Below are 72,089 nucleotides of genomic sequence, written 5' to 3' on the forward strand. Positions count from 1 at the left end.
TGTTCACCAGGCTGTACCCAAGGCCACTGCTTCAAAGGATGTGGCACTGATGTTTAATGGAAACGTATCAGCCATAAAACCATGTGTGTTAGTTTAAATATTCTTGTAGCCACATTAGAAAAGTGAAATTAAGTTTGAGAATTTCATATTTAACCCTGCATGTCTGTTATGTTTTAGAAATGGTGTCCCCTGAAAGCTCATGTGGGGACAGTGCAAGAAGGTTTAGAGGAGAAATGATTGGGTTGTGAGAGTCTTAATCCAATCAGCGAATTAATTCCCTGATGGGATTAACTGAGTGGGAACTAAAGGTATTTAGGGTGTGCCTGGAGGAGGTGGGTCACTGGGGGTGTGTCTTAGGAGTATATATTTTGTATCTGGTGAGTGGAGTCTCTCTCTTTCTCTCTCTGCCTTCTGATCATCATGTGAGCTGCTTCCCATCACCACACTCTTCCACCATGATGTTCAGCCTCACCTCTAACCCCAAGGAATGGAGCCAACTGTCTATGGACGGAGACCTCAGAAACCATGAGCCCCCAAATAAATGTCACCTTCTAAAACTGTTCTTCTCAGATCTTTTAACCACAGCAGTGAAAAAGCTGACTAAAACAATATCCAAATAGTGTCATTTCAACACATAATCAATATAAAAATAACTGAGATACTTTTACATCATTTCCACCGCCCCCATACTAAACCTTTGAATTCTAATGTGTGTTTTGAACTTATAACACAACTTATCATAGACCAGTTACAGTAGCCACACAGGACTGCTCATGATGGTATTAGCAGCATAAGATTGTGCCTCTGACATTCCAGATACTGTAGATTTATATGAACAACAGTGTTCTGAAAGTTCACAATAAAAAGTCTGGTTTTAACACACAATTAGTAAATCATAACAATTTTGAAGTAGAAGCGAAGGGTCTGGAGGAGGCAGTAACTTTTCTCAAATCTGCACAGAGATGCAGTCTGGGGCAGTCCAGCCTTGCAGGCCCTTTGCACATACTGTTCCCTGTTTCTGAAACTCTACCATCACCACCCCCACCCCAACTATTCAACCTCTGCTCATGTTGCTATTACAGTGCCACATCTTCTGTGAGGCCTGAGTTCTATCCTCTCACAGAATCCTTTCTTTGCCTCTTAGCACTTACTTGGATTCATAATATATAACCATGGATGAGGTGGTTTGATTAAACTGTGTCCAACATAAAATAGCCAAACTTTAGAGGAGTAAATTCACACAGTTTTGCTCAGCAGAGTCCCCAACTTGGAGCATAGCACTTGGTACATAAAAGGGGCGGCTCAGAAAAGATTCACTGAGCCACTGCTGGGCTGGTTGTGAGTCAGTGTCAACCAGCCTGAGCAGTTTGAGACACTCATGCTCATGTGACCCTGGATACAGACATCTGAGGCTCTGCAGCCAGAATCAGACAGAGACTAGAAAGCTACTCAGGTTCTCTCCAGGGGAGAAAGCTGTCACCTCTGTCACTGCTCAGACATGTTTCCTGGTCACAGTTGTGTCCATACATCTGGCCAGTATCTTCTTTAGTTATCCCCAGGTGCTGTTGCCCTATTTCCTTTACAGAGCTGAGTGGCCCTGAGTTTTATCTTTGCCTCATTGAGGAGACTTAATCTTTAATGACCACTTTAAAATAAGCACGTTTTAAAAGTAGGTCAGTTGATATAGAAAGCAAGTGACTCAGACGATCACACGTGCTGTGTTTTTTGAAACATTCAGGATTGTGAAAGTTCTTATCTGAAGTCTAGGAACTGGCAAGCTGGAAAATTTACTCTGTTGCTTCATACACTGTCCTCTCTCTTCCATCCTCCTAGTAGTTCCATGAATAAGTAAAATCCATACATGGGACAGTTCAAATGAAAGCTATAAAATGAATTATTAACATGAGGGAAAATTATTCCTAATCAAGGAGCATCATATATAGTGTTCAGGGTAGTAGTTAAGATTCAGAACTCTAATGTCATCAGACTACCTCGGTTCAATTCCTGACCCTGTCATTCATTAGTTATGTGACCTTGATCAGGTTACTTAACCTCCCTGGGGCTCTATAAAAGGAAGAATTAAAAGAAGAATCTACCTGATAAGTTTGTTCTGAGGCTTAAGAGAGATAGTGACTGTATAGCACTTGTATTGTATGTGGTATGCAGCACAACTCATCCCAGAACTTGTATTTATTTTGAAGGATTTTGCATCTATGTGACATAGAAGAGCTGGTTAAGAATGGAGACTTCAGGTAATTTATGCAGACACAGCTTCAATTAGAGGGGCATGTCCAGAACTTATTAACATTTTGATTGTTCCTTGAGTCCTCTTTAATAAGACCTTACTAAAAAAAGTTTTATCAAAGAAAGACCTTCCATGAATAAAATAAAAATAGAACTGATGGTTTTAGGGGATTGGGCTAGCTGTCACTGAGGCCTCTTCTTGTCTCTGGAATTTAGAAATCTGCATCCCTTGTGGCTGATGAGAGAAAGAGCTAAGAGATGTAAAAGGCAGTAGAAGGATTTCATCAAATGAGAAATGCTCAGTGCTGAGATTAGCCAGTTTATTCTAACTGGACTCTTGTGAGTGTGATGGGTAGCTTGGCTGAGTGGAGAGGGAGAACAACACAATTAAATGCTTCCTGCTCTATTTCCTATCAGACGTGGCAAGATGCATGTAAGGTGGTTTCTTACACAGTGAGATTAAGAGGCTGATACCTAGACATGTCTGGCTCAAGATGACATCTGGTACAAATCTCTCCAAAGTACCTGCCAATCACACGATTGATATATATTCCTTTGCACTGAGATATTTTAAAAAGCTCTTCATTCATTCAACTTAATTGATACACTGTTTTTGAAAATGTATTTCACATGCTTTACTCGTTTGACCATGAAGTAGATTCTGTGAAAAAATAAACAGAACAAGAACAGATGGAAACATTAACGAAGAAAGCAAAAAACTCCTTCCTTTCCTGGAGGTTTCATCTTACAGAGAAGGAGAAAACTAGACATAAACAAATAGTAAGATAACTTCACACACTATAAACATGTAAAGGCCATAGAAGATAGAATTAAGGGACATGATAGGAGGGGGATTGTTTGGAAGCAGGGGCAGGAATGTGGGAAGCCGGTGTCCAATTGTAAGGCAGAATTAACATTTCAGAGAACTTCACCATACAGATGTACAATAAAAATGTTAACTTATTTATCATTTGTGGGTATTTGCAGTCTGGAACAGCTTTAATACATCAGAATATGTTCATAAGAATTTAGTTGCGTTTAGTTTTGGGAGAGTATGAAAAATTTTATATATTCTCTTATTTTTTTTAACATCTCCCTATTGATGACCCCAATCTTCACCTCTTCCTTGTTCCCCCATGATCTGAATATTTTTAAAGCAGACACCAACCCTCTTCATATTCCTTATTTATGTGAACCGTCTCAACACATCCACCACTTTGCATCACTGTATTGTAGTTGGAGGAGCTGTGTTAATTTCCAGAATTATCCTGAGATCTTCACACAGCAAAAGGACCACTCTCACCCTCCCAAAGTCAGAATTTTCAGTTGGCTTTTCACATCTAACCTCCAATACCAGGACATTTAAAACCATTTGTAAATGGTCCCAACACAAAGAACGGTCTAACATCTTTTCTTTTAATCCAACTGGATGAAGCAGGGCAGGATGGGATTCCTTCCAGCCATCTTCGAAATCAACTCAGAGACTCTTCTTTGGAGGGCTTAGTCTTAAGACATTTTATCCCTGTGACTTGGTTACATAAGAACATAGTAAATCTCCTCTTTCAGACTGTACCAGCTTTCCCCGGTGCACACATCTGTTTCAATACCTTGAAATAACAGTGTGTAATGTGTGATTGCTTGTCTTATCTATAAGTCCAATTTGCTCCAGATTCATTTATCAAAAGGCTGCCAGCAGCTGTGCCTAAATATTCCATAGGCTGAGAAACTGATCATCACAAATGAAATTCTTATTTCCCCTCAGATTGGTTCTACTTCCCATGTTTCCTCTTCTTTCTTAGTAGTTTCCCCACTTCTATCACTGCGGCCAGAATCTCCATTTTACTGTTGGTGGCCCAGTACTGTCACTTCTGCTTCTTCAGCAACTCCAGATTCTGCCCTTCCCTCACTGTGCTGTAATTGTTCAGCCCTCCTTGGTTGTCCTGAGCTCATTTTAAATTCATGTTTCATACAGCTAATGGAGAGATCTTAAGATACAATTCTGATTATTTAGCACTTTGTTAATGAAAACTCTTCCAGGGTTTCTAGTCCACTACTGCAGGTTAAGATGCCTCGGTATGGGGCACAAGCCCTTCCCTTGCTGGGGTCTGTGTAGACTCATCTCGTGCTGTTCCTCTCTGTGGTGGTACCAGCGACCATTCTTATCATCCTTTGGCTCTGCAAGTTGGGCCAAAGACCTGCTGAATATGATTTCACTTACTTTTCACATAGTTTATGCAATATTCACAACACTCCTGTCAGGTAGGTACTATTATTACCACCATTTTACAGCAGGTTTAATGTGGAACACAAGAATTGGGATTATGCATTTTCAAGCCTGGGTTTATAACAACTTGGCCTTAAATGATGACTCCTTCACTTAACTGAGTCACACTTCTTCAGCTCCAGAGCATTTGCACAGGTCACCACCCTTGGTCATCTGTGTCTTCCTCTACCTTCTCACATTCACCTTCCAGGACATTCTATTTAGACACACATCTACAAGGCAACCTGACCCAGTGGGACGCAATGTGGCCTTTTTCAACTGCCATCGTGCCCCACCTCTCCTCTCTTGTAATTCCTAAAGCTCTTGTGGTGCCTGTGTTCCACACATTCATCTGTCCCTCTGGACTATGTGTTTCTTAAGAGCAGGAAGAGTATTTTACCACTTGTGGTACTCAGTAGCTGAAACAAAGCAGGTACCCAACAAATATTTGTTGAGTAAATGAGTGAGTGTATGGATGAACAAATAAAGTTTGGAAACAGAATCAGGATTGAATGGCCACCATCTTCACTAAAGGGAATTGATATGTCTTTACCTTTCTTTGATCTGCTATATATATGAAATTGAACATTATTCTGTCATTCGTTCATTTTTCAAACATGCACCAAATGCTATTAGGTTCCAACTAAATTCTGTGATGCAAAGAGAAATAACAGAAATTTCTGTCCGCAAAGACCTCACAATGCAGGGGAATGAAGAGAACTAACTAGTCAATATGTCTATATGTCTATATGTTATATAATATAGACATAATATATTATTATAATATAATATAATGTCTATATGTTATAGTTTAGATATGAGGTGTCCTCCAGAAGCTTAAATGTGAGACAATGCAAGAAGGATCAGAAGTGAGATGATTAGATTATTAAAGCTATAAACTAGTCAGTGTATTAATCCACTGATATAGATTAATTGGGTTGTAACTTTAGTTAGGTAGAATACGGCTGGAGGACAGGTCACTGGGGGCATGACTTTGGGTTTAATATTTTGTCTCTGGTGAGTGGAGCCCTCTCTCTCTCTCTTTCTCTGCTTCCTAGTTACCATATCCTGACCTGTCTTCTTTTACCATGTACTTCTGCCATGATGTTTTGCCTCACCTCAGGCCTAGAGCAATGGAGTTGGCCCACCAGGGATTGAACCTCTGAAACTGTGAGCCAAAATAAATTTTTCTACTGCTAAGTTGTTCTTGTCAGGTTTTTCAGTCATAGCGATGCAAAGCTGACTAAAACACTAATACAAAGAAATACATGTTTAAAAGAATTATATAACGTATTAAGTTTGCCTAATGAGGGGCGGTTCTATTCCATTTAAAAGATACCGGGGAGGGATTTACCAGAGGCTAATAATTGATGAGTATAAAAAAAAGTCACCGTTGTCAAAATCAAAATGGGGTGGCTTGTGTCATCTCTAACCCAGAAAAGAAAGCAAACACAGCTAGGCAGTTATGAAGGAACGTTTCTCATGCATGGTTGTCTGACAGTAACTATCACAAAAGACTCTGCCAGAACCACAAGCATGCACAGAGGCCACTGCAACCTTCTGTAAAGAACACTCCTACAAGGACATGCACCCGGCAACTGCCTGGTCAACTTCAGACGATGCTACCCTTAATACTAATCACTGTGGCCAAGGATTATTGTTTCAAAATGTCTGATGTAATCCTTCTCATCTCTGTCTTTAAAAATGTCCCTTGCCTCAGACCCTTTGACATGCTGATAATTTACTAGGGCATATATATTATCATTGCAGTGTTCTGCTATTTCCATTTCAGTGCTCTGTTATTCCCAAATTAATTTTTCTTCAGAGAATTTCTGTCTGGTTGTTTTTATTATATTAGACTCACACGAGTCTTGAAGGATGGGTAGAGGTCAAGCAGAAAATGTAGGAGGGGAAACGGCCTGAGAGTTGGAGACAAACTGAAAATCAAGGGCGTTCAAAGGAGCAAGAGGCTGAAGCTATGGGTTTATGAAATGTGGGAGGTGGTCTCCCAGAGTGGGAGGAGGACATGACAGGCAACCAGGGTCCAGGTCTACACAGCTTTCGGTGTTGTGTCCAGCAGTGTAGACTTGGTTTTATAACCTCTGGAGGCCTTTGAGTTGGTGAGTGGAGAGATCCCACACATCCATTTCTCTGGTCTCTTTGGCTGTCTTGGGTTTTAGAATGATCACCCAGAGGTCCAGGTGGAGAACTGATAAGGTCCTAAGTTAGGACTGCTTCTGTGGAGATGGAGACAAGGGGAGGGATTTAAGAAATGCTCAAGAGCCAAAATAAACAGAACTTCATAACTGAATAAATGTGAGGCAAGCCCTGAAGAGATGTAGGGAAGAAGAGAAGTGATGGCCTGGGCCATTAACTGAGCCTGGGGCACATGGCTCTGTCTCTTCAGGAGAAATAATGATCTGGCTGACACCAAAAGGCTGAAGAATGTTTTGAAAAATATAGTCATTTAATTCACTGAAAACATTCCCTTAACATTTTTATTTTTCATGTTGCTTTTCAAATATGTAAATGCTTTTGTGTCTGGGATATCTTCCAATAATATTTAAAAGTTTAATCAAAGTTATTGGTTCTCCTACCTGGGTTCTTTAGAGTCTTAGGACTCTTGAGAACCAGAAGGGTCTGAGCAGCCTGAGATCCAGGCCATCATCTTTGGGCTTGGTCACCTGCAGCACCTCCACCCTTATTTATTCTTATACTGATCTTCCACTGGAATTTCAGAAATGACTCTGGAGATTCATAAGATTTGAAATCACCAGTCTAAATATCATTTATTCATGCAATATGTTTTATTACATGTAAGTGCTTGGTTTCAGTTCTGTGTCATGGGTGTTTCTTTGTTTTTGTTTATTGTTTGTTTCTATCTTGGAAAATGGAGACCATGTCAGGGGACCTATGCTTATAAATCTAGTATATTGTGCTTGATTGTTTTTAATTGCAGATAAGATTACTTTACTTGCCATAATAAACATCTCAAGCCACAACAGTGCGTGTTTCTCTTAACAATGGCATTAGAATAAAACATCTGCCACCAGAGTAGGCCATAGGGACCCTTAGCTTTTCCGTCATCAGCTCCAATGGCCAAAGAAGTGAAGAGTGAAAGCAAGCCATGGATCAGCTGAAAATTAACACATGGTGTTGTTTTTGAGTTTTCTAAATATTTTCCAACTCCCATTGTGTGTTTTTGTGTTTTGTACTCCAAACCCCTGCCAAAACCTCCTCCAGTGGCATTCCTTCCGGGCTCCCTAGTCCTCTGGATAGCAAACAAAGCTTCTCATAGGTCATTAATCTCAAGGACATATTTATATGAGTTAAAGATGAGGAGTTGACTAAAATGCATATTTTTACTACTTTGGGTCCACAAATTTATTTTTTAAAAATAAGACCTATGCTAGCTGAATTTATATAATCTACTTCTGATTTGCATTTTTAGGATGGTTTTCAACTGAGCAAATAATCAAAATGCATCTAAAATGAAAGTCACACCCCACGTGTAGTTGTTAGGTGTAAAAGTCAAGGAAAGGATAGAACAAGAGAGGACAGAAAGCTGGATAACCTTAACTAAAAGTACCAACCTAGGCATGTTGCTCTTTTCCTAATATATAGATTACACAGCCCCTGGGCAAACTTCTTGGAAAAGTATTCTACTTACACACCAGTTTGGATGCTTTGGATTTTCAGTGTGCTTTTCCCTTTGTAACTATCATTAAATTCTCCAGATAACAGAAATAACTTTTCCTTTTTCTACTTATATGTATGGGAACTGTTTTAATTGATTAAAATCAATCATGTTTGTTAAGTACAAATTTTACTTTTTAAAAATTTTGTTCCCAAGGCCAACATAGTTATGTTGACCTGGATGTCTTTGTGTCCTAGGTGACCAAAAACAGAGATTGTCTATCTTTTCCAAGAAGATTGACATATTGGTCCATGTCATCATGGGACACCTAGGAAAAGTGAATTCTCTTGTGCCTAATGCTCCTTCCTGCCTTTCAACTTACTAAGTGGCTGTGACCTTGGTCTTTCTCTTATCATTGCTAGGTAATATCAAGCCTCAGTAACTCCTTATACAAAATGCATTTGAAATAAAGCAACGAGGAGTTAGAAAACAATAGATTCTCAGTTTAAATTTTCCACAGACCTCCTTTTAAATGCCCTGGGGACCTGTTCTTCTATTCCACTCAATTTCCCTCTCACTTGGCCATAATAGATGTTACAGTCATCCAAGGTCTACCGAGGGCTTACTCTTGCTTTGTTATTAATTATAGTCAATGTGGTGTCAAGCTTTCTTTCTATAAAACATCTTTCACATTTCATAGTATCTCATTAAATTTTAGAACATCTAAAAAAGATCACTAACTTAAACTTGAAAGTTATTCTGCAATTTTAAAGAATATGAAAAAGTTTGGGAGGAAAAAGAAAAACATCTCTGAATGTTTTAATCCCTTTTAGTATGTACAGAAAAGCAATCTTTCCTAGTTTGTGTGTGAGACCTTGATTATGTAACAATGAATTATCTAAGCAAAATTTACTCAACAGAAAGAACAATTGCCTGAACATATAAATAATTGTGCTCTTACTTTTGAGCCTGTGTCATTGGCACTACTGATGTTATAAGGAATGCTTCATTTCCACGGGCCTGGCTTTCAGACATGCTTTTTGGTTGAGAATTCTGGCTAAGAATGCCAGTTAACAAGTTGCTCCAGGTTGAGCCTTCTGTGCGTGGAAAGAGTGTCATGTGGAAACTCCACCCCAGGTCACCTTCAGGTTTGCCTTGGTGACATTCAGGTCTACTCTTGTTAAGAAGAATGTCTAAAATTACAGCATCTGGTTGACCAGTTTTCCATGAGGGAGATAGTATAGGAAAATAGCCTCAGGCTCCAAAAGTTGTTGGAATTTCCCTTTAGCTACCTTTATTTTAGGGTCCAACTCAGTTCTGTGCTAATACTACCTTTTTTCCCCCCCTTCTAAAATAACTCATACCTATGAACTGGTTAGCAGGTCATTTGAATTTCTTTACTGTATATGGAAAAGAGTCCTGGGTTGAAATGAATGCAGTGTAATCTTTGTTTTTCTCTCTCCTTTTCTCCCCTGACCTCTCTATCTCTGTATCTCCCTCTCTGTGAGAATGAAGAAGAATCCATCCATTTGTGAGTAAACATTAAACCCTACACTTGTAACTCATGTTTAAAAGTTAAGTAGATAGATAGATAGAAGGATATGTATTAGATAGATAGATAGATAGAAGGATATGTATATATATTTATAATGGGGCAGGTTTGATTTGATTTAATGAGTATTTCATCCATCTTTTATGCATTTTATTTTTTCCATATTCTATTGGTGCATTAAAATTATACACAGTGGTGGGATACATTGTTCCAGATTTGTTCATGCACTCTATATAAATTGGCCAATATCATTTGCCAGTACTCCTTTTTCTACCCTCCTCCCTCCCCTAATAAGCATTTAATATGAAAGAAAAAAAATTACCTGGCGTTGGGATGGGTTGCAGGTTGAATGTGAGTGAGTGGCATGGGCGTGGCCATCGGTTCAGCATGGGGATCGAGGATAGCATGAGAGAAGCACAGTACAGTCATGAGGCCGTCTTCAGGGCCTCCTCAAGCCTTCTGACAGCTGTCCATTTCCAGGACCTGCATTTTGAATTGAATTTGCCCAAAGCTTAGAAAGCTCAGAGAAGAGCGACTAGGATGATTGGATCTCAAAATAGTGACACTTAAGTGACAAGTGAGGAGCCAGGAAGGATTCTGTTTAGGATCATGCATGGTTACTCTTCCAGATGTTTGAAGAGCACTATGAAGAATAGGGGTTACATGTGTTTGCCGTAACTGCAGAAAGCAGAATTCCGGCCTGCAGGTAGAACAGAAAATGTATACGTTTCATCTTGAGGAAAGGAAGCCATTATCAATGGTCCTTGTAATCTGAGATGGAAGTCATGTGCTATAAAATATGGTGCGTGCCTGTCACCTGGAGGCAGCAGACAGGGTGGCTGCTGCTTTTGGAGGGATGTGATTGGGATTATACTGGAGTCTATGGAGTTTGTCAGTGGGAAGATCCCTTCTGTTAGTAAACATGAATTATTGGAGTTTCTAAAGACGCAAAGTTTCACCCTACCTCCCTCTCTCTACAGAAACAAAATAAAAATACATATTAGGGAATAAATTGACTAAGTTCTTGGGTTCCAGAATTAGGCTGCACTGAGGAGACATATACTTAATCTCTCAATTTCCAAGTGTGTAAAATTGGGTAGTAGGAGCCCATATCTGGGAAGGTTTTAGTGGGGATTAAAAAATTAATAAATGTAAATATGTTAGATGAGGGCTGACACAATTAAGCTCTTTGTATAGTTAGTTGTTGCTATCATTACCTAGGTTTTTTTATGGATGGAAGTACTAAGTTAATGCTGCATTTGAACTGAATCAAATAACACATTCAGATGAGAGAGTCCTGATGAATGAGATTCTGCTGAGAAGAATGTCCACATTAAACCTTGGCCTTTTGTGACTGAATGCAGCATGTCTAACTAGAGAACATTTTTGACCATTAATGGATGATGATTTATTTTGACTTAAACAAATACCAAAATTATTTACTCTTTTTCAGAAAGTGGCTTTTGTAACAAGCCAAGAAACAATTTAGTTAACATCTATTGGTCTCATCTGAAACATTCAGTTTTCCAACTCATCCATGCTGGCTAAACCCTTAATTATTATTCTAGCAACAAAATTGGGGACAGTTCAGGAAATCAGGGTAAAATGACTTTCCCCAGATTAAAAAAAAATAGTGCCTAATTTTAGAGGTAAATGAGTTAGAATAAGTTTAGGACAAACATGTACTGCAGTAGAAAAATAATCCAGCAGAAAGAAAAAGGGAAATTTTGGATGAGGGAAATTTTGAACAAAAGCCTGTGGAATAGGTTATTAACTCCACCATTTGCTCACTCCCTTAGTAATGTTTAACAAGCCTTTATTGATTACAATAGCCTTGATTTGTAAGTGGGAACGGAAGATCACATTGTGGGCACCAGACCAATTCTTGTATATAGCATCTGCAAGCCAAAGACTTCATTAATAATTGATTTTAGGGGATAGTACAAGCCCATATGGGCCTATCTTTTGCCAACATGCTTCATCACAATATACAGCTTGACTTATGAATAACTGTAGGATATTAATTCTGGAAGGCACCATGGGCTGGAAATTGGAGGACCTAATCAGTGGCAGAGTCAGATTTTCTGGCTCCTACTGTAAAGTTTTTGACACTAAATATATGTGGATTCTATTATCAACAGAATCTGAACCTTGGCTACAGATAGAAAGAATCTGACAACTCAATTATGTACAAGATTTCTCCTAGCAGCTCACCACAGATGACCTCAATATATCCCTGACTTCATTTTCTGACCTTCCCCATGAAGCTGCATCTCTGTCAGAGACCATGAGTATTGAGTTTCAGAAACTGTTCAGTAAGATATACAATTCTTGGCAAGCATAATGATCTCAAGGTGGCCCAATTCATAGTCCAGAACTCTATCCAACATTGCATAACAAATACTTCATTGGAAACGACAATTTTTACTACTCACTAGCACCAGAAGGTGAGGCAAGATTAGCAAGTCATGTCTGCTCTGCTCCCAACAGCCTGTCCCTTCACCTGTGAAGAAGGCCACCTTTCCGTACCAGCAGAACTCTATCTCCTAGCACCCATCTGGCATCTCTGATATTTAACATATTGCCTTGAATATTTATGGATTAGGTTTCTAACTTGCCCATTGTAATGGCTGGTTCATGTGGACTGCCTGCTTCCTGTTCAGCTGGGCCCTGTTTATCTTCAGCTCCATGATTTGTGGGTCAGTATCAAATCACTCCTGATTCTACCTGGATTGTGTCTGACAACCTAGACTCTTATTTGTCTGGCAGGGGAATCTTGACATTCAAACCCTGATTTGCCAGTGGCATGAATTTATTGCAACTCACTGCCCAGGGCTGTGACCGTGGCTCTGTCGGAAACATGTCCCTGGGGAGCTGTGGCATTCCTTGCTGGGAGTCCTCCTTCAGCCATGACGGGTTTCACACTGCTGAGTGCTCTACCTTGAAAGAACTCAAGAGATGTGGCCTCCTGCCTTCTGTGCTAGAGGTTGGCCTCTGCTCGTCAGAGATGAGGGTGGAACTCAGGCTTCCCATGGCTTACTGGCATCTTCCAATTAGAGTGCAGTGAACTGCTTCCTAGGGTTACAAAATGCCGTGGTTCTATGTTGCAAGAGATAGTCAACAATATTAGCCACAGGCCTCATGGTTGGTGAGAGGAGGTGGGGAGGAAGGTTGCTCTGTCAGGGCATGAAGCCCTGACATAAAAATGCAGTACAAACTGGACTGTGAGGAAAACCTTGGGAAGGCCTTCTGAAAACATCAGAGTGTTCCCAAAGTCAGCCTTTGCAAAGCTTTGCTGATAATAAAAGCTCCTCTTAACCTTTTCCCACCAAATATGGGCATATTGAACCCCTGCTCCTTCTCCTTTCATAGGGGGCTTCTCTTGCTACCTATAAGAGCCCACATCCTTGTGATACCCACACTATGGGCTCATTGACATGTAGGGTAGCTAGCCTCTGCTGAATAAGGTTTCCTTTTTCATTGCTGTCCCTTGGAGATCCCCCACTTACGTGGCTCCTGCCCAGGATGTATCCTAGTTCTCACTGTCAGAAGGGTGTCACATTATACTGAAGTATGAGATTCGAAGATGGTGGGTGGCATCATACACCAAGGTCTGCTCAGTCAGACTCTGCTTTCTACTTCCTGGAAGATGTGGACCCCATTACCTCCTGTTTGAGGAAACCAGTGGTCTCTGAGAAAACTAGCTTACTACTGGGGCCCTAATATCAGGGATCCAGGCAAGCATGCCTCTCCTATATAGGCAGGAACTTCCTGTTGTAGAGGAAACTACATACTGTCCTCTGATCTCTCCAATAACCAAGTTTCTTAGTCCATTTTTAATTACTGTAATAAATACCTGAGGATGAGAAACTTAGAGAGTAAATAAGGTTATTTATCTCATAATTTCAGAGATCCAAGAGCATGGTACCAGCATCTACTTGGCTCTGGTGAGGGCCTCTAATCTAGAGCACAACATGACAGGAGGCATCATAGCAAAGGCTTGTGCAAAATGGTGAGATCACATGGTGAGAAGAGGAGCAAGAGAGATTCAGATGTCAAGCTTGCTCTTTTTATAACCACCTGCTCTTGGGGGAAATATATTCATACCTGCAATATCCACCCCTTTCTGCAAGACTAGAATTAATCCATTTAAGAAGGAACCCCATGAGCTAATTACCTTTCACACCTCTTAAAGGATTCACCACCTTAACACTGTCATGCTGGTGACCAGGATTCTAAAATGTGAACCTTTGGGAGACAGACATAGTCAAACCATAGCATCCAATTATCTTTTGGAGAATGATATCCTCATCTTCTGTCATCCACAATACTTCTGTCTCCTTCAGCTTCCACTGGGGCCCCAATATCAGGGATCCAGGCAAGGATGCCTCTCCTATCTAGGCAGGTACTTCCTGTTGTAGAGGGAGAATTGACCCATTGTCTGGCATGCTATTGTGAACTCACAGTGGTTTTTGGCTGTTTCCTTTCTAAGTGTACATATTCTACTTTTTTCTTCTTCTTGTGTTAATCTTTATTTATCTGGGCAGTGCTGGGGATCAAAGCCGGGGCTTTGCACATGCCAGGCAAGTTGTCCAACACTAATTATATCCCTCTCCCCGAAGTGGATCTACTTTTCTAAGTCTGATTTTGCTGTCTCCCTCACAAATATATGGCCACACTGTGTGAAAGGGGTTCACCAGGCTCTCCACCTCCTAGAGCTAATAAGTAACTGTGAGGTTACTTGTCTTTGATGATCTTATGTACCTGTTTGGCATTTCAACTCCTGGTCTGAAGGGCTGTTGTCCCCTGAGGAACTCTTTCCTAACATTTCATGAACTTGGCTCACGCAGGGTCTATTAGCTGTGGCAGGGAGTGACAAACTTTTCTCATTAAAATCCAGATCGTAAATCTTTTAGGCCTTATGGGCCACAGTTTCTTTCTGGCAACTACTCAGCTCCAATATCGTAGAGCAAAAGCTACCACAGAGAATATGTAAATGAATAAGTGTGGCTGTGTTCCCATAAAATTTATTTACAAAACCAGGCAGTGAGCCATTGTTCACAGATACCTGAGACATTGCAATACTTCTTTCCAGGCTGCTCTTGAGAAATGCACTAATCAGTTCTGCGTAGAGTTTCAGGACCACATTTTATAGAGTTCAACCAGCCTATAATGGTGGACAGAATCATAGCTGTTCTAGAATGAGAGACCTGCCATGGCCTGTCAAAGACACCTACTTCTTTCTGGTATTTCTCCCTTCATTACTGTGTCTTAAAGACCTTGATTCCCTCCAACCGGTTTTACTCAACCTGTTTAAACACTGCTTTTTCTGCAAGGCTGTTACTGGTTCAGATCCTAGACCTGATTTTTTTTTTCTCTATGTCACATAAGAGTGGACCATAAACATTAAACATGTCCTGTCACAGTGCCAGGCTCATAGTAGGTGTCCATTTATAATCTAATATTTTACAGTTGTTCAGTTGAACTTATTCTCCATAGATGCATCTCCCAAAAGGTAGCCCCAGTGAGTGAGTAATTCCCTTTGGCAATGGCACCTATCCCATCCTAGCTACCTGGTAGTCCAGAGCTTCTGCCTTGTGGTACCCTGAGATCCAGGGCTGTTGTTTTCTATAGATTTGGAATCTCAAGTCCACTCAGTTCCCACCTCTTTTTTGAATGCTGAGATTTTTCATTTCTTATTTGTTGAGCAGTTAACACCATGGAGACAACACTCTCAGAAAGCCAGCCATGAAGACGAAACACTTGTGGGTTCCATGGTCACTGGCTCTGTTTATAAGTGACACACGTGCTCCAACATGGCCACACAAATGTCTATATAATTCAAGTGTCCAAGTGCTTCAGGGCTCAGAGGCAGCTTTGAGCAAGGAAGAGTGCCAGGGGAACAGGTTGTATGACGAAGCTGGGAGGCAACCTGACCTCAGGTCATTCCTACTTCCCTGTGGTCAGCCTCAGCTGCCACTTTCCTGGAGGAAAATTTAGAAATGACACACCCAAATCTACAAGTTGACTCTAGCTTAGCCAGGAGAAGCTGTGTAAGTCTGGTTATCCTTTGTGGTCTGGCAGCTTCAGAGAAATGGCAGCCCATTTTTGTTCCCTATCCCGTTGGGTATTCACTTGGTGAATGGAATGCTCGCCTTGACATAAAATACTACTGTAAGGGCATCAGCCAATGTACTATATCATATGATTTTAGCTTTTAACTCTATGCAAAATGTCTGGCATTCATTTGGAGAAAAATATTCAGCTCAAATACATATCTGGTATTTTCTGCCAAGACACCGGAGATGGAGGATAGCTTTGCAGAATCTGACACTTGAATGAATGTAGCTAATAAGAGAAACAATAACAGGAGGGGCAGAGTTGTCTTCTGAGTTGAGATTTTAGCAAGCAAATATGGTGTAAGCAAAGCAAAAATAGAAAACACTGACCAAGCTCATAAAGTTCTTATAGAAATGTCAGCCTCTAGATTACCAAGTTAGAATTGCTCACCATGATGCCTTTTAGTGACTTATTTACTTTCTTGCTATCTTTTCTTCTGATACCAATAGCACTAACAAAGTCAATGGAATGGGAAATTTCTAGAAATCTTTATACAGCTAGGCTTTTCTCACATTTCAAGTGATCGTCTTTCTTCTTCAGCCCATGGTGATTCACTTTTGTCTTATTCTCTTTACCACATCTTGTAGTCTGAAAAATCTATATTTTTTTATAAAAACTTTAAAATGGAAACCTACCTATCTGATTTTTCTCACTAAGTAGGCCCATGTTTGATGAGAATGACATGATTAAAAAGGCCAGTTGTGAATATTCAAATGCACTTTTAAAGATTTATGCAGGAACAGAATTGGAAGAAAACCTAGGACACTTCTAACTTAAAATTATTTTATACCTCTAAAAATATTTCATGCTCTTAGTTAACTTTTGGCTACAAAGAAATGGGTTGAGATCCAACGTGTCCAAGTTTGTGCCCAACATTGACAAATAATTCATTTTTAGGGACTATGTTTCATTATCTGTTAAATGAAGGGGACAGTTTTATGAAAAAAAAAGCCTTAAAATAACTAAGATGAATAAAGTACTTTATTTCCTTGAAACCTCAAACAGAATCTTTTTACTATGCTATGGCATATAATTGATGGAATCTACTTGCATACAGGCCAAGTTCTCAGGAATGGCATGAAGCATCTTTCTATTTTGTTTCTAAATTGCCTTTCGGCCTCACATCCTGTGTGATTTTCCGAGGCCTGTAATCCTTTATGATACAGCAAACTCTCTTGACTCTGGGCCTTCACTGCTGCTGTTCCCCAGGCCCAGCATACCACATGCACTTCTTCTGAGAACCAAGGTGGCTGAAGCAGGATGATTGAGAGTTCAAGGTCCGTCTCAGCAGCTTAGCAAGACCCTAAGCAACTTTGTGAGATCTTGTCTCAAAATTAAAAAATATAAATATAAAGGGCTGGGGATGTGGTTCAGTGGTTAAGTGCCCCTGGGTTTAATTCCTGATACCGAACCAAATCAGACAAAACACCAAAAAGAACCAAGATCTGCTTATCTTCAAAAGTTAAATCCAGTTTCTTCTCTTTTGCAACTTTTTATAACTTCAGCGGAATGAGTTTCCCCATTTCTTTTGTGCTTATTTACAGCAGAGCAATTATCACAGGGGAAATTTATTTGTTTACATGTTTAGTTTTCTATCTCCAAAGTTAGAGTCTTGAGACTGGGAGAATGTGTCTCACCCCTCCAACCTGGTGAGATGGGTAACTGACTGAGAATACAGAAGACAAATGAAAAGGTAGACTTGACAGAAGCTTTCCACACATTTGTTCATAGAATTGTCCTGGGTAACATCTAGAAGTATTTCAAAGGCAGCAAAGTAAGAGGGGAAAAACAAGTATTGTATCTGTGTGTCTGAATGAAAGCTTAGTCTGGGTCTTAGAAGAAAGAAGGAAATTTTGATTTGACAGAACAATTGGTAACCAAGGTCTAAGCCTTTGGTTAAGAATGCTATTTTGCTTAAAACATGAATCAGGAAAGACTCAAAGAACAATAGTTCAATGAATCTGGCTCTCAAGTGGGTGATTTCTAGGTGCTTTCTTGCAAAGTTGGTATAAGAAGAGTCTGAAAAATATGGATGGGCAAGGGGGATGTTGGAAGGTGTCCATCTGGGAGATTTTTGGACTTTGGAAAACCTTGGGCAAAGAAAATGGACTTGGGAAATTAGGGACCACAGAGATGGGGGAGTGAGTTGTTTTTCATCTCTGAACATGCAGTGGAGTCATATGTGTAGGAAAACTCTGATAAATGGCCACTAGGTGACGCTGTTTCCCCATTTGCTGAATGAGACTTATTACAGGCCCCAGGCTGCAGAGCAAGAGTGCACCCCAGGGTCTGGGATCTGGTTCCAGTAAGGAAAGGACCTTGAATCTCCCTGGTATTTCTCATTTGTAAAACAAAGAATCTCAGGCTGAGTAATTTCTGAAACCTATCCAATTACTTTTTTGACATTTTTTTGAACGTTAGAACTTTAAAATACTTTGTGTTTTATGCAAACATATACTCTTTGTACATAAATATCAATTTTTGTTTAACCAAATCTCAGTTGGATAATTGGACTCTATAAAGCGTATGGAGCAAGAGTAAAATGATTAATGGCACACCTGTCTACAGGTGTGCTTCCTGGGCCTACACATTTCCCACATAAAATCTCTTTTATGTACTTGATGAATTGCAGAGCCAGAAAGAATCTTCAGTTGTACAGACAGTTCAGCCCTTTGTGTATCTAATATCTACGCATAAGCTTCTCTGGGGGAATAAACCATTCTTTCTCTCTGTTGTCATGCTTTCTTCTAGGCTTGGTGGTTCTAGAACGATGTCCTTGGCTCTAGGTGAGTTTTGCACTGAATCTTTTTGTGGGAGTTATTAGATTTGACACTTGAGTTCTGAAACTCGCTTAAATCTCACGGAAGCACTGAGTCCCTGAATGATATCGACACCTAGCTGTTGTGTTGCAGTGACTTTCTTGCCTACTCTCGCAACAGAGTTCTGTGAAAAGTGCATTCCTCTGTGTTTGCTTCACATGTTTTCAGTTGCATGGAAATTGAATCCCAAGCAAGAAATGATGGTGGAGCCAATTCTGTCACTGAGCCCATCCCTTCCCCTGACCTGGAGGAAGCATCCAGCTCCTCCTCTCTGCCCTGGACCCTTAGTGGAGCCCAGTCCAGTTCAACACATAGAAGGATCCACTGCTTTTCCTGGTGGGTCCTGGAGGTCCTATGTGTGCTTCTTTTTATAGTGATTTTAATGAACCTTTATCTCCTGTTAGCAAAGTAACATACCTTTAACCTACATACCAACATTAAAATATTATCCCAACAGCACCAGAGAGTTGCTGACTATTAAAGAAAATTGACAAAATAGAGGGACAATAAACAAGGTTAGAAACTCCAATATTTAGTCTCTTTTTTACAAATGTGTATTCTATCTTTTCCCATCTACGAGAGATGATGAATTTCAATTTTTTCCTTCCTATACTCCAATAAGAGGATTATTAGTAAATATTTAAGTTCTCTTGCTTTAAGAACAAAGACAAGAATGACAACGATCCCACAATATGCCAGTGATCCCCTACTCCTGCCCCATGACCCAGCAACTCCTCTCACTAGATCAGTTCAGCTCCAGTGTTCACAGTTAATAAGGTTTCATTAGTGCTGTGAAAAACAATTTGCCTTTGCTTCCAAACATCGGGTTGAGCTCCGGTACAGCCTCAGCAGGGAACAGATCCCTCCTCCTTTTTTTCCCTTTCTGCTTCCCTGGTGTGTAATCTTGTCTTTTGAAATAGTTGCAATCAGAACAAATTACCTTAAGAGCAGGGAAGGAAAAGACTCCACAGTCATCGTGGGTATTTTTTTTTTAGTTTTCTTTAACCATCGGCACCTTCTCTTAGTAACTGAAAATGATCCAGGGAATCTGTATGTCCTTGGCAACGCTTTTCTCAAGTGTGCAGCTCAGCTTTTAAGGTGACAGCCATTGTTTCAGTTAGTGCATGGGAGCTCTGGAAAACCAGAAACCTGTTTGTTGCCTGGTTCCCTCTCTTGACAGGGACTGCCTGCAGTTTCTGGGACAGTTGCTGCTATGGTTGGAAGGGAGTCAGATCAGGAAAGAGGAGAGGGCTTTGTGGCTGGTCTAGGACCAAATTCCACATGTCCTACATCAGGGTGTGTCTGAGTGGTAATCAGTACAGGTCATCTCTGCAGATGTATTCAATCAAGAGAGGCATTAGGGAGAGGGTAGTGTCTGAGGTCACAGCCCCAACCTTTCAGTGGCCGAGAGGCTGGGTGCCTGCCAGCAAAGAGGACAAAGAATGCTGCTTCTCAGAATCTGTCCTTAATTTGTCCTTGGCACTCCAATTCCACTAGGACCTGGGTTATCGACAGGAAGATGGCCTCAAAAGACTGTGGGTGCTCATGTGCAGCACGTCCCGTGTGCGTAGGAAAACATGTCTTTGTTTCCTGGGGTCAGGGAGGTGAAGAATGTGCCTAAGTTCACCAGCATGCAGCAGGCGTTGAGACCTCTGAGAAAAGAGACTGAAGGGTTAGTGGAGGAGTTTATGATATCTTGGAGGGATGCTTAGAGGGAGCACCTGTCATCTCAGGTGTCATTTCTGAACTTCAAACTTGATGAACTAGAGATGTGTAGAAATAGGGACAGCTGAGTTGTGAGGTTACCTTCCTGACTAAGCAAGGTTGGCCCCAGATTCACTCAGAAGATTACAAGAAGTACATGGAACTGAGTGTCAACAGAAGGTTTATGGCCACATCAAAATGGCAAGTCAGGAAGAGAAGAGCTAGCACCTATCAAGGTATGTCTTTCTGTGTCTCAGCCTTTCTTTCCTTTTTCTCAGCAGGGCTGTAAGTGTGAGGTCAATATTGGCTTATAGTACCTTGAATATATCACTGTTAACAGAGCAAATACACAAACAGAGTTTGGAAAGTCTCCGACTGGAACCTACAACATTTGGAACCTCATATTATCCAAGACTAAGGTGCTTATGGACTGGATCATATCTGGACAATCTGGGGAGACTACAGGTGGTGATAAAGACTCATTTGTGTGTAGTGATAGGGATTTAAACAAACAAACAAAAATCTTGGACAGCAATTTAAGAAAGTGGATCAGCACTTTCTAATGGGTCAGGACAAGAATACGTAAAGCAGAGTAGACAAAAAGAGTAGTCCTAAATTGAGGGTGTCTGAATGGGAGTCAGTGCAGTCTTCTCCGCAGGTGTACGTAATCAGAATGAGGCACTAGGGAGCTAGGAGAGCATAGTGCCGAGGCACAATCTCAGTCTTCCAGCACTAGAGGCTGGGTCCCTGCCAGTCAGCTCAGTCATGAGGGGACAGAGTGCAGGGTGGAAAGTTTAGCAATTGGTGGCTATGAACTCCAAGGTCAGAACAGAGAAACCATTTTTTTCAAGGTTATTAGACCAAGTTCAAGATAAGGCCCAATGTTCTATCCTCTTCCTTAGAATAATTCAGAAAGTCTATTTCCTCCTCAAATTACTTTAATGTTAAGTGTTTCAAATATTCATTTTTGTCTTCCTTTAGTTAACGCTTTGTCAAAAATCTATTGAAATATCAAGGTTATATGGTTCAGAGTAATTTCTAAAATAAAAGCCAGAGGATAAAAATTATTAGATTTTTCCATGCACATAGAAACAAGTAACATTACCAACATCAGTTCAAAAGAGCATCATAAAAATGAAGTGGAATTGTAAATTTTAACAGCTGTGACTGAACTACGTTTCACATGGATACATAAAGCAGTCCATGCAGAAAGAGAGTTGATGAGTCACACAAGCATTTGTATCAGACTCTGAATAATATGTCAGTTTCTAAAATTGATCTTGAATATATTCATGTCACCTTGGAGGTGACTCTGATATGAGTCTTGTGCTTCTGTAGGACTCTTTTGGAGGTGTTCTGACTAAGGTTGTGAGACACCTATTTGCAGTAGAGATGGCACAGAGCACTATCCATTTGTTTCACAAAAAGCAGCTGCTGTCTCAGTGGGTCAGAGAAGTGCTGATGATGGAGAGGAAGAACGGTGAAGACTGTTCTGGGCACCTCTGCTGTACAGCTCTTTGAACTTGCCCTTGAACTTTTGACCTTCTGAAGTTTCCTCAGAGGACAGAATAATGGAGGAATATTGACTATTATTGAATCTTGACATAGGTAAAAGACATTCATAAGACCATCTTTATTTTGGTTTAAAATTTTCTGTTATAAAAGTTAAAATATTTTTTCAAAGTAGTTCCTAGGATATCTTTTCTAAGATAAAAATTTTGAATAAAAAGAAAACAAATTAAGGGATTTTCACATTCTTGCTGGTTTTCTTCATTGAAAACCAACTAAAAAGAGAGAACTGTGTCTATGTTCAGTTCTGTATGCCTATAATTTGGCCTATTTTACACATTTATACATGCCTATTATTTATATTTCTAGTATGAGCGAGCGAGAGAGAGAGAGAGAGAGAGAGAGAGAGAGAGAACAAATGGGTAACTTCCCTAAACAGACTACATTTTTTTCTTATCAAACTAGTGCTTATAGTCTGAAAAACTGCATTAAGATATGGAAAACAGACAATAAGAACCCATTTTCACTTTACAGGGTGGGGTTAGAAAATGACTCAGTTGAATTTACGAACAAGTGAAATTTACTCAGTTGAATTTAAGAACAAGTGAAAGTAAAAAGTTATATATGCAGGGAAACTCCAGTGAGCATTACTTCTATTCCTAAGGTGTGCCCTGAGATAGATATGCAGTGCACCAAAATCTCTTGGTAACTCATGTTCAAGAAGGAATGGCCCTGGGATGCGTCATCTTTACTTCAGTAATTAGGTCTAGTTTGTAAGTTACAAACTACATGTCTGGTTCCGTACTTTCGAAGGTCTGTGCGGAAACTCATTAAGGCTGATGTGTTGTGTGTGTGTGTGTGTGTGTGTGTGTGTGTGCGTGTGCGTGTGCACATTTGTATTCTCTTAGTGCAAGAAGTATAATGGTTACTTGAGATGACCACTTTACAGAATATTAATTAAAACTTGAGAACCATCTATGAATTAATTTAATAAATTCATGCAGTGAAGAAATAATTGAAATACTTTTTAAGAGTCAAGTACCATGGTGGCTGCAAAGAATGAAGCCATGTGGTCATTGCCCTCATGAGGGTCTCACATTTGTTTGGGAGCAAACATGAACCTAAGTAACCACACACATGACCGTGTAATAACGCATGTTGCTGAGTGCCATGAGAGAAGGGTAGCATGTTTTGTGAGTGTGTAGTAAGGCATCTTTACTTAGCCTGTGGATCAGAAAATTGTGAAGAGAGAGAAGAGCACCCTGGGAGATATGTTCAAGTCAACTCAGATTTCAGGGACAAACATGACCTTTGGAAGTACAATGAGGCTAGTGTGACTGGAGAAAAAAGAAAAGATGGAGACTAGTGAGCAGAGGAGCCATATTGGCAATTTCAAGTTCAATCTGGCAGGACCATGTATCCCATGGAAAGAATTTGTTCCTTGTCTTAAAAGTAATTGGAAAGTCTATTAAGGGTTCTAAAAAGGGGGACAAAATTTACGCTTTTAAGGCAATCACCTTGACTGGAGTCTGGAAAATGGATTAGAGAAGGGTGGGAGAGGCTGCAGCCCCTGGAGACAGACTGCGATGAGTTTGTTATGAGCCATACTCTGCACATGGGCTGGCAAGGTGGAGGTGAGTTAAATATTACCTCATCCTCTTTAAAATCACAAGCTGTGGGAGTAAGACTTGTATGCAGATGATGATGATGCAATGTAATGGCTTTCTTGTTAAAGGTGAGTAAAACACAAACCGAGCACAGCAGATAAAGCGATTACATTTGACTTGAAGGGTCGGGGGAAGCTGCATGAGGAGGCATCATCTGATCTGGGGAGCAAAGAATGAGTAAGAGTCAAAGAGAAAATTCAAAGAGTAAATTCCAAAGTAAAACCAAAATGCCCTCAACTTCAGGGAATGATCAGTAGTCTGATGTGGCCTCCTCATTGCCGGTCCGCAGTCCTTCCAGCCCAGAGCAGAAGCTATCGGATGACTGTCTCCAGGATCTTCACTTCTCTGATCTCCTGTGCATCAGGAAACTCACCAAACCCTCCAGTTTTCTGCAGTCCCTCGCTCACATTGTGACCTCAGTTGCTCAAACTAAATCCCATAAATCATCTTGAACGTCGTTTTCTGATACAGACCCTCAGTTCCCGGTACCTTCTCTAACTTTGTCATAAAGACTCAATAACCTTTGATCCTGGTTTTCTCCAAATCTGCCTGCTCCACCGTACGCTTGAGCAGCTGCCCTAGGCTGGAGATAAATACATGTCTATAGACTCTTGTCTTAAATCAGATCAGAGGCTCTAGGGAGCTCTCAGTGCAGCCAGGCTGTACCGTGATATTTTCTGGCCTGTTTGCTCCCCTAACCTCGAGATAACTTTATACCTTCTACTCTCTCCTCAAAACACCAAGGCCTCCATCCTCCCTCCCATCTGGCAACTTAGCCTCTGATTTCAGTGAGAAAACACGGACTCTATTTTCTCTTCTACAGTTATGGATGAACTGTTCTATCAAAAGCCAACTCCTTTACCCATGTACATTGCTTTTATCTCCTTTCCAAGGACATGGTACTGGCAATTATTCTGTTTCTTTCCTTCATCACTAATTCTCCCCTCTACTCAGTTCATTTTCATCAACATGAAATAAATTGTAGTATCTGCCATCTTAAAAATGATTTCTAGCTGGGCGTGGTGGTGCATACCAGTATCCCAGTGGCTCAGGAGGCTGAGTGGAAGAAAACCCCTGCCATACACATACTGCATACTTACTTGTCTACTGATGGTGGTCTTTCATTAGAATGTAAGCTCTGTGGAGACGTGATCTTTTTTGTTTCTATCCTCCTTATAACTCTAGGACATAGAATAGTTCCTGGTTCATGGTAGGTTCACAGTGATGATTTGTTTTCATTCTTTCCTTTGTTAAAAGGCCACAGATTGGAGGAGAGGTGGTGTTAAAGGTAGTGTGGGAGTGGAAGCTGAAAAAATAGTGTCAGATCATGAAAGATCATGACTGTATTGACTGTACCATCATGGGTATGCCCAGATCACAAATTGGATTAGAACCAAAGCATTTGGCCACATTCCCCTCCACCAACCCCATAAAACCATTTGGACAATATTGCACAACAGGAATTTCTCTATTGCCATCCTGTGGCTTTGTAGATAAGCAGCAGTGAATCAGCCAGGACCAAAAAAATGTAATTCTGTTTGATTTGACTGCGCTTGTATACACATGGCCCGTGTTCCTCCATGGGAAAGTTTTGCTTTGTTCAGTGGACTGCATGTTAACTCTGTGGCATAATTCCAAAATATTACTTTGGCTTTTTCCTCTACATGTTCTCTTAGTTGAGTCGTGAACTGATATAATACAAGTAAGTGCAAATCATCAAATGCCACCAGAGCCCTTTAAGTTGAAGTGGTGTTGGGGGGGTGACTTCAGACTTCCAGCTCGGAGGCTTTTATACAACCTTCCCGGGTGCCACCATTCAAAATCAAACCTGAATCGGGTAGAGTGTGCTTTTGTTTTAGTTCATGTTGGATCCCTTTGAAATAGCTCATGTTGTGTTCCTTTAAGCCACAGCATAACATAATGTATCAAACTGAGGGACCATACACATGGAGAGTTGGTTGACATGTTGCCAAATATCCAGATATTTGGAAATGTTAAATAATTGGTTGAATACTAGTTATGCTCACATAATCTTTATGTACTTTTAGATTGTTCTTAATTGATCACACAGTTATTCTTACAGCATAAAAGTCACCAATGAGATATGCCCTCAAAACAGATTATGTCATGTGAATGATTAAAATAAGCATAAAATACTGATTTTACAAACTTTTAAATTAAATATCAGAAATATGCTTATTATTTGAGGAGATATTGGTCCAGAGGACTCTTCAACCAAAAAAACTGGGTGTGAGGTTACAAGGGTACCATACAGAGCTGTCTGAGAGAACTTGACACATGCCTCACAGACTCCTATAATCTTATCAGACATACTGTTTGAAAAACTAAGGTGTGTTAGGGTCAGTTTATTTTATAAATAATTTGCATCTTGAGGAAAAGTTCTTTCTGGAACATCTTGTTGGACTTCGGAACCTACCACCTGATGTTCACAAATAGTTGAGATGTAGCTACTTATACACTGTAGATTAAGAGATGGGAAAAAAATGGGAAGCCTGTTCATCCAGAAGCCTGGAGTACCAGACTATACCATTGGGAGTAGGATGAAGTATTGGGTATTGATAATCTATACTGTACAACTCTGTTGGTCACAATTAGAGAGCTATGGATGTTGTCCTGTTCAATAATAGGGATAAAAATGATGTGTACTGATTATTCCTCCAGTTTTTCCTTCATTTCATTATTTATTTCTCATTGTATTTTTCGTTTCCAGAATACCAAAAAAAGTGGTTTAAACTGAGCCAACCATTTCTCTGAGTTAATTAATTTTAGAGATTCTAGCAACTCCAAAGAGTGATAACCACCACAATTGCCTTTGGAAAAACTGTTGATGAGGAAACTTATTTATTGATATGATAAATAAATATAGAAATCGAAACCAGCAGTCTGATCATCCAGGTGGGAAGTGTTTTCTATCTGTGTTATTTTCTAGGGCTGTTGTATAAAAATACTACAAACTGGGGGGTTTAAACAAAAGAAATGTTTTGATTCACGGTTCTGGAGGGCAGATGTCTGAGATCAAAGTCTTAACAGGGTTGGTTCCTTTCGAAGCCTTTGGGGAAGGTCTACTCCATGTCCATCTCCTAGGTTTTGGGGGCTTGCTGGTGGCCTTTGGCATTCCTTGGTTTGTCAGGTTGCCCTGATCTCTGCATTAACATTTGATCGGCCTTCTCCTTGTGTGCCTGTGCTCCAATTTCCCTTTATTTGAAATACACCCATCATATTTGATTGGGAGTCCACGTTACTCCCATCTGACCTCATCCTAACTCATTGCAATTGCAATAACCCTGTTTTCAAATAAGGTTACATTCTGAGATACTGATGATGAGGACATCAACACATGATTTTGTGAGGACGCATGCAGTTCAGCCCTTTACACTATCCAACCAGTGCTCTCAGAGAAAGGAGAGGAGAGAAGAAAAGGAGTAGGCAACATTTACATTCTTGATGCTCTAGGCCCAAATCTGGTTTTATTTTGCTTAAATGGCACATTTTTACCTAAGAACATGAAAAAACATACTTCAAGTTTCCTTCCCCCAGTGAACTTGGTTTCTGCTTGCATCTAAGTCTTCTTAAAACATCTACTCCATGTTCCTCCCAGCAGGTGTACATGAGGAAATGAAATAAAGGATGCTACAGTACTTAGATAAAACACAATGCATCCTGTCTCCAAGTGGTAGAGTTTTGTTGTTGTGGTTACTGTTATTGCGAGAGTCAATGTTTCTCTAATCAAATGATTATGAAAATTGCCTTGAGAGCTTTGTATTTATGGAGATTCCTGTGCTCATCCCCAAGTATTCTGATTCAGTAGGCCTGGAATAAAGTCCAGGAAATATGTTTCTATGTCCTGTCTGGATAATTCTAATGATTAGTCAAGCTTGGACTTACTGGTCTTGGATATTTCTCCTTTAAGCAGGTGCATTGTCAACAACGTGTATTTACTATATTACTCACATAAAAAAGGAAAATATTCATTGATGTTTCCAATGATGGCATAATCAATTTCTTTTTTCAGGAAGGCAGTATGTATTTAGTGGAAAATTTCCAGGTTGTTCCTTGGATTTGAAAATTGGTGCTCTATAGTGTAATGCTTATATATACATTTAGTAAATGTAAATTGGGGCAAGCAACTTCTCTGAGCCCTAATTTCATTATTCTTCAAATGAGGATAATAATGCCTACCTTACAGGGTTATTGGGAGAACTAAAGGAAAGTCACTGAATTTAAACAAATCTTCATTCAAAGATGATTTATAGAATTTTTTGGAAGTAGGACACACTTAGAACTCTAAAACTACACTCAGTGCTCCCTTTGATCTTCCTTCTTATCCTTGTTTGTAATTTTTTTTTTTTTTGTATTCAGAAGTTTAAATGTGGAATTATGGTTGGTGGATATTTTCAGAGTATATCAGGTTTCAGCAGCACTATATTAATTTTGTGGACAAGTGAGAAGATTGGCAATAAATTCTGAATTCTGGGAAAGTGGGTAAGGTAAGAAAATCCAGTGTGATGAAAGACCCTTTAACTCTGGGAACCTTGGGTACATGCTGCAGGGCAGGACTGAACTGAAGGCACTGGACCATATAGTGTGGTTAAGCATTAAACTTTGAGTAGGGTGGGAAGAGGCCTCCATAGCTTTCCTGTGGAATGTTTTAAGGAAGCATCTGGCTTTTAACAAATCACTACTATTAGTGAATGACCCATCTTTCCCCATTAGAATCTTTTTGCTGTCTTACAGCAATGCCTCTGTGTACCAAGAATTTTCAAAACTAGAAAGAATATAGCAGAGAACAAGGGAAATGCAAAGTTTACTTGGAGACAGAGCTATAAAACTTTTGATACTTGTCTCATGTATTCTCTTTTTAAATTAGTTCAGGTTTACTTTGAGACGCCCAATCTGAACTTCTAAGAAATCCAACTTGATTTCACTTTCCATTTATGCACATTAATGGCAGATGTTAGCACCAGTTCCTATTCTGAAACTTCACTTCTGGTTTTCCTGCCTCTTGAGGGATTCTATGTTCTTGCAAAAGACCATATTAAACAGGCAGAAAACCTGCCCAGAGCATGGACTAACAAACTATTTCATTATTTTAAATAAATGAATTATAATCTAGCTAGAAAATTTCAAATACTGTAGAAACTGCCATGTTTTACTGAGCCATTCTTGTGTGTATTTCAGAAGTTATTGCTCTGTCTTCTTATGTGTGATCCATAAGGATGGATGAGGCAGCACTAAGTTGATGGATATTAAAAGTATAGTCAGGTTTTTATATAGCAGCAGACTAGTGATGGCCTTTCATTCTTGCTGCCAGATAACAACAAAGGGAAAAATTTCACAAAGGAAATGATTAAAGAAGACAAAGTAAAAGAAAAGTAAAGAAACCTTGGAGAAAGAGGCCTGCTTTTTCCAGGCAGGCTCTCTTTCTAAGTAGACTCAGAAGTGATGCAATTTTCTCTAAATCTACAGAGGTAAGATAAACAACATCTCTAGGCATGCTGACAGAGTCAAGCAGATTTCTGGGATCTAGAGTCTACAGAAGGCTTCTATTAGTCACTGACAGAATTAGAAATTGGAATTGTCAGACCAGGAGATAGCAATCAATGGGAGGCAAGTTTTGAGATGAAATCAGTGTGTGGTATCCATGCATTTCAGTTAGATTTTGACATATCATCAATAGGGCAGAGAAATTGATCACTGAAGACCTTGACTGATAAAGCTGGATCCCATGTGTGGGGCATCTTGGTTCATCAGGTGACCTTGTTGTCTATAAGTGGGAAGGGGTCAAAGTCAATGCTTCTCAGAGAGGCACAAAGAAGAGCACATCAGGGAATCCAAGTCCATTGTAGGGAAACAGATGTTCATTGAGCTGAACTCTGGACCTGGCCAGCAGCCAGAATGGCTGAAGCTAAGAGCTTTTGAAGGTCAGGGTCGTACATGGAAAATGGGGAGACTGAGACTCTGGTACCTAGCTACATCTCAAAGTTTGATGGCATAGGCTGGAGCCAGAAGGAAATCATATCCAGTAACAGGTTCTAGAACTTTGCTTTAAGATACTCACTGGTTTAGAAAAGCCAGGGCTTATTTTCTTTGGTTTCAGAAAAATGGATGACTGATTAAATAAGACCATGATTATCCTACAGCTTGAGCAAATCCTGGAAATGCTACAACTCAACTCTTCTGCAGTGCAGATTTGGAGCCACGGGTGCTTTATGCTCAGATCCTTGCTATAAAATGCCTATGAATGTCTGAGATTATACTGTGGCTGGGGGTGGGAGGAGGGAAGGTTCTCCGCAACTTTGTAGTTTTATGTATGGAAATAATAACTTGGATTAAACGTTATCTGAGAAATCATCTCTTAATATTCCCATGCAATATACACAATAGAGTATTTCTTCACTCTTGAACTGTTTCATGCATTTGTTCAACCCATATCTGGGAGCTCACTGTGCAGCAAGTATGGTGCTTTTCTGGACTTGCTGACTGCTTTTGCACTGATTATGGCCCTGCAACTACATGTTTAATACCATTTAGACAAAGATACAATGTAAATATGGCAGAAAATTATAGATGGAACCATTTCTTTGTAGGAGAAAAGATTCTAGACATGTAACAGCATCAGTTATTTCTATTAAAAAACAGCATAAAAAGCTGTCTTCCATCAACAAGATTTGAAGAAAGAGATTTATTTATAAGTTACCAGGGCTCAAGCCTTGACTGGCCAATTCATTTTTTTTTTTTTTTTTTTTACAAAGAAACCCTAGGAAAATCTACCCAATTTCTAGTCTTTTCACATCCACAATGGAGGCACCTAACTTTACGATTACTTTGTAAATGCTTCTCACCCATGTAGAGCTTCTTCAGAGTATAAAATGGAAAGACTTACTGTGCTTCCAAATGCAACATTAAACTAAAATAAAACTTGAAAACTGTATGAAAGAGGAATATAGAATTATTTAAGTTATACTTTTTTTTTTTGGTTTGGTTTGGTTTGGAAATTAGTAACCTTTCCTGGCTGAGATCAGAGCATGACTTTCCTGGTGTAATCCAATGTTAATTGTGGTTTATGGTGTGCTAATTGCTTTCTACATATAAAGTCTTTTAGTCCTTATACCCACCCTAAGAGATTGGCACTCTTACTTTCCTTATTTTAGATGAGGAAATATAGGTGCAGAAGCCAGGCAATATGGCCAAGGGCTTAAAGTGCTGACAAGTGCAAATCTGGGCTGTGAACCTGAATGACCTGACTTGAGAGTGTGAGCTCCTACCCACTGTCCTAGACCAGGAGAAGCAATGGGCACAAAAACGTGGTTATTAGGCATCCATTCTCTTCCTGGGACCATGTCTTAATTCATTCCCAATTGCTTCCTCTGTTGTTTGGAATGAGAAGAAATTGAAATATAAGAACTAGAATGATAGAGTGTTCTCTCTCTTTGATCAAAGGCTCTCTTGTGAGGGTTGGGGGTGGAGGAAGGCAGAGGGTGGAGGTAGCAAGAGCAAGTTATTTAGTCTAGATGCCAGCTCCAGATTATGATCATATAAATATGAGCCCAGAAAATGTAATAAATAACAGGACTGGTTCTTAGCTCATTACTTTTTATTTCTGACTTAACTTAGACTTTATCCTGCTAGCAATAGTGGTGGGGTTGGAGAAGGGACGTGACTGGCAAGGGATGAGAGACAATGGGATGAACTTAGAGCAGAAGCCTTCCAGAACAGAGAGATGAAAAAAATCTAGGTGGAATGGCAGAATTAAAGAATGTCTGTCTTTGCTGCATGGACGTAGAAAGTTGAAACCAATGGTTTGAGACCTCACTAGTCTTCATTTCAGAAGGGACAGAAATGTGTGTAGGACTGTCCAGGCAGAGAGGGAGTATTCTTTGGGTTACACAGAGAGCGGGCAGGTTGACTTGGAGGTAAGTTCATGTCAGGTTGACTTGCTAATGGCCAAAAGAACCATGGTCAGACCTGATTCCCTCAATAAGGACTTTTCGAGTTTTGCTATTGAAAGAAGGGGAGGGAAACTGGGAAAGAATAGTGCCTCACTGAAATGAGGTTTCTCTCATGGCTTCCTGAAATAGCAGAGCCAGACAGCCATCAGGTGTGTGAGCTCTGGGTCTGTGTGCACACCACAACCCTCTGGGAAGCTCAGTGGCCACCTGCTGGGCTTCAGCACCTGGGCTAGTGAATGGGGCCCCAAGCTCACAGTCAGGCTTTGGATGGGAAGGAAACATTAGCTGTGTTCCTTTTCTTTCCCTACACAGTCAAGAAACCCTGAGCAGAGAGGACTTTACACATCTGCATCTCACCTTGACTCTCAGAGAAAGGACATTTTAATGGCCTAGAAAGTCTTATCTGTGACCTGCAAGAGTTTGGCTTTAAATCCAGCAAGCAGGCTCCTGAATAAGCTAAATATCACTGAGTAAAGAAAAAAAGTCAAATGTTTGTTTTATTTCTTCATTAATATCTACAATGTTTGCCTTTTGCCATTGGGGTTTTAAATAAATATACTTAATGATGAACATTTACGTCAGTCAGTTTAATTTCTCTTCAGAGTATATTGAGCCTACAGAAGGGGCCAGAATGAAAACCAACTGTGTTATTCATTTGTTTTATCCAGTTCTTCTCTGATAGGCTCTGATTTGAGACTTGCCAACCCCAATCGTCTGAGCATGCCTCACTTTAGGAGAAGGGGAAAAGATGTTCAAAATAGGTCTTTGCTAAGTAAGGCTTCTAAATACATCATTTGCATTTACTTTTCAGAAACATATTTACTTATGGTGTGCTGCATGAACAGTAGGACTTGTCCTGAGAAGAGAGAAGATATACAGATACCCTGGTGAATTTGAAGGAAATGTTGGGGCCTTTTGCCTCAGTGATAATATCCTCGTGGATCTGATTGTAACATTGTGCTGCCCTCTCTGACCCAACATTTCCATCCTGCCAAGTGCTTCTTTCAAGACCTAGAATGGGTGAGGAGGGAAGGTGCAGCCAGAGGCCAGGGGTGGCAGCAGAAGGCACCAGCCTAGCTGTGGGTTGTAGTTGTCCTGAGGGCCTAGCCCACACCCACCACTGGCTGAATTTGTAATCATGGGTAACTTTTTAACTCCTCTAGGGCTAAAATATCTTATTGGGAAACTAGAACAAGCCATACCAACTTCACAGGATTGTGCTTAAGATCAGCGACCCTTGTTTCCACCCCGTGTTTCAGTGAGACCAGCTCAGCCTCTTCCCTCTGGCTGAGCTGTCAAGTTCTCCAGGAGTCCTTCCTGGCTGTCTGGGAGGGATCTCTGCTATGACCTGCCTTCACTCTCTTCTCCTGTTACAGCTCTTTCCACGTCATCTCACACTGTGTCTCTTGCCCATTAAACTATAAGCCCTGTGAGGGCAGGAAAGACATGTCTATTATCTCCGCCTATCCCAGTTGATGGTTCTGCCTATTAATGCGCGTAAAATACTCAGCAAGCATGGGGATCCCTTTCCCATCCTTGCTTTTCTTTAACACATGACAACTCTAGGTGGACACTTAACATTTTATAGCCCTTTGCTCTCGCCACTGGATTTATTTTCTGATCAAATCTATGCCTAAATCTAGTTTATTGATCTATTTGTCTTCATAAGCACATATCTGCATAAGATTACTTCTGGTTTGCAGCAAACAACCTTTCTGAGATTTCCCCAAATTTTATTAAAAAATGACTATGGAATGTGATCCTCTGAGAGAGAGAATCTTAGGTACAAAGAAGGAACATGCAGTTAGTTTAGAAGATCCTGAGTAAGTCAGTCTCAGTGATGGGGAGAGAAGACAGGAAGCAAAGAAGGGAGAGTGACCAGATTAGATTGGACAGGTGGGGGGACCAAACAGAGAAAAAAGGAGGAAATCTGGCACATAAGGCTATTAACCTAGTACTCCCAATACATGTTTAACAAGTTAAAATATTGAAACTAAGGTGATATGTGATGATTCATTGCTAATATTTTCTTCTGAATACAAAGAAGGAGAGAAGAAGTGAATGGAGGAGTGTGTCAGTAGGGAAGCAAAACCTACTCTGGTGCCACAATTTACCCTAAAATGAATGGGGGTCTGTCTTGGAATAATGGTAATGCTTACTGTTACCATACTGTTTGCCCCATAATCAGTTTACGTGACCTCATCTGGGTCTGCCCATTTCTGTCACCTGGCTCCCACAGCTGAAAAACATGGTTGGGTCTGAAGAGTTTAGGTTCTTTTGAGAAAAGGGGCAGTTCTCTTGTCCATTCTAAGTCGTACTGACCTTCTTTAGTAGTTATTAACTTCCTGGCCTTTGCCGAGAGATGAAAACTGATGAATTCTCAGGTTATCCAAGAAATCCCTACTTTTCACCATATATTCATGGGAAAGTTCAATAAAGAAAGATGAAGGGGAAAAGGCACAGCAGCTAATGGACCCTAGCAGAATGAAAAAGTAAGGAGTTTCTCTGTACCTGAAATCAATAAACCTATGGTAAGATCTAGAGATCAAGAAAAAGTATAGGTTGAGGAAAAATTTTTAGGGTTCAGCCACCTGGATTTCAGTGAATGGTGCTTTGAGGGTCTGGTGGGGAGTCCTAACTGTTGCCTGAGAATGAAGAAAGCATGTCCATTTTGTGATGTACCTTCTGCTCCCTGAGAGGAAGTGCAGGCAAGACCACCAGCCCAGGTAGTCCTCCCTTGCCTTCTTTATTTTCCTTCCCATATGCTTCTTTCTACCTCTTTTTCTTTCTTTCTTTTTTTTCTTAACTAGTTTCAGGTACTACCAAGTAAACTGACCTTCTTACATGCATTTGTGTATTCCAAGTATTGTGGTCCCTAAGTCCTAACATCCACCATTATTAGCTTCTAAAGTTCTCCCACCTTAACTGACTTGGTGCATCAACCTACCCTATGCTCCTTGAACTGTCACCTCTAGGGATTTACTTCTTTGTGCTTAAGTTATGACCCTTGCTTGCCAATGCAAATTATTGAGCAATGAACTCCTTTAGCTCTTATCAGCTTATTATCACTGTGAATAAGCTTGCTGGATAGTTCAGACTGGGTACAGAGAGAATGGATGGGGATGAATGGAAAGTGTCAGGTCACTTAGGAAACTACCATCCTTCATATGAATGGTGCAGGGCAGAGCATGTAGGATGTGCTCTGATCAGCGTAAGAACTGGGTGCCAGAGATGACCTGGAGCTTGGTCAAAGAGCTCTGAGAAAGGAAATGTGGGCGAACCAGCAAGAAATGACTCTGCCTCAAAATTTCCCCTGTGGATGCCCTTCTCCTTTAGATTAGGAAGGATTCAATGAACAAGATCTTTCTGACTACCAAGAGTCAACTGGACTCTTGGTTCTCCTGTTGTTAAGAAAAATGTTCCAATGGCATTGCCCACCTGAGTTGACTTTGACCACTTATCTTTGAAGAAAAAATCATTTAAAAAGCTAAAAAAGTGGCTTCAGTTGTGTCTGTGTGGGGGGGTGTCTAATATATCTCTACTTGAAAAAAGAGTCCAAAAGGGTAAAGGTCAATATATCCTGATAGAGTTGAAGGCAGGAAACAGGAAAATATGATAAATCTCTCCACTTACAGACATATTTCATGCTATCTCTTAGTGCTCGGTTTTGGGGATAAGGAGGTAGAAAAGGAGGAGAGAGAAGATTTAAGGCTATGAGAGCAATATACCAGAAGGAAATGTCTATGGTACACTGCAGGGTAGGAACTGTCTCAGAGTGACAATGAAATTCTCCCAGGATTGATATAATTTGGTTGGGAGGCCTATTGTTCCATAAAGGCCCTCGGTTTCTGTAGGCTGGGCCTTTGGATCTTAGAATGTCCTGGAAAACTACTTTGTTATAGAAGCAGTATTATAGTATTATGAAGCTGTACAGTGACTGGTTCCTATTCATTATGACCATTTAGTGGTAAACATGCTTAAGGAATCAAAGCACAATTTTCTAGCTAAAAGATTATATAAAACACAATTAAGAGAGTTTAAAATATAAATGAAAATTAGGATGGCATGTCTCTGAGTTTCCGTTTGGATTGAGGGTGTGGTAGATATAATGAAACTTGCTGTTCTATTCCTAGTATAAATTTTCATTCATTAAGTTAAAAAAAGTTCATGTAAGTAACTTCCACAGTGCAGAGCATGACAGTGCCTACCTTTGGGCACATCTGTTTTGTTGAAAGAGGTAGGTATTAATTAAACAATCAATCAAGAATATGATTGCAAACTGTGACCCAAGCTACAGTTAGACACCCACACACGTTCCTGCAGACTCTAAGACCCGGGTTGCTGAACAGGTAGCAATGACAGGCCCAGGATCAAGAGACCTAATCCAAATGTTATTCTTTGTGCTGTGAAGTCAAAGAGAGGAAAATGAAGATGAACTCAATTGCTAGAGACTTGCTTGGATAGTAAAACTTTTATTAGACTTAGGGCAATATTCTTTTGCCCAGTAAAGTCGCTAGTAATCCTCTTCTAGGGTCACTGAGCGTTCAAGTTAAAATGACATGACTTTGGCTCCAAATCTACGAGGTTGAGGCAGTTTCCATCCTTGGAGAAAAATTAACTTTACAAAGGCTCCTTAGAATTTCAGATGATATTAAACTGCTTTCCTTCAGTTAGAAATAACATTTAATGTATTGACATGAACACTGGTAGTAAAAATTTAATTAAAATAATAATCAGTATAATAGTCAAAACAAAAAACCTAATTAAAATAAGAGAAACTATAAACACATATTTTAACTCTTCAATGGGATTTTAAAAATGACTTTAATAAATTCACAGGAAATTAGATTTCCAATTTTATGGTGAAACAATAAATTCTAAATAATATAAATGATGAAACATGTTGTTTAAACTTCAGAGTTTATACAGTAACTTTACTATAAGTTAAGTGACCATCCAGAATTTTTCATACATAAAAAAACATAAGAAAGTAATGGAATAAAATCTATTACTTCCTTTGTGATCACATTCTTATGGAATTTCAGAACTTTAAATTTGAAATGTTTATAATTAATTGTTACCCTCTGTCAATTTTTCTCTTCAGACTGTGAAATCTTCACTTTCCCTTTTCCTGATATAAGACACTTGTGCCTACCATCCTTTCCTTGTTGTCCTGTTCCTTTGCTATATCACACATTAACCTGTATAAGATCTACTGACTATTAATTAGTAAAGGAATTTGTACTTATAGTGATAAACTCTATACTGAAATTTCTGTCTGTAATTTAGTGTTCAACTGAGGGCTTAAGTCATAACTACACATGTCAGAGTGGGTTCATTTAGTAACGTCTCCTGGTTCTGTTTTGAAATCATTTTTAGCATTAGTCACTTTATGCTGCCCAGGCTGACATTCTATTTATAGCCTCAATCATTTAACTAATCCTGAAAGTCTGGACATTCTCAAGAGGCCACCAGTCTCTATGACATGTTGCCAGTGTCTACCATCTTTTGCATGATTCACTTTTCAGTCTGTATCTAAAGAAAGGAATGACTTGCTTTCTAAAAGATGGGTGATGAACGTGTTTTCCAGTTAGATGAATCCTACTGGTTATAAGGATTTGGTCTTAATATGAGATCCTGTTTCTTTTGGCATGCTAAGGAATTTTGTTTCTGTTGCAGCTTGACAGAGAGTCAGACAACCAATCAATGGTAGACCTTGTCTCCTCGGAGAAATTCTACATGCTTGTCATCAAGTCCTACGTCCTAGACCCTGTGTTTACCCTTACCTCCCCATACTGGTGTGTGGGAATATACACACCAGTACTTATTACCAAAGACGAAACAGCTTTTGCCTTACGCTGAAATAAACCATAAGAAATAGCCAATTTAAACTGCTTTGGAATCCAACCCTCCACTAACATTGATGAGGATGTCATCCATCATAACTCTGAGGATCCAGGTTAATACTTTCTTTTAAACTTAAGTGTTGAAAATGTTTTGCTCTCTCCAGGGAGCTGGTGTTTTTCTTCTATTGGACAATGTGAGAAAATCATGTAAATGACAGTATTTCCATTTTTACTTTGGGTCATAAGAAATTCTGAAACAATTTGCAAACCAGCCATTGTTCCTCTGTTGAATGGTTTGGCTTATAAATTGGGATCCTATTTTTTCCCCTCTGATTCTTACACTATATTCTAAATTGTCTTCCTTGGAGTTTGTATGTATGTGTGAATGTCTATTTTTGTGTCATGTATTTTTAAGTCACGTCAAGAACTTTGCGACTTAGATTATCGATCAATAATGAAGATCATCAACAATTTACAAGAAAACAAGGATAGGAGTTTCCGATCAGTCTTTGAAGTTCGGTTTTTTGACACCATTTGTGACAAATGGTTAGACCCTGGATGTTTTTGAATCTGTTTGTCAGAAAGAGGAGCAGGGAGGAAAAAGTCAGATTTCTTTGACAGTTTAAAGGGTCTGCTCATTTGTCTCTGAACGAAACTCTTAGTATTTTCAGAGCCTCACTGACTAGTTAAAGGACCCATGTTGGAAAGAGGTAATTTATCTCTTATAGGAAGTAAAAAGATCTAACTTTTCTGATATACCATCATGGGAAGTATTAGGATAATTTTGCTTTCCTATCTCTACAGGCAACCTGATTTAAAAACCATGTTTTGTTTGAAGGGATCATACGTTATCTTCCTAGTTTCCTATCTTCTGCAGAGTCCCAGGTTTTACAATGTAAAAACAACAATGGACACAACACATTAGAATGAGGGACACTTTCACACGGGTCTCGTTCCAGAACAGTATCTCCCTGGCTTGTTGAGGTCTGTACTCAACCTTGAGTTATTCCTCTCCGGCTCTTCCCTCCCACCCAGGTCCAGGGACTATAATATTACATCCTAAATAAAAAGCATTATTTCAGGTTGAAAACAGACTACAGCAGAAGGGATAAAGTTTCATATTTTAGTAACCTTGAAGGCACTATTTTCCATGGTGTTTGAACAAGAGCCATTGTGTCTTCACTTTGCACTGGGCCATGGCTGGCCAGCTCTGAGAACTTAGGAGGAAGTAGAATCTCCAGCCCCACCCCAGACCTACTGGTGGGTTTCAATGTGTTCTGTAAATTTTATGTGTTGAACATCTAATCCCAAATTTGTATGTTGATGGTACCTTTTTGATAGGAGCCTTTGGAAAATGATTAGGATTAGATAAGGTCACCAGGATGGAACTGGTGGTTTTACAAGAGGAAGGTCGAATGAGATGAAGTACACTTGCTCTGCCTCACCACATGACACCTTTTACCATGTTACAATGCAGCATGTGGCCTTTACCAGCTGCAAAGCTCTGAGACTTCCAGTCTCCAGAATGGTGAGCTAAGTAAACTTCTGTTCTTTATAAATCACTTGGGCTCAAACATTTTGTTATAGAAACAACATGGACTAAGCGATCTAATTAATTAGGATATACAATGTCAAAGATTTCTAGATAATTCATGTGTACATTAAATTTGAGAAGCATGGTTGTAGATGTGTACTGTTCAATAGGGTAGCCATTAGGTTAGCCACTGGCCATGTGTGGTTATGAAGTACCACATGTGACTAGTTAAAATTGAAATATTAACAATTTAGTACAAAAATGTAGAATATTACATTAATACTTTTTAAAAATTATTTATTTGCTCTTTTTAGTTATACATGACAGTAGAATGTATTTTGACATATTATATGTACATGGAGAATAACTTCCCATTCTTTTTTTTTTTTTGCTTACTATGCTGTTTTTATTTTTTTATTTTTGATTGATTCATTGTACACAAATGGGGTAGGTACAATTTTTCATTTCTCTGGTTTTACACAATGTAGAGTTATACCGTTTGTATAATCATATATGTACATAGGATAATGATGTTTGTCTCACACAAGTGATCAACAGATATATAAAAAATGTACATTAATAACTTTTATATTAATATTGAAACTCTAATATTTTGTGTATATTAGTATGTGTATTATATACACACATGTGTATATGTGTATTAGGTTAAATAAACATATAGTTAAATATAATTGTGCTTGCTTTTTAGTTTTATTTATATTTTATAATGCCTTGCATTTTGGCTCATATTTGTGTCTCACATCATATTTTGTTGGACAGAAGTGACTGGATCCCTTTTCTACTTACTTTACCATCTATATTATTTATTCTGTCTTATTCTTTCAGGAACAGTTTAAATACTTAATATGTTAACCTGCCAAACTCATTCTACCTAAAAAGTGCTCTTGTCAATCTAGTAATTCAACATGTTATTGCTTCTAGGTAACAGGTTTAACCGAGCTCTCGACTGCTTTTTTCTATTGCCATGTTTTTCTAAGTTCAGCTTATATCAGCATCCCCTGGAGGGCTTGTTAAAATGCAGATCAGATCTCTGGATCCTGCCCCCAACGTGTCTGACTCAGTCTGTGTGAGTGGAGGCCCAAGAGTTTCCTTTCCAGCCCGTTCCCAGGTGATGCTAATGCTGGGTGGGATGCACACTATGAGAACCAGCTGTACTCATGAATCTCAACCCGGGCTGCTCACTGAAATCTCCTGGGCACCTTCAAAAAATTACCTAGGAGTGCCTCAGTCCCACCTCCAGAGACTGTAAATTAGTTGGTTTGAGATGTGGCTTGGGTAATGACAGTTTAAAAAGCTCCCTGGGTGATACTGTCATTGCAAGCGGGCTGAGAATGAATGCCTTAATTCACAAAGAGTAATAAGTGGGAATTACAGGTAGTGAGACATGGGTGGAATGGAAATGCTTTTCTTTTTCCTTTTTCCTTTGGACTTAGGGAGAATGAACCATATATTCGATCTGCCATGACTTGATGGGACATGTAGGCTGATTTATGACATTTTAAACATTATCAGTGATGAAGTGAAGGTTCAGGGAAATGCAACGATCTGCCCACATGAGTTGGGAAGATCACTGGAGCTAGTATTCCCTCTTCCTTCCATTGAAACATCCCCTAATAAAGCTCCTGATGTGCAAGAAAGCCAACACCTGGGCATTTCTGGTATCTCTCTTGTGTTGCCCTGTGTGGTTCACACCTCTCAGTGCTTTTGAAACACACGGCTCTGTGTTGTGCAGAGAGATTTGATTTACTTGGGGAAGCTTGGCATCAAACAAAGTTACCACTTTCACTTGCAAGTCTGGTGTGTTTGTCAAGAAGATGCATTTTTAAAATAATTTAATCTCTTGTGTTTTCCTTCAAGCATCGGGAGACATGAATGTGAATTCAGTTTAATGATGAATCACAGCTTGGCATAGTCCTTGATTTGACTGACTCATCCGGTTTATGATTCATGTGTTGTTGGATTTATATTGTTTGAAGATGGATGGTCATGACTCCTGGAGAAGTTGCATTTTCTTCTTAATTTTTGAAAATCATTGTTTACAGTTTACAGAATTTGAAAAGGCAATATAAAGGTTAATAATAACATATTGCATGTGCATATGCATGTATATATACACTAAGACTTTGGCAGAAAAAAATACTGCAATTCTTACAGTTTTCCTAAGGTAGAGTAGGCCCTTCATATGACTAGATCAATAACAAAGATGTTTCCTGTCTAAACACAAATGGTGGATAAGCATGATAACCCATCCATAAGATACACTTTTTAAGTTGGCTAGGTTTGATTAATAGCTTATTCGTCTCTACTTTTGTAGCCCCAACCTCCTGGATAAAGATTCTTAAGGTAAGTGTAAAGATTAAAAATGTACATGTTTAGTTCAATTTCTCTAGGTTTGTTTCTTGAATTTTGACTTAGATTATAAGAGTTGTACTAGTTCGCTAAACTTAAGGACATCATTATTATGTTCTCTTCTCCCTTAGCGTTATACAAATCAAGTTCAATGTTTCCTGAGTTCTAAATTTAACATCACCCTACTCCCTTGCCTGTGATGGTTTCCAGAAGAGGTGTGATCTAGACTCTGAACCAGATATACTTCTTGCAGCCCTGGAGCTGCCCTTGACTTTGTCCTTGAGAACAATAACTTTCTTTCATCTTGCTGAGTACCCACTACACAAGAAGATATTGCTTCTCAAGTCAAATGGTAGGTTATTGACTAGAAGAAAACCAGTCTTTTAAATCAAAGTATCCAAAGTCATATGCTGAGAATTTTAACAACATGTAAGATAACCAGAAAACAATATTCTTTTCTTGTGTAAATCCAGGCAATAGAAGATATTTTAAAATACATTATTTTCCCAAATGTTAATGATCCAGAAGAAACTAAATTGATTTGGGAATCTAAAATAAGCATCTTATTAAATGTTTGCAAAAAAAAAATCATCACTAATACCATGGGTAAACAAAAATCTCTAAATAATACAGAGAATCCATTTCAACTCATAATATCCTCTCTTGACACACTGTCTCACAAAGTTAACTAAAAACTGTGGAACTCTGATTAGTTTGAATTTTATTGGTCTTTCCATCTCAAATTTGGGTGAAGTTTTTATTGATCAATAAAATGTTTAAAATTAGTTATGCAAAGTGCCAACTGTTATGGGGCACAACTTAAGAACAGACTGATTGATCACCACTGAGAAGTCCAAATTTGAGAGTCTTTGTTAAGCTGACTGGCTTACTGTATCACACAATGTCCCACAAATGGCTACTGGGAGAACAGCTACGACCATAGGGTTGCAGGAGTTTTTATACCATACATCAGTACATCAATCATAAGTGTTTATTGGTATGATTCAAAATTATAAAGTAGCATCATGGGATCTGAAATCATTAACAGAGGAGGAAGTGGGTCAAAATGACCTTACTTAGGTACAAACTAAAGAATGGTTACTAACATCTAAACAATCATTATTACATCACCATTAACATGGCACATTGTTTAGGAAACTAGGAATCAAAAAGAGAACAATTTTTCATTTTTCAAGAATTGTTATTTCCTCATGTTGCCAAACAAGTCATGCTAAGCAACTGTTGATGGGTACAGAGGTGGGTGTTCCTATGAGAGAAGCATTTCCCACATAACATGAAATCTAAAGGTAAAATGCAGTCTGTTTAGTCATTACCCATATAGCCTGGCCTATAACATTTCCATGGAGTCAAATATGTCAACCTGTTCCACCTACTCTCTCTCTCTCTCTCTCTCTCTCTCTCTCTCTCTATATATATATATATATATATATATATATTTTTTTTTTTTTTTTTTTTTTTTTTTTGGTGGTACTGGGGATCAAACTCAGGGCCTTGCGCTTTCGAGGCAAGCACTCTACCAGCTGAGCTATCTCCCCAGCCCCTACTATATGTTTTTTGAATGCATAATTTAGATTGTATCTGAAAGAGTTGAATGTGAAAGTCTTGGCAGACATCTTCAAACCAATTCAATATAAATAATTTGTGAGTAACTGTAGACTGCTAAAACAATCTGGAAAATCTTCACAATCTGCCTATTAAGACCTAGATGACTGCATACATGGCTGACATCTTTAATTTTCCTGGAACATGTTTTGTTGTGTTTGTTTTTTGATCTGTCACAGATAGGGTTTCTTAGCTGCAAATGACAGAAACCCCATACAAATTTCCAGAAAAGGAAGTGTTTTGAATTCAGAGGTATGTCTCTCTCCATTGTGGGACTCTGACTTCTCTTCACATATTAGCCTAGTTTTTATCTATTGCAGGTGGCATATTTGTCATGGGTAGGAATGGTGACCGTGGGCAACTCCAGATTTAATTTATCATGCAATATGCCACCTGAGAGAAAGGGAGGCCCTTTCTTATGACTTCTATGTAGGAAATCTCAGCAAACAATCCGGCCAATCCTGACACACGTGGGCCTCCCCACAGGGGATGAGGACAGTGTCAGATTAGCCTCCTCCAAACAGCGTAAACTACATTCCTTTTAGGAAAGAGATGTACCTGTTACTTGAAGAACAGAGAGGAGTGCTGGATGTAAAAATACAACAGATGTCAACTATTTGGCCATTTTATCATTGTTTTTATAAACCATAAATTTTGTGGCAAATCTGTCTTGTCTGTTTAGTGTTTTCAACATAAGTTTTTGTTGGGAGGGATGTTTTACATCTATATTTGCATTACATTTATTTGTATTACAACCATAATAGTATTTTTAATAGAGATGTTCAGTTTTTACTGGGAAGAATCTTTAACTAGGTCTTAAACTCTGCATATGCCCAGAATCTGGCCATGGCCCTGGTTTGGAAGCTCCGAACTGTGAATAATCTGTTTAATATCTAGACGGAGAAGAAAAAAGTGTGTGCAGAATGAGAGATTAATTCTTTATTAGTTTGATGACACTGATAACTGCCAGTTATTGGTGATAAGTGCTATCGTTTGAACATTAGAGAAGCACGCTGACGCAAGCGTATAGAGCAGGTTTTATTTAAAAGTAGTAACACAGACACCTCCTGGGAGGGAGCAGCGGATCATGGCTGGTATTCTGGTATCCCAAGAAGTGACAGCGCCCTGTCCCTTTTATAGACTTTTGCTTTCTTTGTTCTCTTGCTCTTTCCCCCCTTGTCTTTCTCCTTCTTGTCTATGTAACTAGGTCCAGGAAATGCCAGAGGGATGGCCAGGGAGTGTGCAGGTGGGCTGGAGGGGCCAAGGTGGAAGGGAGCCCAGCCCAGGGGGTGATGATTAGTAGTGCTCAGGAGCGACTTCATTAACAACCTTTTGGGAGGGGTGGTATCAAAGGGCTCTGGAGATATGAACATTCCAGTCTCCCAGGGGTGGTTTCCAACTTCCAGGACTCAAATCAGCCTTCATTTTTTCGATCTGACTCGATCAACTTTTCTACACTAACTGCCTGTCTTCAATTCTGGCTTCAACACTACCTTAACAAAAAATAAAATAAATAAAATAAAAAAACTTGAATGTTGGCAAACTTCTCCACTATGGCAAAAAGTTGAGTTATGAACTATTTTTTAAAACCAAAGTATTTAAGAAATCTTGATGAATATCACACGATTTTAAAAATTTGACTTCAGGACATGGTGGGACTCTGCAGAAGGGAGAGTCTAACTGTTTATGACAACTCCATGAACAGACACATCTTGGTAACATAGGCCGGAAAGCGGACTCAAGGAGTTATCTGTCAGTGGTTATAGAAATTCCCAGAAATAGCTTGTCCTTTGGAAAGGGAGCTACTTTTTTCAAGCTGGAAGTGGTAAACATGAAATGAGCTTATAGTCAGAGGCCAGGGAAATCCAGGATGTGTGTCCTGAAATGAAATACAATAATAAAAACAAAACCAAAACAGTCTCTGCCTGAAAATTGAAATTAAACTCCACTGAGTTCACATAAGTAATTAGAAACACCAGGCTCAATTGCATGTCCCAAATGTATTTTGTTAACTGTGAGAAGAAATATTTGTGGAACACAAAGAAGGAGAGATGGCCCTGCATGTGCTGTGTGCCCGTGTGGCAGTGACAGAGGAATTGCAGGACAAAGGGGACATGCAGGACGGGCGGAGGGAGTGACAACACAGTGCTGTGCTTTCCCATGACGGCACTGGGTGAGCAGGAGAACATTCGCAAGGAACTTCGCTTCAGGCTTTGTCGTAAAGCAATAAAATGCCTGCAAAGAAAATATTAGAAAAGGTGAACTTTTTTTGTTATTGTTGTGATTTGTTTCTAGGTCCCAAACTGTATGATAATCTCCAGATTAACAGAAACTTCTTTGGGGGGGAAAAGAAAAAAGTGTCAAGAATAAATCCACTTTAGTCATTTTTCTGTAAAATAGAAGAAAACCTGAAAGACTGAGGACAGAGAAGATATTGAATCTGTGAGGGTTGAAAACTCAGTGACGTAGGTCTGGTTTGCAGGACTTGTCCCTGTCCTTGAGGGCGGGAAGCACATTCCTTGTCTGTTTAATCTTGATGGCCTTGCTCTGGACCCCCCTCTACTTCTTTGGAATATGGCTCTAACAATAATATCCTTGAAAAAGTCTGATAGTTTCCAATCTGATCTCCATTTTTTTTAAATCTTTTTAAGTAAAACGTTCAGTTTTACTCTGGAAGACAATGTGCTCAACTAGAAGACTACATTTCGTCATCTCCCTTGAGAATAGAAATAGCCAATGGGAGAAAGTACAAGTCATAGAGTAGGAATTCTAAGAAGGATTAAAAGAGGCTAAGACATTTAGGAGGAGTCTTTTTGTCCTTTTTCTTTGTTCTTTTTGGAGCTGGAAACCTACATGTGATTGCTGGAATTCCAGCAACTATTTTTGATCATCAGGGAAATTTGAAGATGGAAGATGTGCTATTGATAGAGATACATCAGCTCTATCCTATTTCTTTGATGGTCTTTACTTTCCAGTTGTACCAATTGTTGCTTTTATTTAAGCTTCTGAATCTTAATTTTTTATGCCACTTGAGCTTCTTTACTTGACCATCCTATTATCATTTGGAAAACTCTCTATGCCTGGAGTTATACTTTTACTTTAGGAAATATTGTAACTTGATTTGTTTCTGTAGCGAAACCAAAAATAAATGCATAGGACTTCAAATCAACTTTCAAATATACAATTTTTAGATAATAGTGCCTGATTAATTCCTATTTTTTTTACTGAAATTAAAATTAGTGTAAGAGACAATTTAGGGGATCTTGAAAATAAATCTTGGCTGTATCACTTTCACTTGACATAGAACCATTTCATTTGGGACTACCTCTCAGCTACTCTTTTTCAGGATGGGAACAAAACTGAAGGAGCCAATATTTCTGATTCTCAACTGTGTGCCTTGTTTGTAGATTGAGTAAAGGAAACTGATTTTGTTGAATATTTTGATCAGGATGTTTCTGGAATACTGTTTTATGTATGTAGTCATAGTTAAAGGCATTCATGTTTTTTAGAAATTTTATTAAGCATCTACAATGTGTGAGTCACTGGGTATAGGTGGTGGGTGTAGAGTGATAAGCTAAATGTGCGTGGTCCCTGCCTTCATGGATCTTATCATCTATTAGGACAGCTATATATTAAACAATCAGATACATGAATATTTTAGCTGTAAATTATGATAAATACTGCAAGAAAAAAACATTAAAAAGTAAGGGATCTAATATGTATTGGATCATCAGAGAATGCTTCTTTGACATTTGAATTGGGACTTAAAAGATGAGAAAATTTAGCTAGGAAAGTGGTTGAGGGAAATATATTCCTGGCATAGGTAGAATGTGCAAACATGCTTGGCAGAAAACAGCTTAAGAGCACTGAAAAAACTGAAAGCATCCCTGGGGTGTAAGAAGACAGAAGAATGCCTGCTGGGGTTAGGCAAGCAGCAGAAGACACAAGCCAGATTATACAAGGCTCCGTGGACCACATTGTATCAGCTATCTACTGCTGTGTAACAAACCACCCTAAAATTCAGTGGTTTAAAGATCAACCATGCATTCTATTGTCATGTATAACTAATTAGAACAAATAAAAAAAATTTTAAGAAGAGATCAACCACACATTTGCTCCTGATTCCATAGGTCAGCAATTATAGCCGAGTTCAACTGGATGGTTTTCTTGTTGGTCTTGTCTGCGCTTACTCACACAATTTCTGTTGGCTGGTGAATATAATAACTGGTGGTCCAGGATGATGTCATTCACGTTTGGCTGCTGGTACTAGCTATTGGCAAGACCTCTGTCTTGCATCCCCTTAGGGGATAGTGTAGGATTCTTAAGATGGCTATCTCAGGGTAGCAAGAGAGCAAAAGTATATGCAAAAGGCTTCTCCATGCCTTGGAAGCTGTATGATGTCATTGCCACTTCATTCTATTGGTACAAAAGTGTCACAGGACCAGTCCAGATTCAAGATATGAGGAAATAGATCACACTTCCAGATGGAAGGAGTTGCAAAGGATTTATGGCCACTTTTAATTCTTTAGACTTATCAACATATATGAATTTTATTTTAAGTGTAAGGAAAAGCAATTAGTAACACAGCCACATCAATGTTTATAGCAGCTCAGTTCACAATAGCTAGATTGTAGAACCAACCTAGATGCCCTTCAATAGAAGAATGAATAAAAAAAACTGTGGTATATATACACAATGGAATATTATTCAGCCATAAAGAAGAATAATATTATGGCACTTGCAAATTAATGGATGGATTTGGAGAATATCATGCTAAGTGAAACAAGCCAATCCCAAAAAACCAAAGGCCGAATGTTTTCCCTGATAACTGGAGAATGATATATAATGGGGGTGGGGATGTGGGGAGTGAGAGAAGAATGGGGGAACTTTAGATTATGTAGAAGGAAATAAGAGGGAGGGGAGGTATGAAAAATGGTGGAATGAGACAGACATCATTACCCTATGTACATGTATGATTACACGAATGGTATGAATCTACATCGTGCACAACCATGGAAATGAAATGATGTACCCCATTTGTGTACAATGAATCAAGATGCAGCCTGTAAAAAATTAAAAAATAAATAAATAATTTTAAAAAGAGTCATTAAACAATGGATTGATACCATCTGGCTTATGTGTGGTGTTTTACCTCTTCCTCCATCCACCCCAATCTGGTCCTAGCGTAGGAGTTTCACAAGGATCCTAAGATACAGGGGGAGATAGAAAGGACTCAGGGTGTTGTTATGGCTTGACAGAAAACATCTAAAAGTGAGATCATTCTGCTTTTGGATTATTTACAAAATAATCCAATAAGGTCCTCTCCCTCTGCGTTGTCAAGAGAGATTGTAGGGGCAGTATTAGAATGCCTATATAAAACCAAGGGATGAGTTAGCAGCAACCTGTGTGTGCTAAAGATGAAAACAGTGCACTAGCACCTCCGCAGATAGAGAGATGATAGGCAGAAGTCAGGCATCTGCATGCCCCAAGTTAACTCCTGCATAGTTATTCAGAATTAGATGCATCCCCAGAGACAAGGGAGCAGGGAATCCTTACATTTAAGACACACAGGAACTCAACACAGAACTTGAGTTATATAAAATAACAGGAGATCTAATTCTTGGACACACTTAAATTTGTAGCTAAAAATTGAATCCACTAGATAAACATGATGTATATCCTTTCACATTAATCTTTCATTGAGGTAGAATATATATGTAGAAAAGTACATAAACGAGAATAGAAGTAAGCAAATTTTACCATGTGAACATCTTCATATTTCTGTTCCAAGAGGAGGAAACAGAATATAAATTTTGTTCACAAAACCTGCCCTCTCCTCTCCTTAGGCAGCCCTGTTCTGTGTCTGGGGCCATAGATTAGCTTTGCCTTGTTCTTAGCGTACATCAATGGAATCATATAGAGCGTATCCTTTCTGTGTTTGGTTTAACATTATATTTGTGAGATTTGTCCAAATTGTTAAGTGTAGTTTGTTCATTTTTGTTACTCTTTGGTAATCTTGTATGAATACAAAATATTTTATTTAATCATTCCCATTCTATTGTTGATGGATATTTGGGTTGTTTCCAGTTTGGTCTTATGATGAAAATGTATTACATGTTTTCACATAGGTAAACGTAAGTACATATATTTCTTTTGTTTGTATACCTCAGAGAGAAATTACTGATTTAAGAGTAGGTGTCCAGTCAGCTTTAGTAGATGGACCACATTGCTTTCCAAAGTGGTTGTGCTAATTTACACTTCAACCAGCAATTGATAAGAATTCTAATTTTCTTTGACATATTTACTAACACTTGGTATCATCAGAGTCGTAAATTTTCGTTATTTAAAAATGTATGAATGAAATTTTTATTGTGTTTTAAATTTGCATTTCCTGATGAATGTAGTCAAGCATCTTTTAATGTGTTAAAAATCCATTTCAAAATTTCATTCTGTAGACTACTTTTTCAAATATTTTTGCTTATTTTCCTACTGGGTTCTCTATTTTTTTTTTTTTTTTTTAGGGACTTGTAGGAATTCTTTATAGATTCTGGACACAAGACTGCGCACACACACACACACACACACACACACTTGTGATGTGCTCTTTCACAATTTTAAAGGTGTTATTGAATGAAAAAACGTTCTTATTTTATTGTATTTCAGTCTATCTGTTCTTTTATCATTAGTACTTTGTGTATCTTCAAGACCTCTCAGATATTCTGCTCTTTACATTTCTAAAGACATTTTATGATCAGTTTGTTGATTTCCATGAAAAATCTGCTAGTATTAGAATTGCCTTGAATTCAAATTTTAGAAAGATCTCTCTTAGAAAGTCACCTTTATGCTTAGCCCTAAAAATTCGAAGTAGTCACTTATGTAAGGAGAGTGAAGATTGGAGGGATAAAGAAATTTCTAGGTCAAAAAAGAAATTTGTGAGCAAAGACTCAAGGAATAAAAAGGCTTAATGAAGTCAAGAAGGACAAAGGTGTCCTAAGTAGAAGGGAAAGGACTGAGTTGTGGTTGGTGTGTGAGTCAAAACCAGAATCTGACAGTCTTGAAAGTCCCACGAGCAGTTTAGATAAGCAGAGACTTAGAAATTGTTGCTTTGTTTGTCATTGAAATGTTTTGTTGTTGAAACAAGGTTTTACTTTGGCATTTATTCAGCTTCTCTTTTTGATAGTTGATTTAATTTGATTAAGGCTGCAGAAATCTGCATAGCTATAATTTGATTCATTTTGACTGAAAACAAAAAGCATAATGTAAGTTTTGTTGGATTCTTTGATTCAAACTTGGGCTGAATACATCTGTGGGTACTTTCTGAAGCACTGTAACTCCCACAATTTCCACAATTCCCACAATTCCTCAGAGCGTTAAAACATTTATTTGAAAACTTAGTAAAATGCCTCCAACGTGACTCAGTATATGTTCACTTCATTTCCACTTTCATTCTTGTTTGTTCCCAGGAAGAGTCACAAAAGAGATGAGTCAATTGTAGACACAGGAGTGTGAATCTGTGCCCATTATCTTCAAGCATCCATGGAAACACTTGAAACTAAGAACGCTTATCAAAAGGTCTTTTGTTAGTTCAAGGACAGTGCTAACCCACACAATGACTATATGTTTTTGACTGCTTCAAAGAATCTTTGCAATTCTCCAGAAAGAATGCAACTGCTTTAGCAATTGCAGTAGCACGGCATGTAGAAAACATATGCAAGCATGGTCAAGCTGTTGAAGTAGCAACCTTTACAACAGTACTTTATATCAGAGTGATTATACAGGATTTTAGAAAGTAAATTCTTATCACTTTATCTTTATATCATAAAAAGAATGTATGAAGTTCAGTAGTTGAGTACCACTATGGACAAGTTGTCCTCTTAAACCCTCCCGAGGATGCAAAGATATTAAAAGCCAAAACCAATAACCAAATATTAAGGACCTTATCTATTCCAGAGTGTAGTGGGGAGGGTTGTACTTAAAGAAATTAATGTGGAAAAGAAGAGAGGAAATAGCATAACACACAAGTAAGGGAGAATTTGCTATGTACCAGTGAATTACCTATAGAAGAGTCTTTTCAATCTTTGATTCTTCCAGTTCTGTGTGGTCTCCCTAGCCTTGGTCTCACCAATAGATGTGATCTAGAAAACTTGTCACCTGAAGTCAATGACTTAGTAGACCAGGGTCACTTTCTTCAGAGTGACTTCTAGATCTGAATTCTGCTTTCAGGGCTGGGGATATAGCTCAGTTGGTAGAGTGCTTACCTCGCAAGCACAAGGCCCTGGGTTCAATCCCCAGTACCGAAAAAACAGTAAAAGGTACATGAATTCCACTTTCAACTCCTCAACCCTTCTTAGGGTCTAGGCTTTTATTCTGAAGGTATGACCAGGTCCTCCAAATACTTAGTTACCATCTAGACTCTGTAGCGAATGGGACAGGCCCTTGGAACTCACATGCTTTCCACCCCACTTGATTTCCAAAGGTGCTTCTGCCAAGAGATTCTGCAGCCCTACTACCAGACCTAGGTGCCCCTAGATGGTGGCACGGGTGGGAATGCCCTGAGCAGATTGTCACGCTTCCTTGGACACTGATACAGGTATTAGGCTTTCTTCTTTGCAATGGGTCTAATATGGTAGATTTATTTGTCCCTTAGCTCTAAACCTGTTGAGTCCAATTATCGTTGCAATCCCTAATTAGGCATATTAAGAACTTTTTGTTCCTAGGTTACAAGAAGACAGGAAAGCCTAAGCTATGTTTGAGAAAAGAGAATATTGGGCGGTTTGGGTTGAATGTTGAGTAAATGAAGTAAGTTGTAGAGATGAATCTGGAATGATCTACTGGGATTAGAACAAGAATGCTCTTAACTACCACGCAAAGGATGTCTACTGGGCTTCATTTAGCAGGAAAGGGAAATGATGTATTTAGGGCTGTAAATTTAGCACTGCCCATAATATGTAATGGGTAGTGTAGTCAATGCTGCATACTATGCTAATGTGTACAAACAAGTTGTTTTAGTTAGTTTTTTCACTGCTTCTGACTAAAAGATCTGACCAGAACAATTGTAGAGGAGGAAAAGTTTATCTGGGGACTCACAGTTTCCAAAGTCTTAGTCCATTGGCAGCTGGCTCCATTCCTTGGGGCTCAAGGTGAGGCAGCACATCATGGTGGAAGAGTGTGGTGGAGGGAAGCAGCTCACAAGATGATCAAAAAGCAGAGAGAGAGACTCCACTGGCCAGATACAAAATACATATATATAGCCCAAAGCCACACCCCCAATGCCCACTTACTTGGGCCACACCCTGCCCACCTTCAGTTTCCACACAATTAATCCCTATCAGGGAGTGAGAGCCTTTCTGCACAGAACCAGCTCCAAGTCCCGGAGCCAGCACAGTGAGCTCCAGCCCGCAGGCAGCTTCAGGGACCAGGACAGGGCAGCCAGGGACTTCCCCAAGCAGCCCGGCCCCCTCTGGTGGGAGGTGCCTTTCAAGGCTAACTTCTCAGAGCAGACCGCCCAGTGAGAGCCTTTCTACACAGAGCCAGCCACAAGTCCCCGAGCCGACGGAGAGCTCCAATCTGCAGGCAGCCTCTGGGACCAGGGCAGGGCAGCCAGAGACTTCTCCAGACGGCCCTGCCCCCCTCTGGCTGCAGGCTCCTTCCACAGGGTGATCCAAGATGGCGGACTAGAGAGTGACTGCATCTCCAGTCTCTCCAGAACCCAGGATTCAAGAAGGGGAGGCATTGGGAGACTCGGACTAAAATAGAGCCACAGGGTGAGTCTCCCCCACCAGGTGAAGCTCGGCCTGGGCGGCAGTCACGGATAGGGGTGGCTTATCAGAGCAGAACAGAGCAGCTACAGTCTTCCCCAGGTAGCCCTGCTCACTCTGGCGGTGGGCTCCTCCCACAGGGCCAGCTTCTTGGAGCAGGCCCCCCAGTGAGAGCCTTTCCGCACAGAGCCAGCTCCAAGCCCTGGAACCAGTAGCAGGCTAGGGGCAGCTTTGTTCGGAAGCACTGCATTTTCAAGTTCCTCCAAGACTTCAGCCTACTGAAGGCTTGGAGGTGATACACTGGAAATCTACAGGGACACTGTAAGCCAATAGAGGAAATCTGCAATATCTCAGAGTCCCATTGACATCTGACCAATATGAGAAAACAAGGGAAGAAAATGTCCCAAACAAACCTAGATACTATATCAATAAAACCCAATGACAGCACAGCAGAAGAAATGTCAGAAAGGCAGTTCAGAATGTACATAATTAAAACAATGAGGGAAGCAAACGAGGAGATGAAAGAGCAAATGCAGGCATTGAAGGAGGAGATGAAAGAGCAAATGCAGGCATTAAATGATCGCACCAATCAACAGTTAAAAGAGCAAATAAGGGAAGCAAGAGATCATTTCAATAAAGAGTTAGAGATACTGAAAAAACAAACAAACAGAAATCCTTGAAATGAAAGAAACAATAAACCAAATTAAGAACTCCATAGAAAGCATAACCAATAGGATAGAACACTTGGAAGACAGAACCTCAGATATTGAAGACAAAATATTTAATCTTGAAAACAAAGTTGACCAAACAGAGAAGATGGTAAGAAATCATGAACAGAATCGACAAGAACTATAGGATATCATGAAAAGGCCAAATTTAAGAATTATTGGGATTGAGGAAGGCTTAGAGAAACAAAACAAAGGAATGAACAATCTATTCAATGAAATAATATCAGAAAATTTCCCAAATCTGAAGAATGAAATGGAAAACCAAGTACAAGAGGCTTATAGGACTCCAAATATACAAAATTACAACAGACCCACACCAAGGCACATTATTATGAAAATACCTAACATACAAAATAAAGACAGAATTTTAAAGGCTGCGAGAGAAAAGAATCAAATTACATTCAGGGGGATACCAATAAGAATATCAGCAGATTTTTCAATACAGACCCTAAAAGCTAGAAGGGCCTGGAACAACATTTACCAAGCCCTGAAAAAAAAAAAAAAACGGATGCCAACCAATAATCTTATATCCAGAAAAACTTACTTTCAGATTTGACAATGAAATAAGATCCTTCCATGATAAACAAAAGCTAAAGGAATTTACAAAAAGAAAGCCGGCATTACAGAACATTCTCAGCAAAATATTCCATGAGGAAGAGATGAAAAACAACCATGCAAATCAGCAACAGGAGTAACTAGCCTAAAGGAATAGCCAAAGAAAGGAGAAACAAAATCGTGTCAAAAAACAAAAATGAGTCAAATGACTGGGAATACAAATCATATCACAATAATAACCCTGAATGTTAATGGCCTGAATTCATCAATCAAAAGACATAGACTGGCAGATTGGATTAAAAAGAAAAATCCAACAATATGCTGCCCACATATGAGATATGGGTATCTCATAGAAAGAGATACCCATAGACTAAAGGTGAAAGGATGGGAAATAACATACCATGCACACAGACACAGCAAAAAAGCTGGAGTATCCATCCTCATTTCAGAAAATGTGGACTTCAAGCCAAAGTTAGTCAGAAGGGATAAAGAAGGACATTACATACTGTTTAAGGGAAGCATAAATCAGCAAGACATAACAATCATAAATATCTATGCCCTGAACATTGGCTCATCAATGTACGTCAAGCAAATCCTTCTCAATTCCAGAAATCAAATAGACCACAACACAATAATACTAGGTGATTTTAACACACCTCTCTCTCCACTGGATAGATTGTCCAAACAAAAATTGAATAAAGAAACCATATATCTCAATAACACAATCAACAATTTAGAATTAACTGACATATATAGAATATACCATCCAACAAAGAATGAATACACTTTCTTCTCAGTAGCACATGGATCCTTCTCTAAAATAGACCATGTTTTATGCCACAAAGCTACTGTTAGCAAATACAAGAAGATAGAGATACTACCTTGTACTCTATCAGATCATAATGGACTGAAATTAGAAATAAATGACAGAATAAAAAACAGAAACTTCTCCAATACCTGGAGATTAAATAATACACTATTATATGATGAATGGATAACAGAAGACATCAGGAGGGAAATAAAAAACTTCTTAGAAGTAAACGAGAACAAAGACACATCATATCAAAATCTCTGGGACACTATGAAAGCAGTACTTAGAGGAAGATTTATTTCATGGGGTGCATTCAACAAAAGAAGTAGAAATCAACAAACAAACGACTTAACACTACAGCTCAAAGCCCTACAAAAAGAAGAGCAGACCAACACCAAAAGTAGTAGAAGACAGGAAATAGTTAAAATCAAAGCCGAAATCAAAGAAATTGAAACAAAAGAAACAATCGGAAAAATTAACAAAATAAATAGTTGGTTCTTTGAAAAAGCAAACAAAATTGATAAGCCCTTAGCCCACAGTAACAAAAAGAAGGAGGGAGAAAACTCAAATTACTAAAATTCGACATGAACAAGGAAATATCACAACAGACACGATTGAAATACAAAACATAATTAGAAGCTATTTTGAAAATCTGTACTCCAACAAAAGAGAAAACCTCGAAGACATCAACAAGTTTCTAGAGACTTATGAATTACCTAAACTGAAGGAGGAGGACATACACAATTTAAATAAACGCAATTTTATACAAAAGTGATGAATCTTCAGAAAGAGAAATTAGGAAAACTACCCCATTCACAATAGCATCGAAAAAAATAAAATACTTGGGAATCAATCTCACCAAAGAGGTGAAAGACCTCTACAATGAGAACTATAGAACACTAAAGAAAGAAATTAAAGAACACCTTAGAAGATGGAAAGATCTCCCATGTTCTTGGATAGGAAGAATTAATATTGTCAAAATGGCCATACTACCAAAAGTGCTATACAGATTCAATGCAATTCCAATTAAAATCCCAATGATGTACCTTACAGAAATAGAGCAAGTAATTATGAGATTCATCTGGAAGAATAAGAAACCCAGAATAGCTAAAGCAATCCTCAGTAGAAAGAGCGAAGCAGGGGGTATCACAATGCCAGATCTTCAACTCTATTACAAAGCAATAGTAACAAAAACAGCATGGCATTGGTACCAAAATAGACAGGTAGATCAATAGTACAGAATAGAGGACATGGACACAAACCCAAATAAATACAATTTTCTCATACTAGACAAAGGTGCCAAAAATATGCAATGGAGAAAAGATAGCCTCTTCAACAAATGGTGCTGGGAAAACTGGAAAACCATATGCAACAGAATGAAATTAAACCCCTATCTCTCACCCTGCACAAAACTCAACTCAAAATGGATCAGGGACCTTGGAATCAGACCAGAGACCATGCATCTTATAGAAGAAAAAGTAGGTCCAAACCTTCAACTTGTTGGCTTAGGATCAGACTTTCTTAACAGGACTCCCATAGCACAAGAAATAAAAGCAAGAATCAACAACTGGGATAGATTCAAACTAAAAAGCTTTCTCTCAGCAAAGGAAACTCTCAGTAATGTGAAGAGATAGCCTACAGAGTGGGATAAAATCTTTGCCACTCATACTTCAGATAGAGCACTAATTTCCAGAAACTATGAAGAACTCAAAAAACTCTACACCAAGAATACAAATAACCCATTCAACAAATGGGCTAAGGAAATGAACAGACACTTCACAGAAGAAGTTGTACAAGCAATCAACAGATATATGAAAAAATGTTCAACATCTCTAGTAATAAGAGAAATGCAAATCAAAACTACCCTAAGATTTCATCTCACCCCAATTAGAATGGCGATTATCAAGAACACAAACAACAATAGGTGTTGGCGAGGATGTGGGGAAAAAGGTATACTCATACATTGCTGGTGGGGTTGCAAATTAGTGTAGCCCCGCTGGAAAGCTGTATGGAGATTCCTCAGAAAGCTTGGAATGGAACCACCATTTGACCCAGCTATCCCACTCCTTGGCCTATACCCAAAGGACTTAAAATCAGCATACTACAGAGATACAGCCACATCAATGTTCATTGCTGCTCAATTCACCATAGCCAGATTGTGGAACCAACCTAGATGCCCTTCAGTTGATGAATGGATAAAGAAACTGTGGCATATATATACAATGGAATATTACTCCACCATGAAGAATGATAAAATTATGGCATTTGCAGGCAAATGGATGAAATTGGAGAATATCATGCTAAGTGAGATAAGCCAATCTCAAAAAACTAAGAGACGAATGGTCTCGCTGATAAGCGGATGAGGACATATAATGGGCGGTGGGAGGGGTTAGCGTTAGGGTTAGGGTTAGGTTTAGGGTTAGGGATAAGGAAGGTGGTAAGAATGGAGGAAGGAAGGACTGTATACAGGGAAGAGAGAGGTGGGAGGGGTGGGGGGGAAGGGAAAAAAATAACAGTATGAATCAAACAACATTGCCCTATGTAAATTTATGATTACATAAATGGTATGCCTTGGCTCCATGTACAAATAGAGAAACAACATGTATCCCGTTTGTTTACAATAATAATAATAATAATAATAATAATAATAATAAAAGCAGAAAATTTAATTAAAAAAAATTCCTATCAGGGGATAAATTAACTGATTAGGTTAAGAATCTTACAACCCAATCATTTCTCCTGTGAACCTTCTTTGCATTATCTCACACATGAGTTTTTTTGGGACACCTCACATCCAAACCATACACAAGTAAACATTCTTTATTGTCTAGAATCAATTTATTCTCAAATTGCCCTTCAATGGTAGGAAAGAGAGAAAACACATAAACTTGCCTATTAACGGCTATACTGGTCTAAAAAGTTCTTCACTAAAGTTCTGAGGTAAATATTCTGTCAAGTTCACAGGTTGAACTTCCCCTTGGATATTCACTTTTTTCCCCACATAGTGCCTGGGATAGGAAATCTATCTTCATGTCCCCAAAGAGTGGCAGTTTCACATATTGGTCCTTATGCTGAACTTGAGGTCTCTACTGGATTTGTTTGAGATGTCCTTTCCTGGCTATATGTTGAATTTTGAAACTGTTAAACTATTGGTCTATTCCCTTGGTATGTCTTATGATTTTCTTAATATTTCCCTATTTTGGAAGGGAGGATCAGAAGGACACTAAGAAATCCTTCATCCTTATCAATATAATAAATCAGAAATAATAACATGGCTCTCTATGAATTGCAGAAATTATACCAAGCAAATAAAAAAGACTGGGATGGTATTGCTTGCTCATTTAGCCCCTAGTTCAAAACTTGTATAAGATGGATAGATCTTAGAGAATAATAATGGATTATCATGAATATAGTTAAATGATCACTCTAAGTACTACTACTGTAGAAGTCTCCTATGGACAAGAAAACAGTATTCTAAAATATATCTGCTATAGCTTTTGATCGAGTGAATGTCTTTTTTTTATTTCAACAACTAGAACACACTAGAAGTCATTTACTTTCACCTGGGATGGGGAGAAATATTCCTCGACCATCCTGTCTCCTGGTCAGTTTGGGTTGTAGATTCTGTGATACACTTTAGTTTGGGAAGATGCTGATGGTCCACAGTTCTCTAGGGTACCATTCTGTTTTGCCACTTTGATGACTTCTTTATGACAGGATTGAAAAGATGGAAGTGACCCCCACTCTCTATATCTTGGTTCAGGATATATATAACAAGTTGGGAGATAAACCTCAGGATAAAAAATTGGAGCCTGATACCTCTAGCTGATACCAGTACCCTGGGGAACCTTCTGGGATAATTCTTTCAAAAGAAAGAAAACTGCATTTAATATGCCACACCAGTTAGTTCTGTGTTGCCAAAAGTGAAGAAGGATGTTGGTGGTGTGTGATGCTCTAGCCCAGACAGGAATTCTGAGTTTGCAAGCTTGGTGGTGGAAGTAGCACCAAACAACTCTGAGGGTCTTCTCTACTCCACTCCTTTTGATACTATACCCTAGAGAAGCAAGCCTACCTCTTGGTGAGGAGTTACCCTAGTGGAAATTTAAACTTAGTGGAAAGTTCCATTATGGGAGGGCTATCAACTTACCCTATGATAATAGGTAATTATTCTGAATTTGAATGTCTTTTAAGTTTCTGTCATGAATATGCAAAATGCTTCCTATGTATTCTTGGTGTCTCATACAACATTGCCTTTGTCCAGCAACTCACTTTATAGAAAAAGACACAAGTTCAATGTCTTTAAGTTCATTGGCCTTATCCACATGTCTCTGAAGCATCTGGTTTTATAGAACAATGGAAAAACCTACTAAAAACTTTGTTAAAACACCAGTAGAATATTATTTTTCAAAGCTAGTGTTTGTCTTGCTGGAAGCAGCATTTACTATGAATCAGCAAATAGTAGCTGGTGCTATTCTTCCAGAACCAGAAGACATAGGTGTGTGCAAGGGAGGTCAATTGAAGTGGTTCCTTATGGGAGGCTCTTAATGACACACCACTTTCAGAGGTCTGAAATTCTGAGCTCAGCTGATTTAGAGATTTCAGATCCCAGGGGAGATGTGCCTCCACCAGGAAACAGCAGGGTTTCTGCTGAGTTGAAAATTGAGCCTCTCATTTACTCACCTGGGTTCTTTATCACATTAGGTGAGTTGGCAAGTAAAGGAGACTGCCTCCAATGAAGGACTTTCATTTTTAGTTGAAGATATTGTGCTCACTTTAAAGGAGGAGCAAGGAAGAAAATGACAGAAATGAATAGATGGAATCTGAAGCATCCTGGGAAGCCCCTTGAAACTCATTTCCTGATAAAAATTAGAGGAAAATTTCAGGACTATGTGGATAGGACAATTTCAGGTCTCAGAATTCCTCAAGAATCAAGCTCTGGGTGAAGTTTCCCAGCTGGTAGTATTGACTGAAGAGAAAAGGTACATGAAGTGATTGGGCAACACAGAAGCAAGTAAGAAATGGCAGTTATGGCCCATGCACACTCTCCCGGGAGCCTCCTCCCTGTATCCTTCATTGATATATATTTGGTTATCACCCCTCCTTGTTCTTGTACTTTGTTTTGAAGTTAAATTTATAACTGAGTCCACAGGTTTTGAAGACCAAAGTGGACTAAAGATAACCAGAAGTAGGAGAATCTAGAAATTCTAGGGTTAGATCTGAATTCAGAGACTGATTAATTTGGGGTTTGCTCAATTTGGGAAATGGGAGAGTGAATTTTTGTGTAGGGATGGAGTTGTAGTATAATAGGCAGAAACATTATTTTTACTTATTTATTTTTGAAGAAAGAATTTGGTAACGAAAGTGTAAATGAACCCTGAATAGGGAAAGTAGGTGAATGAGGTGGTCATTTGTTGTGTTTTTGACAATCTAGTCATGGAGTTCCCTCTCCATTTGAGGGAGGTTTCACATGGGGTTAATCTTGGTTAATCTTGCTTTTCATTAAAGAGGCTGAGAGGCAGATGCTTCAGGCTTCCTCTCCCATGAAGACTGGTATGAAAGAAGGTCGCCTGGCTTAACCAATTAGAAGCTTGTTTCCAGACATAAAAAGAATGAGTGTAGGAAAAATGAGGTAATGGCTAGAATTCTTTTGTAGTACTTTCCCCCATATTTTAGAAGTTTTTATAGCTGTGGACCCATGGAAATAATCTCAAAATCTATTTGATACCTCATATGTGATCATCCCATAATTGTTACATACAACATTTTTTGTTGCCCTGTTTTTTAAAAAAAATTATGACCACCCCCACCAAATAGTACAATACACTCAGAATAAATGTAGAGTACTATTGGTGTGCGTATGCGGTGTTATTTTTTCCACTATTTATTCCTAACATCTAATCTAACACATTGTAGGTGGCTAATAAATGTCTGTGTGAATGGATTTCAGAATCAGAGAAATATGATATTATCAAAAGAACCTTAATCTGTTGCATTCTTTGATGAAATGTCTAATCACATAAAACATTAGTCACTTTATTTCAGCTTTATGTATTCATTAGTAGTGTTAACTTTAGTGTCACCCTTGCTTATTTCTACAACCAATGCTCCTTACTTGTTACATTTCCTAATACTTTACCTTTCTGATATTCCTGATAGTTCTAATGAAAGTAATCATTCTTCATCAGTTTAGAGATTAAGCTGATGGAACCTATTATCAGAATTCTTTGAAATATGGAAGGCCCTGTGATGCTAAATTTTGCTGAGAGTATCACTATTTATTTATTTATTTTTCATTGTCACCGACTTGGAATCATCTTGGCTATGCCACTTTTGGCTTACATTATTAAGAGCATTGAGCTTCATTGTTCATTGTCGTAAAAATTTGATAGAGTCCCAGAAACACTTTAATGTAAAATGCCTGAGATGCAAAAGCAGAATGAATATGCCCATCACCTCCCCAGGAACATGTATTTTTTAGGAAATAGAAGAAGTCTGTGTACAGTTATACCATATCAATTAGAGAAAGCAAAACATGGAAGAAGTAAGAGTTGAAATGCCTGTATAAATCCCTCTCATTTATAAAGTCAAAATACTTTCCTCATGGAAAAAAGTGCCAAGGTGCCAACTAAAGAAGTTGCTTTTCCCTGCAGATAAACCTAGTTGGGATCTTCTGGGACTACAGGAATATTCATTAGCATAGGATCACCTTGGCACTCAAATATCTCAAATATGATTTCGAATCTTTAAGTTAATCAACAGATCTGGCAGTAGATATATGACATGACCAGGAATATTACAAAGTCTTTCTCTTTTGTATGATGGCTTAAATGGGATTTTGCAGACTTTTCTTATCAAGAATTGCTGGTAATTTTAGTGCTAATATCTGGCTTAGAAATATAGCACATTTTTTCAAATTTCTGCTTCGTATCTAGCACACATTCTACAAAGGTACCGGAAGGCTGAAGAGATTGGTGAAAAGTCAATAAATGGCACAACTTGACTACTCTTTTCCCAACAAAGGAAGTAATTGTGAAGCTAAAGCAATTTAATTCCAATCATGGAATTTGTTATTGAGCTGCCCCTGATAGCAAGCGGCAACATTCATTTCAGGACTGGCAATGCAGGAGCCAGGAGAAACTGCTCCTGGCACCTTTTTTGACCGTATGCAGTTACCTCTTAGATTCTATTAAATTACAGCATCTTATCTGCAAATTAAATTTCTTTTAAAAAGTGAGCAAGAGGGAAAAAGAACCAGTGTAGAGGGAAAATGAATGCTCAAGCAAGATCTGCCCACAAATCTGAGAGGCACAGAGAGGCCATTGAAGGATTAAAGATGACCTTCTCTGAGGACGTGTTCTAGAATTCTGTCACACTGCCCCTGCAGATGCAGAAAAGTTAGGAGACCAGGGTAATGTGCAAGAATGTGGGGGTCTGTTGGACCAGTGGTCTCACAGAAGCATGCATGAAAGCCTGGCAAGTGGAGTTTCCTGCCACTGGGCTGAATTATAGGACAGTGGCACCTTCACTAAGAAACCAGTGGGCACTCAAGCATCGTTTTAGTTCTAGCTCTGTCCCTCCATCCAGGTGCACAGACAAGTCACTGAATCTAGGTATCAGTTTCTGAGAAGGTTGCGAGGATTAGGTCTAAAGTACCCAGGAAGTGCCTTGAATCAGCAAAGTTGTGATAAATGATATTGATAAAGATGAGGAGGAGGAGGATGGGGGAAAGAACCAATTATTGGCTAGGGTTAACTTTTCCCTGAACTTTGGATGAACCCAATTCACTACCCAGATGAAGGTCTTTTCTTCCCCACATAGAATGTGACCATCCTGTGCATCTTCCCGCTTTTATAAGATTTTACACACATACACTCATGCATGTGCATGCACACACACAGAGTCATTTTTACCATTTCTAGCCTCATACTAAAATTCATAAAAACAAAGAATTGTGCTCTTCAAACAAAATAAGTTGTTAAAAATAAATTTGCATAAGTATTTAATTTTTAAAATAGATTTTTCTTAACTTCCATTTTTATTAGGTTTAGAGAGAGTATACCGTATTTAAGGTATTTCAAACATGAAAGAACAGAAAAAACATGTAGCAACACTAGTACATGAATTTGGCCTTTGACTATTCTCTGCATTAATTTATCAAATCAATAAACATTTATTTTTTTCAGGTAGAGTGTAACAAAAATGTTAAGCCATGCATAAGCCACGCATAAGCCAAGATGGTTTACATTAATATCTTTTTCTGAGAAGTCCTTAAATGAAGGCACTAGTTCCATGGTTGTGGGTGAAGAATTTGAGGCCCAGGGAGAATACTGAATGAACCTACAGTTTTTGTTAGGGGAAACTTGCAGGAGAAAAAGCATGCATATGTACACATATATATACACACAACACACACTTAAGATCATGTTGCAAGTTCAACTGGATTTTACTCAAGATCATGTTGCAAGTTCAACTGAATTTTACTCTTATTACTTCTCATATCTCTGTTAGTGCTTATCAAACAGCATCTTTGGACTACAACTTTTCTGCAAAAATTACATATCAGTGCAGGATGGGTGGGAAAATTATAGTTCATTCATGATTGTGGTTCCTGAGCTGGGTCTGCTTTGCTGTGGTGGTGCTCAATGAATGCGTCAATGAATAATTGAACAGCATACTTTGTTTTTCATCCCCCACCCCGATACATCATTTACTGTATGGGGGTCTGTCTTAGGTAAGGCTGGGAGCAGCTCTGAGTGTCTTGGACAGGGTTATCTTACAATGAATTGCCAGTGCATGTGTCTGAAGCAGGAGGTGAACACTACTTGACAGTAAATATCCCCAGTGCTGAAAGCCTACAGGTATGATTGGGAGGAGGAGAGGATCTGAGGAAGTTTAACAATGTAATTCAAATTTCCCATCAAGATTATAGACTTCTTAAGACTCAAGAATGTCATATCTTTCAGAAAGCTTTTCTTTACAAATTGTGTACTGACAGTTGAACACACAGCAGTAAAACTGATAATCAAGATAACTGGGAGAATAAAGTGCTCGTGGAGAGTTATTACATTAGAACTTTTTAAATGAGTAATGTACTCACAGAGATAAGCTTTATTGCCGAAAAGTGATTAACAAGTTTATCGTCTGTGCAGTACATGTTCTCGCTGGATGCCAAGGCTACAGGAAAATGAGAGGAAAAGAACATCTGAAACATTCTCCTTCACATTCCTCAGTTGTCTTGATTGCCTCAAATCCTTGTTATATGGATGAGATAATGCTTGGAAATTTCCTCTTCTCAATTTTGTGATACAGATATTTTCTTCCTATGGTCTAAGTCAGTATGATTTTGGAGGACTACAGACATGATTTTGACTAAATTTATCATCTTAGTCCCTTTGTCAACTGATACCAGCTGTAAATCATGGCACTATATGTTGAAGGGCTAAAGAAAAATAAATAAAGGTCAAATATAGCATGTGGCTAATCTCTCTCTGGAGTATCCTTCATTCAAGCCAGGCATTTGTAGAAGGTTTCTTAGTGAAAATGAATACTCAAGACATTTCTATGATTCTGAGTCTTCCCTATCAAATGGGTATAAAATTTGGGCTATCTCCAAGCACAGAAGAGCAAGATATCTATTATGGGATACTTCAAGGAAGAACCTGTTTGGTTGAAAGCCATGACTATTCCTTCTCAGGGGAGAGGAGTAACAATGTGGCTCCTTGCCGCATGAGTTGTGCCTGATGTATCTACAGCAGCTTAGTTATCATCCTGGCTGAAGGTTTCCCTCAGATTCGCTACATGGTGTTCAACAACTTGGTGGCCCAACCATCTGCGTTAGGGATGGGAAGAGTAACAGAACAAGACCAGGAGCCTAATTAATTCTATTGGTCTCACCTCACATTACAAGGTGACAATAAGCTAAAGGTAGTGAAAAAGAATATTATCCTTGAAAGATCAGGGTTCTGGCCCTAGGTCTGCACCCTGAAAACACTAAAGAACTCACTTCAACATGCTGAAACCCAATTTTTGCATCTCCCCTGTTTAACAATTGGATTGCCATGCACATTAAACAAGATAACCTATAGACAATTGTCCTATAAAATATAAGATTGTATAAGTGTAAGGTATTCTTTCTCAAAGTTACAACGTATCTTCTTGTGGATATGTTGAAGAACTGCAGAAGAATTTTTATCCATTTAAAACCATTCTAAGTTTCCATGTTTTGGCACATCTACTTTAAACAAGATTTCTTGGTAATTTGGTTAAACATTTTCAAAGTGAGAATAAAACGTTTTCATTTCTCTTCAGTTGTTATAATCGTTGTGTAAAAATTGTTTCCTGGGATCTTTGTCACAACCTCATAGAATTGGAAAAGGAGCTAAAAGACCTGGGTCTGTGTTCAGATTAATCATGAACTTTATGGCTCTGTCACCTATCTGAGCCTGTTTCTTAAACAGACAAAACACAATAGCGCTACCAAATTTGCTTATCTCGCAGAATTCTGTGGAAAGCCAATGAGAAAATGTATATAACTACTTAATAAGCTACACAGAAAATCTGCCAAACATAGCAATATTCTTTTACTATTACTACTAGTAATAGTTTGATTATAGTTTAAAGAGACTAATAATAAAAATTTTTCACTTGGGGGGTATCTGTTCCAAATGTATCATTAGGTGAAACTATTATATCAATGTTTGCATGCAAAGGCCTGCAAGATATGCTGCTAAAATATGCAATATCTTTAGGGCAATATCTACTCAAATGTAATTGGAATACATTACTTCAAAGTATTAGAAGATGGACCATTGACTGCTTGATTACTGTTGCTAAAAACAGCTTTCTCTGTATAAAAAAAATTATCTGTTGGGGTAGAAGTTCAGTATCATAAGCAAACTTTTAGGCAATTTGATGTAGGTAACTGGACTTATTTTATACAATGCAATGAAATGTGAAAGGACCAATTCCCCAGAAAAATCTACACAATTGATCTGAATAATTCTCATTGTATTTCACCTCTTAAAGTTCATGACATTCCTGTAGTTTCCTGAGTAACTGATTCAAATCACCACTCAGAAGGTTCCCTGGGCTTCAGATTATTCAGAGAGCCTACATTGATCCAATGAATCAGATAACTGGGGAACAAATAGCAGATTGTCTTTGTATGGTACTGATGTAGCTCCAGAGGCAAATTGTTGAATATACCTTCCAGAACAAAGAAAGATTTACCCACAAAGGACAGTACATAAGGAAACTGATTTATTTCCCCAAATAACCCAGGACTCTGATATTTTAATTTTAAGAAAAAAAATCAAAACCACATATTCTTCTCTCCCTTGAGTGCTTCTAAAATAGTTTTCTGCTAAAATGCCTTGCTTGAATAATAAGGTGATAGTTTCTTTACAAAAAAAAAAAAAAAAAAAAAAAGAAGCCATTTGCCATATGACAAGGATACCCTATAGAATTATTTCTGCTGGACTTTTCTTACCGGAAAAAGTCATATGCAATATTGGAATGTTTCAAACACTGAACTCCTCATGGAGTAGAATGTTAAGCAAACTGAAGGGCTCATTCTGAATGTGGTAGTTGATACCAGTTCAATTCTGAGAAGCAAGAGTTTGTGACCTATTTCTCTTCTTAACAACAAAACACTTTCTTCTTTCTTTCTCCTTTTAGGAGGTGAGTCCCAATCCCGGACGCTTCATCCTCCCATCTGTACTGTTGATGGTCATAAAGAATGGTTGGTTAACAACCCACAGTAGCCCAGGTGTCAGGGGTGAGAGCAGAGCATCCTCTTTCAGAGGCCTAAAAGGAGACATTGAAACAGCCTTGGCAGCCTGAGATCAATGTGTCTCAGATGCAAGCCAGATCCTTGTCACAGATCTGAGGGATGCCGATTTAACCAATAAACATGGTTAAAAACACTCTTAGGTAACAATTACATGTGGAAGTCATAAAACTGATTGCACTTCTGTCTGCTTTGTGGGGTAGAGAATTAAATACAGTGCATACTTAGGTTGTTATAGGATTGAGTAAATAACTGGGGTTCACTTAATAGAGTTGAGCCTTGAACACTGCTTATATATATATACATTTTTTTTTATTTTTTTGAGATTTGTGACAATTTGAAAAGCTGACAAACTAACCATGTGGCCTAGAAATGTAAAAGAAGTGATCTCTCTAGTTTCTTGTGTATTTTTCACCATGTATAATAAAGAGAACATTCAAAATTTAGTAAATGAACTGCTTATATCATTGGTAAGGCTTCCTGTCAACAGCAAGCTATAAGTAGGTAAGCTTTTGGAACGTCAAAAGTTATGTGAATTTTCCAAAGCAGGTGACATGTTTTCCCTTAACCCCTGAATTGTTCAAGGGTCAATCAGATCTGGCAAAATCTTCCAGTAAGCACTCAACTTGCCCTCAAACGGGTTCTTGACTTGTATTTCTAATTCTAAGCTGCTTATAAAATAAAGATCACATGGTAAGGACTTAGTGAGGCCTGAGTTGGCCACAAGAACTCTCCCTGTGAGGGCCATGAAGCAGATTTTGTCATTTTAATTCTTTTGTTTGATGGTGACTCTCAGTTCTTGAGGCACTTGAAACAGGCCTCTGAATGCAGTGCAATCGCCACATTCTGTTGCCCTTTTTTTTCCCCCCTGTTTGGCTTCTGTTAAGATGCAGATCATAATTCAGTAATGGTGAGGTCTGATATTGTACGATTCTGAAAAACTTCCAGGTGCTCATGAAAAGCTGGGTATAATTTGAATAGCACGGCACTAAACTTTTGGCCTCTCTCTCATGATTACCTAATTGAGAGTATGAGAATGTGACATGTATTTGCCCATGATCCTCCTGTGAAGGAATCTATGGGGGAAGAGGCCTCCATTTGCCTGTGATCTGCCTCTTTTGTTCTCTTCCTTTGCGGCTGTGCTCCCCAGGAAAGGTAGTTCTTGTCTCCACCTGGCAACCCTCCTGAGCAGTTTCTGCCTATGGGGACGGAACATTTATATCTAGACCCATGACAGAGACAGGTCTGGAAAATCAGTCACTTGGTGAAGGTTACATCTGAGGAAGTCCCTTTGGCCTAAATATTGTTCTTCATCCTGCAGTGCTAGAGGAAAGTTGAGATGCTCATCCTTCATTTGAATCCTGTGTATTTTTCTCATTTCTAAACTTGGTAGGGAACTGAGTATAGTTAATGAATCCTTTAAACACCAGTTGATGCTGTTGAATTACCCAACTTCTGATACAGGGGCTCATTCTGGCCTCTTGACTATTAGGGGGTACATCATTTAAATGTGTGGGTTTGGCTTTCCTTTATCCAATGGACGTAAGACCAGGATGAGGTTTATTTTGAATAGGGTTTTTAAGATGGGATCCGCTTTGCTTTGTTGCTGGGATTCCTACATGGTCAGAACCTGTTGAGCAGGTTTCAGGTTTAGGTTTCATCTAGAATGCTGGTATTCAGAACAAAAGAGAGGTTGTGGACTCCCTGGGAAAGGCTTTGGACTCAGAGCTGATACAGGCACAGGGTTTCTTCCAATGGGAGGCAAAAAGCTGGTGGAAGGAGGCTCAAAGGTAGACTTTTGGTGAGTTAGGTCCTAGACAGTGCCCCAAGTTTTATTTAATTGTATCCCATTGGCTCTCCTCTTTGAACACTTTGTAGTATCCTATTCTCCTCCACCTGCATGGAAGTCTGCCTTCCCTCTGCTTCCATGGTAACATGACCTTTAACCCTTGTCTGATCCAAAGTCTAGATCCTCAGGCAACCATCGCCAATTGCCCAATTTTGTGTTCTCTTTTATGATAATTATGTTGATGCAGATGAGCTTGGAATGAAAGGATTTATGGCATATTTGAAAGAATATTGGCTATGGTATCTGATAGACCAACACTCAAACATTAGCCCTTTCAACAATTAGATGTGTGTTCCAGAGTTAGGGCTTGTTTAACATCTCTGAGTTCCTGTTTATTCATCTAAAAATGGGGAAAATGTTCAGAGTTAAATGATATAACATAAATAATGTGCACAGCAGATATCCAATAAATGGTGGGTATTACTATTAATATTATAGTAAATCATACTTAATATTCCTTTCTTGCTATTCTATATGCTTTTGGAGAATGTTATCTCTAATATCCATGTTCTCCCACAGTCCTCAACACACACACACACACACACAAACAGACACACACACACACATACAGCTTATAATTTTATTATCAACTAACAAAAATAAAGTCAATGTGTCACAAAACATCATGTACAATCCAGGATTGTCAATTACATTAATGACTCTAGTGCTTTCTTCTAATCTCTCCATCTTTGATGTAGAGTAATATTTGGCAAAGTGTCTCTAAGAATTTAGCATAGAACTAGTCTATGAATTTCAATCTTAATAGTCAATTTCAGAAGAGTGAACTCACCCACAAGTTAACTCGATTCCTTCCATATTGAAAGAGAACCAATCTTCAAGGTTGGCCACAGGATGTTACCGCTCATGATGAAAAACTTGAGGAAGTTATTAGGAATATTAAAATGTGACCCGGCAGGTTTGATAGCAATGTGCAGAGTACTGTGTTATGTTAGAAACATCTTCCTTTTCCTTCTTTGAACACCCATAAGGAAGTAACAGAACCAGTCCCCCAATGTCTTTACTTCTTTCAGTTTCTTAAAGAGCCTTTGGAAGTTGTGAAATGAAAACCAGCTAGTATTTATTTGTCCCTCTGAGTTTTGGTTCCTTTAAATGAGATATTGCCATAATTGAGTGCTCCCCAAACCTACGCTGTTGGATACTAGTGACATCTGAACCTTATTTCCATCTCTTATGCAAAGGATCCTGTCAGCACAAAATAACCCCCTTTGCATCCTTACAGTCCCAGGGGCTAGGTTTGGGTCAAGGACCCAAAGATCTTGGATCCAAAGATCCACTCTAGTTTGAAACACTCAAGAAGTTTGTTCTCCTGAAGAGTTTTGGCCCTAGATCTTAAAAATGATTTTAGAAGGTGCCATTTTAAGATGATGACAGGATTTTTCTGGAGATGCCAGATATTTGGACTCCTTCACTGTGACCCTGGTCTTTCATCAGGAAGGAGTTGGGTAGGGTGAGATGATGATAATGTTGCTTGAAGAGGCCAGAACAAGAAAATCTCAAGTCACTTCAGCATGGCCAGGGCTCCTGACAGTACCAAAGATTTTGAAATAAAACCAGGGAATAGTCAGCTGTCTTATTTCTGTGAGGCACAAGTTCAAAGTTCCCTTTCCTTTCACAGTAGAACCAGAGGCTTCATCCTGGTGTGCAGAGAGAGAGGAACCCTCTTGCTAACCCCTTTGGAGTTCTCATTTCTTTCTCATTTTCATGTACGGGTATTTTACAGCTATATCATCTTATGGTAAATAACACCCTGGAAACTAATGACAGCAACTCCTTTTTAAAACTTTTGGATCATTAATTGTAAATGGTAATAACTACTCACAGTCAAAAGTTCTAACTGCACAGAAAAGCAAGAGATACATACATTCTGAGTTTTCTTTTGAGGGGATGGGAATTAGGAGAGAAAATTTGCTTACTGAGCCTACATATTTAAACCGTTTAGAAAATAACTTCTTTTTGGAAATACTTGATCAAGAGAAAAAAAATATTTAAGAAAGGAGTTGACTTAAGATAACCTGGAAATTGGCAGAAATGTTCCCACCTTTGTGGCCAGGCTTTTCTGATTTGTTCTTAGACATGTGCTCAATACCTACAACAGTACCTGCCACTCATTAGATACTTGATAGATATTTGCTGATTGAACTCAGGTACCAACTGTTCATATACAACCAGTTATGCTATTAAAAACATTAATCTCCTTCCTCACTTGCCACATTGGTAGATTCTTTCACTCTTTTTTTAAAAAGAGAGAAAAAAGGGGGGAGATAGTTTTTTTTATTTTTTATTTTTTTATTTTACCCATGTGATCCAACCCTTGTTTTAATTGAAGAGAATTTGAGAATGCATGCTAACAAGTTCAAATCTAATTTTAACTCAACTTCGTCCTCCTCTTGACCTCTATGAGACAAGTCAGGCAGGTCTTCCCAGAGCCTCTCTTCCAGTGGGGACTCGAGGATCTGGGCTTCTTGGCATTGTCATCTTGAAGATCTTTGCTTCCAGCTACACAGACGGGAGAGAGTGTGGAGAATCCACAAACCCTATTAATTGCCTTGGACCAGCAGGGACCACCAGTTCAATTCACATCCCTATTGATGAGGATTCAGTCATATGATTTCCACTAACTTCCAGGGAGGCTGGGAAATGTAGTGAACATGAATTGTCTCTTCCTCTGAGTCTCAATTGTGTGGCCATGCAGATTTGATACTGACACGTGGTTTAAAATAGAAAGCATTACATTTTAGAGGAGAAAGCTGTAATGGGTATGGAGAGAGTCTCTTATTTATAGCTACTGATATATTTTAGTTTTTTCAGCCAATTAAAAAATGACTGTTGGGGCTCAGGATGTGACTCAGTGGTAAAGCACTTGCCTAGCATGTGTGAGGCCCTGAGTTCAATCCCAGCACAGCCAAAAAAAAAAGACCGTGAACTTCTATTCCCACCGACAGGCATTTCTCTTGATCCTGATCAAATGCATTCCTTCCAATAGATTAGTGCTTACCAGCAGCTCCCTTGGTTCTCCCCCTACTTTTATTAACAGAGTAAGCTTTTTTATTTCCTTAATGCCAGTTTTAACCAGCCCTACCAGAATGCAATCTGGACAAATGTGTCATTAGTTTTCTTTAACTGATCTTGGAAATTGACTAATTATGTTTTCAAAGAAGATATACTTTGCCTCCAGATGATGGAATGGGAAACTAGGAATATTTTACCCAGCAATTCAAATGAATATCCAAAGATTAATAAATGATAATAGTAGCAGCAGCAAGAATAAGAGCAAATAACTTTTTGTCATTCAAGGCCCGAGGCCAGGACACACCTTTTCCAGTGCTCAAGGACCCTCTTATCTCGTTGTATACCAGATAGGATGGTCTGAGTGGTTTTGAAACTTGTATCTATGTGAGTCTCAAAAGATAGTATTATAGGTTGCTTTGTCTTTTTTCAACGACCTGAAAAGTTTTTTTCTTTAGTAATGGAACTGATTTATAATAGTGATTAAATATATTTTCTCATCCTACTTTAAAATCCTAATCGAATCGCTGTGTGATGAGTTCCCCTCTACCTTATGTGTAATTTTAGTGAGTGTGTAACGAAGCACTTGGAGCCAGGTGTGGTGACACATGCCTGTAATCCCAGTGGCTTGGAAGGCTGAGGCAGAGGATTGCAATTTCAAAGCCAGCCTCAGCAATTTAGTGAAGCCCTAAGCAATTTAGTGAGATCCTGTCTC

The 72,089-nt window shown here is 38.9% G+C and overlaps 1 long non-coding RNA gene across 1 annotated transcript; it reads left to right on the plus strand.

The window, feature by feature from the left end:
• The first annotated feature begins 17,643 nt into the window (after window positions 1–17,643).
• LOC306665532 lies at window positions 17,644–39,232 on the plus strand. Its single transcript, XR_013765060.1, has 3 exons — window positions 17,644–20,575; window positions 32,297–32,505; window positions 37,165–39,232. It is a non-coding gene; the product is annotated as an uncharacterized lncRNA (long non-coding RNA).
• The last annotated feature ends 32,857 nt before the right edge of the window (window positions 39,233–72,089 follow it).

This window comes from Sciurus vulgaris (assembly GCF_902686455.1).
Source record: "Sciurus vulgaris genome assembly, chromosome: 7".
Taxonomy (NCBI): Eukaryota; Metazoa; Chordata; class Mammalia; order Rodentia; family Sciuridae; genus Sciurus; species Sciurus vulgaris.